General features: G+C 42.2%; 3 protein-coding genes across 3 annotated transcripts in view; all 3 read right to left on the bottom strand.

Annotated features, from left to right (window-relative positions):
- Positions 1 to 5,210: 5,210 nt before the first annotated feature.
- On the bottom strand, positions 5,211 to 34,129 carry nherf1b (NHERF family PDZ scaffold protein 1b). Its single transcript, XM_028600014.1, has 6 exons — positions 33,148 to 34,129; positions 16,521 to 16,694; positions 12,324 to 12,477; positions 10,055 to 10,098; positions 6,639 to 6,758; positions 5,211 to 6,537 (listed from the first exon to the last, which is right to left on the bottom strand). Exons 1-6 carry the CDS (start codon positions 33,742 to 33,744, stop codon positions 6,400 to 6,402), a joined length of 1,227 nt encoding a protein of 408 aa, XP_028455815.1. The 5' UTR covers positions 33,745 to 34,129; the 3' UTR covers positions 5,211 to 6,399.
- Positions 34,130 to 35,690: 1,561 nt separating this feature from the next.
- Positions 35,691 to 47,190, bottom strand: zgc:112183 (ras-related protein Rab-37). Its single transcript, XM_028600298.1, has 9 exons — positions 46,636 to 47,190; positions 44,927 to 45,037; positions 42,897 to 42,938; positions 41,237 to 41,303; positions 40,987 to 41,039; positions 40,484 to 40,549; positions 39,673 to 39,729; positions 39,480 to 39,556; positions 35,691 to 37,490 (listed from the first exon to the last, which is right to left on the bottom strand). The coding sequence occupies exons 1-9, from the start codon at positions 46,744 to 46,746 to the stop codon at positions 37,385 to 37,387; spliced, it is 690 nt and encodes a 229-aa protein (XP_028456099.1). The 5' UTR covers positions 46,747 to 47,190; the 3' UTR covers positions 35,691 to 37,384.
- A 7,568-nt stretch (positions 47,191 to 54,758) lies between these two features.
- xylt2 (xylosyltransferase II) overlaps positions 54,759 to 60,948 on the bottom strand; it is a 14,714-nt gene continuing 8,524 nt past the window's right edge. The window contains exons 4-11 of the mRNA XM_028600292.1: positions 60,738 to 60,940; positions 59,810 to 59,890; positions 59,351 to 59,567; positions 58,219 to 58,395; positions 57,841 to 58,097; positions 57,521 to 57,716; positions 56,800 to 57,133; positions 54,759 to 56,416 (exon numbers count right to left, since the gene is read on the bottom strand). Of these exons, the coding sequence (XP_028456093.1) occupies positions 56,094 to 56,416; positions 56,800 to 57,133; positions 57,521 to 57,716; positions 57,841 to 58,097; positions 58,219 to 58,395; positions 59,351 to 59,567; positions 59,810 to 59,890; positions 60,738 to 60,940 (1,788 nt within the window). The 3' untranslated portion in view covers positions 54,759 to 56,093. The remainder of the gene's footprint in view (positions 56,417 to 56,799; positions 57,134 to 57,520; positions 57,717 to 57,840; positions 58,098 to 58,218; positions 58,396 to 59,350; positions 59,568 to 59,809; positions 59,891 to 60,737; positions 60,941 to 60,948) is intronic.

Genomic DNA, 60,948 nt, shown 5'->3' with positions numbered 1-60,948 from the left:
AGAAACTTGTTTTGGTGAAACATTTGCACTTAGGGTGGCGAGCTCTGGAATGGCTAATTCCCCGCAAAAGGAAATGCCACATGAAATATTAAATGAAGTTAACAGTTCACACAATACAGTAACGTTAGCTATTTAAAATCAGCTGGATACACAGTTAAACATAATTTGCTCTTACCGGTGTATCGTCAAATTAAACGTTACTTCGTCCGCAGCAATCAGTCACGAAACGTTGGCATTTGCTGGATGGCTCTCCGACTACTTTTACCAACCAATGTTTATGTTGATCTGTTTACGATGGAGATCTGGCCAGGAGCATTTTTTCAACCGTGTCTTTATCTTGCCCGGCGTAATAAGCTGCAGCTACCCCCCTTGACTGCAAGGTTTTTACCCTCGCTAGCTCACTGCAGATGACAGGCCATGCTTATAAAATAAAACTTTTTCCATAACCGGTGGGCAAGCACATCTGTTAGACAGTCAATACCGTAAACATTTTTTTTTGTAAATCTTTACAATCATTTACAGAAAGAACCAAGCAGGGCTGCCTTATTGCACAATCCAAATTTTTGTCACAGAGATGCTGATTCACATGGGACTTGATGAAACATGGTAGGTCATTTGCAGTGGAATTTTTACCTACAAATTAAAGACATTTTATTTGATTTGCACGGGAATAAGATCACAGATGAGATTGTTAGAAATTATTAGAGGTCCCCAGGTAATACTAGTCCCGAGTAAATAGATAGCTTAAGTGTTGTAATTGTAAATGTTTATAGGTTAAAGTATTACAATTCTGTCATGTGCAAGCAGTTGCAACACATCTCATTAACCAATGACAAATGGCTCAAGGTGTATGCTACCTGAGTAGCTAACAAAAACATCTCACTTGTGTCACAGCGCGCATGCATTGACTCAAAAACACTGGCTGCAGATAACTGTATGCAGTTAGATTGTAGTGGTCGGGCAGGGCTACAGGATGGTGACCCCCAAGGCCCATAAATCACCCGCAGTATGCGTGGAGCTCGATTATCGCTCCAGTGCTGGAACCAAAAGAGCCCGGTGCTGAAAGAGGAGCCAAGTAAATAATATAACACTGAGTCCATCACCGTTGCTCTGGAACAATTCTCTGTGGGATCCTATGATGGGCACTAAGAGCAGAAAACCACGGCCATGGCCTTTTAGGAAGATAATGTAATAGATATATAGAATAAATGATGATTTTTGTTAATAAAAGAAAGAAAAACTCCTTTCATGGTTAGTCTTGGGATTCTTTTGACACAACAGTAAAGATTTCACTGAAAAGAGATATTTTGTCTATGTCGTATATATGAAACTAGTTTTTACTGTCTTTAACAGTCTCAAAAATTAATGTAATTGACAGTGTAAGGGGTCATGGCTACAAAGGACCGCCAAAATAGTTAGCTGAACAGAAGGTCTCATTTCTCCAGAGCCAGTTGACAACACTTCCTATTAATAGTGAGGATTGTCCTTGGATATTTTTATAAAAGGAGATGGTGTGTGAGTGTGTGCATGAGGAAAGTAAGGCAGAAGGGGATAAAGCTTTCTAAGAGAAGACAGACAGAAAGAAGCTCGTATTACAGCAGCCTTACGCACCGCTCGGCTAATGCGTCAGACTTTGTATCACCTTCCCCAAATCTCCTCCTTCACCCTTCTCCGTACACTTGATGTCACTTATTCCATGTTTCTCTGTTTCTTCACGCGCGCACACACACACACACACACACACACACACACACACACACACACACACACACACACACAGAGGTCTATTTTTAGCATGCGGTGGGGTTTGAAGGTAGAGTTGTGTCAGCCCCTTGTCTCACCCCAGCTCCAGGCCTTACAAGGACCCCCCGGCAGACACTGTTACCTAGCAACCGGCTGTGTTTGCACCTAAGCTGTGAAGGTCCAGCGCACGTCCCGCACCTGGCCTTCATCATTTTAACTATTAAAGTCACCATCCCCCATCCTCCTTCACATCATCATCATGTTGATCGTGGTTCGGCGTGCTAATGCAGCACAAAAGAGAGATGTGAAGTTGTGGCCGTTGTGTGTCCAGTTGTTGTGAGGAAACAGAGTGTGAGTGTGGAGTGCCATAAAGTGTATGAAAATGCATTTGGTGTACTTGCTGTTTGAAAAGAAAAAAAGGATTGTTATTTGAGGATATCTTTCCTTTTTTCCTTTCATGTATGATTGGAAATGATTTAGTGTCAATACTTAAAAAGTACTCCACCATTTTGGCATTTCACTCAAGATAGACAGTTCCACACATTCCTCTTCCTTGTTAAAACCTGGTGCCTACATTACCCACAATTCAACTTGACTGAGATTCGGGTGCGTTATGCTAGTAGCAGCTAATAAAGCAAGAGACGAGGAGGTCAGGTAAGCGGTCACTTCTTTCTTTTTTATTTTCAAACTTGTAGTCTTCAGACTCAACAGAAGCTGACTCAAGTGACATGACAGCAAGATCTTAATAATATTGTGAGTTGATGATATGTATTATAGTATCAATATCAACTTCATATATGTTATTGCTGGGAAATATTCTTATTTGATTTTTTTGCCCAGCGTTAGATGAGAAGATCATTAACGCTCTCTTTGTATTCTAAATATAAAGCTAAACTGCTAGCAGGTTGTTAGCTTAGCTTAGCACAAAGACTGGAAAATGGCTAACCTGGCTCTGTCCAAAGGTAATAAACTTTGTGTACCAGGACCTCTGCTTACTATTTAAGTTATGTCTTGTTTGTGTAAAATCGGTCAGCTGTATCCCCCTTTTTTCAGTCTTTGTGCTAAGCTAAGCTAACTGGCTGTACATTATTTGCCTTTATTTGCACAATAAAGGGAATTAATTGGCCCCAAAAGACTGACAGTTCTTTAATGCCATCATCATTATCTTAACTATCGGCTTTGAAGTTATTATGACACGCACCTTTGAACATCATCCTTATAATCATAATCACACTGTTACCAGGATTCTCATAATAGCCAATTATAACAACCATCATTATTATCTTTCTATGCCGAGTCACCATTTTATCCCATTTACCCCCGATGTCCATCATGTCATAAAGTCCAATTATGTTAATGATCCCAGCGAGACACAGGGGAGCAGCAAAGAGTGTGACAGTGAGCTGTGATTGTGATGGCAGGGCTAGAAGGAGAGCAGAGGAGAAGAAATGTCGAGGCCATTAGAAAGCGACAGCTGCTGGAGACAGTGACATGTTGAAAGACAGAAGAGGAGCACAGACACTCAACTGCAAGCATGAGTCCTGTGAAAAAACAAACGCGACAATAACACAGAATTTGCCAGTGAATTAAGGGTCAAAATGGGCGGTGATGTTTAAAGTTAAAGGAGCAGCGTAAGGACGCTGATATTTGGAATCATATTTTACATTAATGGGGTCAGATTTAATAAATTAGAAATCAAATAAATTGAGGCCTCCTGGTTCCTGGTCTTTAGGATCACAACTACTCTGACTGTTCTTAACTTTTTTCAACCTTGAAATAGCAGATCAAACAGTTTGAGCGAGCCATTTCTGGTGTGGTTTAAAGTAAAAGTCATAAGTGAATCACAGAGGGCAGAAAACTGCTGCTGCGCTGTTCCTTATGGGAGGAAATTGGTTGCATCTCTGACCACAGATCAGATTTTTGCGTTCGACCGACGAGTCAAAAGGTCTCACGGAGAGAATTGAGCAGTTTTCTGCCCTGTGTGAGTCAATGTTGATACTTTAAATCTGCAAAACTAATATTTTTGGTCACTTAAAGGCAGTGGAAACAAGGTGTGAGCATTTAGCAGTCCATCATTCTTTGGTAACTCCTGTCATTTCCCTTTTCCAAATTTGTTTTAGCTGAAAGTCACATTTCCCCTGACTTGACTGGAGGATTATTCAGATCACCTGGGTGTCAGGACAGGCTCCTAAATAAAAATTAAGATCAGCTTGGTGCATTTCCCTCTCGGGTCAATAGGGTGTGACGACACCCTGTCTTTAGGGCCTTGAGTTATGCTACGTTTACACGTGGCCAGCTATTTTCATAAACGGACATTTCAACCTCTCCGTTTTCAGAAAAGTGTTTGTTTATATGTACCCATGTATATATGCCGTCAATGCAGTCAAGAGCACGCCAGACCTGTAGGAGGCGGTGTAACGAGAAGCTCAAGCCCACGTTAGCCAATCAGAATCCCGACAATAGTCTTCCCTTCGTGTAAACGGGGCCCCAATGCAGGTCTCGTTTCAGCAGAAGTTGTCAGCCAGAAACTCAGGTCTTTAGGCCCTTGTGAGACTTCTTTCATGTATTTTGCTTTTCTGATTGGGGGTGATTTTGAGCGTTGTGAAACCAAGCTTGAGTGACTATTAAAGAACACCTTTCCACTAATGATAACTGCACACCGGCAGGCTTTATTTTGTTATTAGTTTATTCATTGAAACTCCCTTATATGCATTTCCTTATTATTGAAGAGGCATATGTTTATCATTTGAGGAGGCATTTTGTTATAACTGAAGAGGCATCTTTTCATTTTTATTAAGGAGGCATTTTTTCATTGTTAAAGCACTTCACAGCATTTGTTTCTCCAAGTAAATACTTTTTGTATTATGCGGTTGGGAACTAGTTCTCAGGCTTCTTCCACATCAGCTGCAATCAGTACCGCAACAAGCACATTTATCAACTCTGTGGTTTCATCAATATAAGCTACCTTATCCAAATAGTGATTGTAGCTGCTTTAATGCAAATCACACAATGTACACACGGTGAAGTTCAAACTTGTTGCACTGGGCTTTGTTCATATGGAACGTGTTGATATCAGTTAAATGTTCCGATTATTAAATGACTGCAAGGATTAATGGGCAGAGTTAATCAAAACACTGATGCAATGCTTTTAATTACACACCAATATACTACATATATGTAGCGCTGTGTGTGGTTATTATTGTTTGATAAAGCAAGTTATGATACAATGCATCACAGTAAGATGAACTGTGTAGAACTTGCCATATTCAGAGATTATCATATTTCACTATTTTCCTTGCAACAATTATTTTTCATGAAAAACGAAAGTACTATCATACACACACACACACACACACACACACACACACACACACACACACACACTCATTGGCCTAAGTTTCTATAGCACGCCAGAGACTTTTTTTTTCTCACAAAACTGAATAAAAACCAACTTCACTGGATGATGATGATGTTGTGATGACCGATTTATTACAGTATAGAAATTGCTTACTTCTTACACATAAGCTACAACAAAACTCTTCATATCATTAAATCATTCATTTTGAAAAATCACTATTCTCAAAAGTGGACAAATGCAATAAATCTAGTGAAGCACAGGCATTTTTTTTTAAATACATCATCTCAAAGTTACATAATTGTGGTTTTTAAGACATTGATAGAAATGTGTAAAAATCTAATTTCTCCAGGATCAATAAAAAATATTCCATATGTGAGCCATTCACAGCGGCCGGGATAGCAAAGTGAGGACGGTATAAGTTACTCATAATAAACTGTAGTTCACATTTAATAAAAGATGATATCATGTAAGTGTGGATAGTACTGTTGCAAGAAACGATTAAGCTGAAATCGTTTTCAATTCAGAGAGTGGAATTTATGTAAAAAGAAATTAAAAAATATACATGAGAGAGACATTACCAATATATAAGAGAACCATATTTAAAACACAGTTCTTTCCAGTTTAAAGCCATCAGTGAGGAAAGGACTTTAACGTGTAAACTGAACTCTACGCCAATAAAACATTATGTTCAGTCAGATGTTTGATCCCAACAAACTAATAAAAAGGTAAACTAAAGATATTAATTAACTGATTGTCAGCTTGGTTTAACTCATGCTGTCATGTGACACTATGATGTTTTCAGTGTTAGTAGAAAGAAGACCGATAAGCAGACGGAGGAGCACGGCCATAAACTGAGCGTAACGATCAACTCCTCCTAGTTTCCACAGGCACCAGACTCTGGCCAGCAGGGACTGTCAGGGTCCCACACACACACACACACACACACACACACACACACACACACACACACACACACACACACACACACACACACACACACACGCACACACACACACTGTCAACATGGTCCAGTTCTCTCATTGGCATATGCATTTTTCTTTGTTAGTAGCACATTATACATATATAATATCTGTTTTATAATAACATGAAGAGTAATAATAAGAAGAATACTATATTTTACAGGCTTGATTTGTCCGGTGCCAGTTAGTTAAACTGCTCTTTTAATGTCATGACAATAAAAAATATCATTCTGATGTCTCTTTGTAAGAATCACTATAAAATCTGTGTGTGTGTGTGTGTGTGTGTGTGTGTGTGTGTGTGTGGTGAGCTGATGTGTCCTATAGGTTGCTGAAGAGTTCATTTTTCTTGGTCCAGTCCATGGGCGGGGCTCTCTTGTTGGAGCGTTTCTGGTGGGCGCGCTCTTTGACCTGCTGCAGGGACAGGTTGAGCGCTGGGATGACGTCTGCGATGAAACTCTGATGAAAAAACGGGAACAAATGATGTTACATCATGTTTATTTAAAAAACAAAAAAATCATACAAAGTTGTTGTGCTGCAGGATATTTCCTGAGACGTACCTCAGGTGGGGTGTTAGCGGGCGGGGTTGTGAGCGAGGTGTTGGACGAGGCATTGGATGGAGAAGGACTGACTGACAGCTTTGAGTCCCTCTCTGCCTCTTTGGCCCCTCTACCATTCACCTGGGAACACACACAGACTCAGCATCAGCATCACTTCATTATTATACCATCAAATCATTACAAATATAGACATTTATTAACATGGTCAACATTTACAAGGCAGTCACATCACTGTACATTTCAACAAGTGTGATTGGGAAACTATTCTTTTTTCCCAGCCTTGGTGCAGCACCAGACCTCACCACAGGGGGGCAACCTTGGATTTGAGGTGGGTTTTTTCTATTGAGGACACGTTTACCTTAGGTAGAGGTACCTATGAAGTGTTTCTCTAACACATTAGTTTAAGAAAAGCTTAATATTGGGAGGTATATGTAAATTAGTAAGACAAATTAATGGTGTGTTTTGAGCTTCCTTCTTAGTGTTTTTACGGTCAAACACGTCTGCTGATTTAGTGACGTGGGAAATCACAAACGAGGTATTTAGTACATCTGTGGGGATTTCCTTGGAATATATTGGGCGAGAAAGCAAACACAGTTCAAACTTTGTTTTGTAAGAGTGGTGACTGTTGAAATTTGAGAAACTCATCCTGCTCCTCTACCTGGTTGCATGGCTCATCATTTGATTCAGATTATTTCTTGCCCCCAGCGTTTTGTATAAGTTTGAATGAGTTGCAAAGGTTGCAGGAAGAGGTATTTTAAGTTCCTGCAAACTCAGTATCAGTGTCTCCTGTCAAACTAAATGGATTTTGAGCCCAGCCCAACCCACCACCCTTTAAAGACCGCATCTTCGACCTCGCAACTTCTCCCTGACCCCCCATGTAACTTTACTGCTGCACATACTGTCCCTGAGCTACGGGAAGCCCCGGTCAGGCTTCACTTGCCCTTGCATGTTTGGCCAAACGCCTGAGCGAAAGGCAGCCACGGTTGGCACAGTAGATTCTTTTAGCTGGTGTTTTAGTGTCCTCATACAAGTCTGGAATTATCTCTATCTTATCAACGCTGATTTGCGTCCAAGTCTAGCGTGTCCACCTGGGAACAAGACACTCTGGTAACCTGAGAGACACTTAAAAAGCATTCCTGTGAGGTTAGAAAAGCACACACGCATACATAAAGCTTGTGTTTGTTGGAATATACAGTACAGGATTTCAAAGCAAAAGTTTGACATTTTGGGAAATAAGCTTGTTCTCTTTCTGGTGGAGAGTTAAATGAGAATATTTATACCACTCTTACATCTGTATTTCAAATATGCTAGAGTTTATTAAATACAGACAGACTCGGATCACCACAGCTGTTGTAAACAGGGACTGTGAGGTTCCATTATGGAAAACACTACCCCCAACTATAAGGGAATGTCCCACTCTGGTCACCTTTAAGAGCCAAGTAAAGGTGTGGCTTAGAGCTAACCAAACGTGCAACCACCTCTAACTGTATGCTGTACCGTATTAGCCCAGAGGAGCATACTAATGAATTGTCCTGTTTTTCTTTTTCTTTCTTCCTGTTTCTCCCTGTTTTTTGTTACTACTGTATATCTTTTGTCCTTTTTATTGTAACGTCAACCTGTATAATGGACTACAGATGGAAATTGGCCCTTGGGCTACAATCTGGCATTTTTATGTGTACTGTCATCAAATGTGTATTGTCCTGTAATAATAAAATAAAAATAAATATGAAGCTACAGCCTGCAGCCACTTACCGTAGCTTAGTTTAGCAACAACTACATTTACTAAATTCACTCACCAGCACCTCTAAAACTCTAATTAACTTCTTATGAGTTGTTTGTGTATGAAAAAAAAAGTATAAAAACAACAATTTTGTGTTTTACGGAGGCGTTATTGTGGGACAATTTTTTTTTGGGCTGAGAGCAGTAACATCCTGGAGTCTCAGAACCAAGATATATCTATCACATAACCATAACAAAATAGTCTTTTGCCGTTTTAAAGGTGTGTTCAGACAAAAAGAGAAACATATTTTCGCCTTGCGAGATTTGACTGCCGCTGATCATTGGTGTTTATTCGTCAAACAGCTAATGTACCAGGTGTACAGACGTTAGCTGTGGTGTAAAAGGTAGAAACGGACGCGCAGACCGTGGCAGTGGGAGTGTGACTGGGTGTACTTTCTGGTATTTCCCTCCAGTCTTTCTCCTTTTTTGTTCTCGTCCCTGTACGTTTATGAAGCATATAATAGTGTTGCAGAGATGCCGCACTTTTGCCTGGTTCCCCTCGACAAAAAGCCAATGGGATTTATTCTATTGACTTTTGGATTATAGCGGAAAATAAGCTCTGTGGCAAACAAAGATTTATGATGCTTACACGTTTTCACATTTCAGGCATCTAACCAAAAACCCATCCAAAAAACCCATTGACTTCGAGACAAGTGCAAAACTGCTAACTCATTTACAGGTTTTAGAACTCAGTCCTGCAGCACTCTATGAAGCTCCAGGTCAGGCAAGAATGCTTCTTTCACGTTGAAACATTTTCAAATCGCGCATCTTGGCGTTATTTTGTGTCAAACTAAATCTTACCATTGACTTTGTATGGAATTGCGCGGCCTCTGAAATTCGCTTTCATTCTGTCTGAACACACAGTTCCACTTCAGTTTTTGTACAGATTCAACAAACAAGCGTATTTCCCAAAATGTCAAACTATTCCTTTAAGTCTGTGAGTAAGTTCACTTGCCTCCTACAGTAAGTGGTGGCCAGTGTGTCTCATTGGGATTATGCCCAAATACGTCAGCAGGATAAACATGAAGTTGCTACATTCTTCATGTCTCGGCTCAAAAGCGTTGCTTCTAGTTTTAATATACTTTTTATACAAAACGCTATTAACTGTGGGGTCAAGCCACTTCATCTACCGCCGGAATTTTATTTTGTATACACAATCTGTCCTTCAAATAATTTAAAGTTAATAGAGTACTAGTTGGGTGCGGTTTTCCTCAAAGCACCATACAATGAATGCCAGAACGGTTAGACAATCACAGGAAGTCCGTCGAGTACACGTCTCTGTGATTAATAACTCACTTCGCCAACGTCTCAGTTCTCTGATGTGGCAAACCACACCTGAATGCCAAAAATTCTGCGTGTTTCTTTGAAACCCTGTGTGACCTTACGAAGAGCTACAGAGTATTCAAAGCAGAACTATTATTGTTCTCCTCTCTGTCAGGAAGGAGAGGCTCCATCAGAGAAGAAGGGAAGTTGCTGCTGTGGGAGACCGACAGCTCTTCACACACTTCAAAGTTTAAATCCCACTTTTGGCTTCACTCTAAAGCAGATCTCCAAACCAAATGATAGCTCTACACTCTTTTTAGTGTCATCCTGCATAATGTGTCTCTGGGATATATTTGCTGCTGGTGTAATCTTACCGTCCCCTCCATTCCTCCGTTAATCACAGGCTCAGGCAGCGGACCTGTAGGCATGAAAGTGAAACAAGAATCAGTCGTTGGACTCCAAAAATATACAACTCTTCCCCTGTCTGTCAGGACTCATATCATGTCGTGATACTTGCAGTCCTTCAGTCCTGCACCATCTGCTCCACTCTGCTAGATCAAGCATCTCTCTGCAGCTCACCTTTCATTCCACCAACACTTACTCTATTACATAGCGCAAGTGTGAGCAGATCATCTATTATTCACAGATGGTTCATCTTCTATGAGATTGGGCTCCTCCTGGTGCTCTTTACCTCCCCTCATCCTCCTCCTCATCCTCCAATGCATAACACAGACCCTCCACATATCAGATAGCTGTAGTGGAACGTTTCCTTGCAGTTTTTCCTCATTGGCATATAGCCATGTTCGAACACCAACTTCATTTTCAGATGTGGAAACTCATCACAGAGGTCCGACACATCTCTTACCTTCCATCCCTCTGATCCTCCGCACAGCCGAAAAAGAGTTTTCTAGCTAGTGATGATTATTACTGGAGATAGCAGCCGGCCCTCCAGACTTAATCTGAGATTAGAGTCCTCCACAGGTCTTTGCTGTGCGTGTTTGCGCTCCCGAGTCTGAGAGGAGCCTCTCCAAGTCCCAGTACGGCTCCAGCTCCAGGCTGAGAGGCCACTTGGAGTGAGCGCCTTGGAAACCAAACAAAGCTGCCGGCCAGCCGGGCTGCTCAGGGAGAGGCTGTGTGAGTGAGTTGACGTTAAAAGTCGCTGAAGGCAGGTGCCCTCTGAGTGGGCAGCATGTGAAGTGCAGGCAGTTACCTGGGAAACGCCTCGCTGGAACCTCTCCCCTGTAGGGCGGCATCGTTTTTAATCTGGGACTGGAAACACTGGAGGGTTTGAGAGTCCAGGAAATGATGAACCATCTGCCTCTCATTCAGTGAAGGCAGTTCAGTTTCTGTTTTGCCCCCCATGTGGTTCATCGCACAAAAGTACACAACACAGGACAAGGCACCCACGTGCTTACCGATAGATCTAACTAATTTATTCATAAATGGAAACATGCTTTTAAACCGTTGACAAATATTAACGGAAGAACAATCTATTTCCTCTGTCTCGGATACAGAAGGCTGCATCTCCCCCCTCCCACAACCCCATTCTTCAACTGTTGCCATGCCAACAACTGGCAGCAGCATGTTTACATGAGGCATCTGAGTGGTACTCAAACACACTCACACACACACACACACACATACACACACCACCTGCCTGTGGATCTTTTTCTGTGGAGGGACAGCCCTCAAACACAGAAACTAAATCACAGGCTGTAGTAGGGCTCCCCCTGGTGGCCGTGGTAGATATACCAGGACCTGTGTCATGTCAAAGTGCCTTTGAGCATGGCACTGAATCCCCTACCAGCTCCTGGGATTACCATGTCTGACCGGTTTGTGGATTTGGAGAGAAGGTCTCAAAAAGAGGATCCCTTGAATCAGTCATGTATTCATTTATTGATCTTGAAAGTTCACTAATGACCTTTGAAAAATCAGTTTGACAAAGAAGTCTAGACAATGATCCTCTTATGGGATGTTTTTGTGGAGCTTTCGGGGCTCCAAAATCTCGTGGCCTTTATCAGTGGATGGAGTTATCACAGGACTGAAATGTCACACTTTAGGTCTCCATGACAACTGAACAAACTTCATCTGCTGATTAAGGCCACGGGATGCAGTTGAACCATCCAGAAAATCGCAAAAAAGGTGATTTTCTTTTCTTTTTTTTTGGTGTCAAGTTGCGAGAGAGAGAAAGATCAGCATTGAAGCCTTTCACAAGCAACACTGATACTCTGATGTGTCCGAGCTGATCTATTTATGTTTAAAAGATTAACTTTCTCCACAGGACTTGGGGGCAGGAAGTGGCTCAGCGTCTCGGTCTGCGTTTCTTGGCAGGGGGAGAAAGAAAAGGAAAAAAAAAAGTCATGCAGGATAGAGCGAGAGAGAGAAACAATTTAATGAGGAGAGAGCCAAGAAACTGTGTGACAGACTTCTAATCTGTAAAGAGTTAAGAGGAGGACAGGAGGAGGTGGCTTCTAGTGACTACAACATGTCTATAACTGTGACTGACAGTGAACCTGGAGTGAAACATTACGAGCTAATTGCAGTCATTCACTCCGTCCTTGCCAGACGACTGCAGTTGAACTTGTGCTGCCTCTTGATGGTGAAATTGTGTGTGTGTGTGTGTGTGTGTGTGTGTCCTCTTACCAGTGAGGTGGTCCGAGGTGGGGGCCACTCTGCACTTCTTGAAGTAGGCGTCTGTGTCAGGGTCCACCACCAGCAGACGTGCTTCACTCCCACCGGCTTTAATGATGGCCACGACTTCTGAATGTGTCTTCCCTTCTACTGACAGACCGTTCACCTGAGGAGAAAAAGAGATCATTTTAGATTTAGTTTCTTTTTTATTTTTTTATTTTACCCTGGTTGGTTTTCCATTCAATCCTGCGTAATATTTCATGTATGTATTTAAATGTGTTAAATGATGTGGACTGATGTATGTTTTTTAAATGTGGACCCCAGGAACAGCACAGCTAACGGGGATCCTATAATAAACTAAACTTCAAAATTAATAAAAAGTTGCTATTGTTTCTTCTTCTTTTTTTTTGGAAGGGGGTTGTCTTGTCTCTGTTCCCAGAGAAGTGAACAAACAGTTTTATCACTGTCAAGGATTTCATTCTCAATATTATCACTTTGTCTCCAGGGCAGGAAATCCTGCACGGAAAACGCACGTACGCATGCACACACACATTCTTTCAACCGCTAACTTGCAAAACAATAACATGCTCAGTACCAAAAAAATATTTCTTCTTTTCATTTTGTCCTTTAAATCAACTTTTACCACCATGTTTACATGTGGTACTTTAACTCTGTGGTATACATTAACTCAACATGTCAGGTGGCTCACTCCCACACCAGCTGAGTGTTCTGGAATAAAATCACCATGGGAAAGCATGTGAGAAATGTCTCGAAGGATGTGTGTGTGTGTGTGTGTGTGTGTGTGTGTGTGTGTGTGTGTGTGTGTGTGTGTGTGTGTGTGTTTAGGTCATAGGGTGGACCTGCACGTCTAAGCCAGTCCCACAGAGGAAGCTGGACAATAGCTGCTTGGCCAGTAACAGCAGTAACAATGGCTGTCCGCTCCCCACAAAGCCCCGCTCCTCAGTGGGTGGTGTGGCTGTCTGGGGCCCTCTGGGGGACTGCAAAGCCCTCGCTAGACTTTCTTACAGACCCTAACCTCCATGGTACTTTTAATCCCTCTGTCCTCTTTTTGTCCTCCTTCTCCTCTGATTCTTCCATTCCATTTCCCTCTAGTTCTTATCGCCATTCACTTAGAGAACGAAGGATCGTTAGCTCTGATTTAACCATGTGCTGAAATAATGTATTAGACAAATTCATTGTGTCTCTTCTGCTTCTGCTAAAGAATAAGTGGAAGTATGGTTGGTAGCAGGATATTCCAACCACAAGGTTTTATGATTTTAAGGTCTATTAGAGGACAATACAAAAGTGGGCATGTGGCCTGTGGTTGGCTTAAAGGTACAGCAGTGTCTCTCATACATTAGCTCAAAATGTCGCTGTTGAGCATAACAGTATCATAATGAATATTTTTCAAAACGTCAGAACTTTGAACAAACATTTTAATGACACACTTGCTGTTTTCACCAGAATTGTCTGACGTTTATTTTGAGCATCTTACATCTTACTTTGTGTTCTGTAAATTGCAGGAATTCACATTGTAATTTTAGTTTTTGTTTACACACACATCACAGCTCTCTGTAGGCCAGTGTACACTAAAAGAAATGAGGTGGGCAGAGCTGACCCCAGACCAGTTAAGAAGCTGATTATTCCAGTGTGAGGCTGCTCACAGTGACAGTTAACACCAGAGAACTCTGGGGGATTTCAGACCCCACACAGCGGCTGTTAGTTCACAACACATTCCTCTGAAAATACAGTTAACTTTGGGAAAAAGACCTGACTGCTTCTGACTACCAGAAGGCCTAGTTGATACTACTGGAGAATATTTTTTTTTTTTGGGGGGTTTGGATAAATCAGATTACTTTTCTGTTAAATAAAACCTTTTCTATGTATTGTACCAACCTGATCTCACAGAATTCCGTGAAATGAACATTGCCCCTTAACTCCAAATCTGTGGCAGTTTCACGGAATCACAAAACAATTCGGTGATGGGCCCACGGAAGAATTCCGTGAAATGAACACAGCCCCTTAAATTAAGGAAAAGGTCGTGGGTGGGCTCACGTTTCCATGACACGTGGGACAAGAACGGGACAGTTGGGTTTAGGAAAAGAAGAACGGGATGCAGGACAAGAATGGGACGGTTGGGTTTAGGAAAAGAAGAACGGGGCGGTTACGGTTGGGTTTAGGAAACATGACATGCGGAGACATAATCCCCGGTCTCCTGGGTGAAAGTCCTGTGTTGTTTGACCCGTCCACCACCCCAACCAACCTCCCTATGCAGATTTTCGGGCCTTCATACTAGAGATGGCCCGATACCATTTTTTGCTTCCCGATACCGATTCCGATACCTGAAGTTGCGTATCGGCCGATACCGAGTACCGATCCGATACCAGTGTGTCATATATTTTATTATGTTATAACAACTGTATACTACTATCCCTGTATGGATGTGATATGATTTCTATCTTTGCTGTCTGGCTCAGGTTAAACTCTTTGTAAAACATGAACAAACACAAACAATGAATGTTGTAGAACTTTCTTTTTTTCTCCAGTTTGACAGTCAGTTATAATGGAAAAAGAACATAAATAAACTACTTTAATGTAGATTTTCTTTAGGGCTTTATTACGTGGTATCGGATCGGTGCATAAACTCCAGTACTTCCCGATACCGATACCAGCGTTTTAGGTAGTATCGGAGCCGATGCCGATACCAGTATCGGTATCGGACCATCTCTACTTCATACTACTCGCTACCGTAGTTGCTCCTAATGCCACGTCATCTTCTCATTGACTTTACATTGGCATTGTTTTCCGTGGTGGCCACACGGAATTTTCACACATTCCGTGCCACCACCACGTAATGCGCTGTTAACAGTTTGTGATCATTTCACGGAATTTTTTTTTTAAACGCTATTTAAAAACACGTTCTTCTGCATTTTCTTTCCTTGCTCTCCTCCGTCTCTCTGTCACTTGTGTCTCGCTCACACACACACACACACACACACACACACACACACACACACACACACACACTGCTCCTCCCACCATGCGGTGTTTGGTGTTTTTAGGCCTCAACGTCGCCTTCCAGGCAGCGCGGCAATTGTTATGTTTAGCAACGTTGGAGGCTTAAAACACCACAGAGCCCACCGTGCACACATAGTCTGCCTCCATAAAGCTAGAAGACGGAAAGGTTGGTATCTATCTCGTGAACACCTTTACAAAATCACACATTCACAATCACCGACCCGACTCTTAGTAAAAAAGCGATTGCGCCAGCTTTAGAAAGTTAACTAGTCGCAAGTTTGCAGTAAAATGCAGTTGGGTTGTCGAGGTGCAAACACTATATAGCAGCTGTGAATCACGGGGCGACACCCGCCACAAATTGCTTTCTAATCTGTGGGAAACACTGTCATGGACGCAGAGGCACGGTGCCGCTGTAAAATATCCTCGGGAAGAAACTTGTTTTGGTGGAACATATGTACGTTCAGAGGTAGTTTTAGTCGTGCAACAGGAAACTCAGATTCGACAGATAGTATCTGAGGAGCAGTTAACCATTATAATCCTCATGAATCGACCCAAGTTTAAAATTCCGACACAAAGAAAACGGAAGGTAACATCTGGCCGAAAGAAGCGACATCCGGCGGAATTACTATGTACTATTTCGTCCTAAAACTGTATGAAATGTCTTAAACCATATTTGAAGACCTGATATTCAGCATCAATCATTGATGGCAATGATGCAACTACAAGGTAACATGAGCGTGTACCAGGAGTAACACTCATTTTAAATTGGTATTTATAGCATTTGTCTTTGTCTATTTTTATTGATCACGGTATTGTTTTGACAGTTGTGACAGTACTTTGGGTACATTTTCACACAGCGTTCTCTTTCATACCTTATAGGTGAAGCCTGATTACACGCCATGCCATTCTTCTCTATTTTTATCCAAGTATTAAAAAGAAAATCAATACAGGCTGATTAGAGCGGAAGTATGACAGACTAATCAGGACGGATATTCTTGTGTATCTAATCAGTTACTTCTCATAGAGATGACTCTGTAACTATTAGGTTGAAAAGTAAATGTTGCTAATACTGCCAAGGACTTATATTTACGCTTCTTACATAAGACAAAGACTAAGCTAGAAGATCAACTCACCAGAACAATAATGTCCCTTTTATTACACCATACTGCATTCTCATACTTATTACAGTACCTGTACTATCCTGTCCTTGGACAGCAAGCCTGCCCTCTCTGCTGGAGAGTCTTCATCCACAGCTCTGATGTACTGGCCCGGACGCGCCCGCTCGCTGTGCAGGTTGAAGCCATATCCGTTCGGCCCTCGCTGGATCACACAGAGACGTGGCCGCAGTTCAGTGCACATCACCTCCTGGAAGAGACCAGAGGAGAGGAAAAACAGATACAGTATGTTAATACACCGTTACGTGACATGCATCAATAAACCAGAACATTAGCGTTTAAAAAAAATATCTCCACCATGGGTTCAGGAAGAACAAGAGGCACAAAGATTACGGAGAGCTCCAGTGAATCGTTAACCATGAATATAAAGCCGAGGTTGAACATACAGGTGGCTGCTGCATGCTGATGTGTTGTGCAGTATGTTATTAACAATCGTGTGTAAACTGAAGCTGCTGTTTGACTCCACGTGACTCCAAAGTGCTCGCCAGGAAGGAAGAGGGTCTTGGAGACATGTGATTGGAGGTCTGCTGGGAAGGTTTGTGGAGAATTGGGGGGGCAATCGGCGCTGCTTTGGCCATAAGGAAGGAACCGGTTCCGGTGTGGTCCGCAGCCCTGCTCGCTCCAGGGCCCGAAGGAGGACAATGGAAGCTGGGCGCTAACCTCTGACCGCCTCCCCTCGCCCCATCCAGTCCCACTCTGGGATGGCAGGAAGAGTTAAAGCTGTATTGTCATCCAGGAAAAAACTCTAGCTCAACTCCAGAACCTCCCTTCCGCTGTGTGGAAGAAGCAGGTTCTTTATTTAGAAAAAGGGGGGTTTTAATGGCTTTGTCATCAAAGAGGTGAACCTACGAAATACAGGAGCTACAGAGCTCAAGAGACGCAGCACTGGTCAAGATAATCTTTGTCGGTGTGGCCAAATCTGACCTGACACTGCCTCCACATCTGTCAACTGAACACTCGAAGACAATGAACAACCTCTATAAATAAGTCTGACTCACTTTCTACAGAAAATACTGACATCAGTGGACATACATGACTTGTACGATACGATAACGATACAACTTTATTGTCAGCCAGGGCTGAAATTCATTTTGCATCCCTGGGAAGCTTGTATAAAAAAAGAGGACACAGACATACATACAGACATACATAAGATGAATAACACCAAAAGACATACATGAAACATTACCACAAATGACATAAACACAAAGTAAGGAAACAAAGTATGTATAACAACAGAAAATGACATGAACATGCACACAGATAAGGTCTTGGAAACTTGAAAAACCCTGAAAAAAATATTGCACTGGATTGGATTGAATGTAGCTGATTTCACAATTTAACAAAGTATGAAATAGTTTTTAAGTCTGATGCGATTGAAAGAATGAACTCTGAAGCATCTGTTTGAATGCAGAAGCTGATATTCTCTGTGCAAAACATGTGAGGAGTCGTTTGAAATATTCCTGGCTGGTCTGAGCATACTGTTATTGTGAGCCTCCTGAAAGGAGTGTGCTACAGGTAGTCCTATAATCTTTGAACACATTTTAATTTGATCAAATAGCTTTGTTTTATTTTTAAACTGATAGGCTACTCAGCCAAGCAGTGCTACAATAGAGCAAGATCCTCTGAATTACTGATGTGAAAAACAAAGAAATGATTTGGCTACTAGCTCCAAAGAATCTCAATCTACAGAGAAAATAAACACAATGTTGTATTTTTTTTGCAGATAAATTCTATATGAGAGGTCCATGAGAGATTTCCGTCTATCATGACACCCAGATATTTGTAGACTGGGACTTGACTGATTACTGAATTGTGAATCTTCACTAGGGGCAGTTGACAATTCAGGGTTTTTTCCAAAGATGATTTCCTCTGTCTTCACGGTGTTAATAATGAGAGTGTTTTTATCACACCACTCCACTAATCAATCCACGTTACCCTGGTACAGTGTAGGGTCATCAAATTTGGTAGACAAGGTCAATAGAGTGGAGTTGTCTGAGTACTTTAACAGAAACTGGTTTGGCAAACTAGTGGTGCAGTCGGAGGTATATAAAGTGAAGAACACAGGGGAGCTAATACAGCCCTGGGGTACTCCAACATTAGTTGTCTTTGGAGAAGAGTGTGGGTCATTTACTTTGACTAGCTGAACCCTGTTTGTGAGAAATGAAAAATACCAAAGAATAAGATTTGTGGTCATTATAATAACTGACTCAACATTTTCTCTCATTTACAACTTGGCACAAGCAATGAGTGATTGTTATTTAAGACTTGCATTGTTCTAAGCTAACACCCAACCAGATGCGAAGAATCAACTTTTCACTTTTTCTCTTAGTAAGGCATCCAGAGTGGCTCCAAATGAGATTTACGTGGAACTGGAAACTGTATTTCTTAAGAAAGACTTTATTAATTAATTATCAAGAATATTTCCTTCCAACGTAATTTAACTTGGATTCTGTGGATCCAGAAGGATCTATCCATAAAAGCCATGCCCATTTGCGACTAGAAAGATTCTCTGCCATTTTTAATTGTGTCCAAATCAGTTTTTTCACTACTCCTCCTGCTAATTCTAAGCGATCTTCACCACATTTGGGAGAGAGCACCTCTGGACTAAGAAAAAGTAACCTTTTCGGACCAATCGATTTTACACTATATATTGCTGAGGACCAAAGTCCAAGTGTGCAGTCGATCAGAAGAGCGGTTCTCGAGAACAGCAAGCAATCGGCCCATTCTAAACGGGCCCTGCCCTTCTTATATATACTGGACAAATAGGAGAGTGGTATTCATCTTTTCATCGAACTCCCAGCATGATACCAAAATGTCAAAGTACAGGTTCTTACCCATAATGTGTAAAGGCCTCGAACAAAAACATAATGGAAAATACAACACAATGTCGCACACTTGCTCAGATATACAAAACATGAAATGTAATGGCATGTGAGGCTAACAGCAGTCTGTTCTCCTCATCATGCAGATTGTTCATCTTTGTGTCCATCGAGTGTGTGCTGAACATTTATGCTGCAGGTCAGATGTGCTCCTGATAAGAGTCCTACAGCCAGAGTTTCATCATAATGGTAACTGATTATACAAACGGGATTGTCTTTGATTGCACGTCCTTCACTTCCTCAAGTGTTACACCCAAACTTCAAGTGAAACCACCTAAACTGTCTTTCATTTATTTTAGTTAACGGTTGGTTTAGTTTCATGTTTGTTCTTATTACTGACATTCTCTCCTCTGAAAGCCTGGAATTAAATGAATTAAAACTATAGTGCGTAGTTTCTGTCACCCTCATGAGGAATTCTAAGTAATGACAACAACACTGTCGGCCGTCCACATGATACAAGCCTTCCGTGATCGCGCACACCCCCCCACCCCTCCTTCACACAGTTGCTAGTAGCTCAAGGAGGACACGGAGGATTAAAAAAACATGATGGACTCTTCAGAAGAGGTAATTACCTTGTAGTTTTTATGTCCTCTTCATCTCCAAAACTGAACGTCGCAGTTGTTCTTTCTCAGCGGTGACGTAAAAAGCATCACTTTGGCTTCTGCGAATGTCCCCGGACGGCACCATTTTGTAAATAAAGCCATACTGAGAAATACAGAGAGAGTTTTGTGTAGCTGATAGTCTTACTTAGCTTTGTATCAACTCATTTGGCAATGGCTTCAATGTAACGGACGTTCATTCATATAAAATAGTTGCGCACTATGGGGTCTATTTTAACGATCTAAGCGCATGGCGTGAAGCGCATGTTGCAGGTGCGTTTAGGGCGTGTCCAAATCCACTTTTGCTAGTTTGACGGCGGAAAAATAGGTCCGTGCACCGGGCGCATGGTTCAAAAGGGTTGTACTTAGTGTCTTCATTAATTCATAGGTGTGTTTTGGGCATAACATGCAATAAACCAATCAGAGTGTCATCTCCTATCCCCTTTAAAAGCCAGGCGCGTTTGTACCATGGTGCATTGCTATTATGATGGGGGATGTGCACCGTAATATTTTTATTTGTAATCTTTTGCATGTTTGTGTGCTGCTGCGCTTCCCTGTGTGTGTGTAACAAGCATAGTGTGCGCGCGTTTTGCAGGAGCCTAGGAGCATTTTACTAATTTGCTAAAATAACAATAATAATAACAATGAAATGCTGCGCTATTGACTTTAGACCAGGTTTTTGTTGGTCAGTGGCGTGATCACTTCCCGCTGCCTCAAGATAGCAATACACCAAGAATTCACCTGAACACACCTCCCTGTAAGACCAGCACGCCCATGGGCGCAAAGATGGGCGCAGCTGCATTTGCTATTTAAACGACGCGGGCGCTGGACGGGAAATTGACAACTGCATTGGTCTTAAACTAGCAAAGACACTTATGTCGGGCTTTGCGCTGCGCCGGGTGCAACATAGGGCCCTCTAGCTCTAACTCACAGAGCTTTCTGTCTTCAACTTTATCCGTGATGGCAGAGTAAAGCACTACAGATTCACACAAGAACTTAGGGAGCTCTCATTCTCTGTAACACACTCCATGATCTATCATTACTCAGTTCATGTGCCCAGTGTTAGACACCCGAAAGCAGATGAAACACTGAGTGCCATCGACACACACGCTACAGCCTTGGCATTAGACTCTCTGACACTCATCGGGTGCTCTGGCTGACGTTAAGCGAGGCTCTGCAGGGAGAGAGAGGCTCTGGCAGGGACAACAGAGGAGGGTTTGTGTCGGAGAGGAGTGGAGGGCTGAAGAATCTCCACGAGGGTCTGTAATCTGTGGAATCTGCTGAACACACACAAGCCAGGAGAGGAACCAAGGACCCACTACTTGTCAAATGTGTGTGTGTGTGTGTGTGTGTGTGTGTGTGTGTGTGTGTGTGTGTGTGTGTGTGTGTGTGTGTGTGTGTGTGTGTGTGTGTGTGTGCGCGCGTTTCATGCGGTAACAACAAATACAATGCAAGTTCTCCGCAACGTTGGAGCAGAAATCTGACAAACACAGCTGCCAGTTGCAAATAAACTGGGCACAGCAAAGATACAAACGCAGAACGTTGATGGGACGTTCTGTAAATAACAAACTGACAACATAATACTCCTCCCCCACATACACTCATACTGAACGGGTCTTATCTGCTGTTGAATGACACACAAATCTGTGTTCCCTAATTTACAAAGCTTTACAAGAGTACAACTAAATATTTGTTGCAGACAGGCTTAGCTTTGCCCTGAGGTCAGCTCAATTCGTACACTTCCTCTCGAACTCTTTATTTTGTTTAGAGTACTTCCCGGAGCCTAAAGCATCTGCATGTCCACATGGAGTGTGGAAGGAAAACACGGATTAATTCGTCAGCTTGTGCTGCTTCCTCAGATTTAGTTTGGTTGTTAGGCTGTGAAAATCATCGACTCATTTTGATTTTTTTCAAATAATGAAAAAAAGTTTTCCGGGACCATCGAGCAAATAATATGAGTCACACTCACTGTGGCATGAAATCTTATTTGGCACGCTCAAATACCACAAACCATCCTCATTATCAATATTTCTCGTGGTCACGCTAGCCAGCATTTTTTAGAGTGGCTTGTTGATGCCTGGCTTCTTTTATTAGATGTGAAATAGTTATTTTATTCCCTGCTCTCATTTCATCCGCTACATGCTATCTAATGAACGCCCCCTTTCCCATCGTGGTGTGTGTGTGTGTGTGTGTGTGTGTGTGTGTGTCTGTGCGCGCGCATCAGTGTTTTTGTGCATATGTTTGGGTGTGTTAAGTATTTAAATTTCTCTCACATGTTGGGAAGTTGAGCCAGCGCAGAGGGAAGCATATTGAAGGAAGATGTGTCAACAGTTCCTGTTGAATGTTTCCCTCCTCAAAAAGGAAAATTTGTGTCACTGAGAGAGTGTGTTTGTTCAGTCTCGAAACGCTGTTTTTCTGGGCCGAGAGGAACATTTTACACAATAGAAAAGAGAGCATTGATCTTCTTATCTAACAAAATAACATATAGGCGTATTTTCAAAAATGTGGACAAACCCCTTAAAAGTTTCTCTTCAACTTAAACTGACCATCAGCTGAGTTTCACAACTGACCATAATATGTTGCATACAGAGTTAAGTAACACTGGACAGTCCAAATAAAGTGTTGTGTAGAAAGTGGAATTGCATCATATTTGTTTTCACAGAGACACTTCTCTCTCTATCGTATTCACTCTAATGTCTGCTGCTGTTAAGCCTCTTATTTCTTTAAGATACAGTTCCAGACAGCTAGTGTAGTTCTCCCCCTGCACAGACTTTAATTATTTAGCAAACACAAGCAAGCAATTGCTTTGAATACCAATTACTCCAAAACAAAACCAGGGCCGGTGTTAATATTCTCAAAACGCAGTCACGAGTCACATTGAAGCTGTCTCGCTGCATCTCACTGCATCTGCTGCTGCAGCACATGGTTTATCGTTGTGTTTTTGAGAGCTCACAGGTTCCCCACCCAGAGGTCAATGTAACCCTGTTTTAGACTTCTGACTTCTTAGGTTCTGGTTTTCCTCAGGAAGCTGCGATTATCAATAGATAAGATATGGAGGCAAAGTTCAACTTACGTGCCTCTTTGACGCAGCTGCTGCAACTCCTCTGTGCAGCATGTATGGGGAGCTCTTTGTGCTTTTTTTTCAAATCCAGTATAATATGATTTTAGGAAAATCTTTGCTCCCTGGAATGCGGGTGAATATTTAAAATGAAAGACAAACGGGTCAAGCAACAAGGGTTGAGATTACTAGCTATTGCTAATTAGTTGAATTCAACTCGTACTATCTTACACCACTTCATGTTGGCGCTATCGCCAAAATCAGCAGGATTTATCCGCTGTGAAGCATGAATATTTGTATATAAAAAAAAACAGCAATCCATCCAATAGTTTGGCATTGACAGCCACAGAGCCGTGCCGCTAGCGTCTTGAAAAAGTATTGAATGTCAGCATTTATATGGTATTTCTGCAAAAAAATAATAATATCATAATATCCATCCATCATGTTTATCACCCTCTGACTCAGCCACCGGAGATTAACATCCGTCAGGTGTTTCTGCTGATTGTGTTCGACAGAGGAGCGACTCAGTCTCTGGCATGGAGGGAGCAGTCTGTGAGCGTGTCAGGCTGCAGCTCTGCCACTCAACTTGCCATTTACTTCATATTCTTCATATTTTCCCCATGCTTTGCCAGCAGACTGATGTGTAACTGCAGGAGAACATATGTAGGACATCTATTAATGTAGGCCTCCTCCACAGCTCTGGGTCCCGACTCATACTATTCGTTTTGTTTCACATACCCAGGAAAAGAAAAAGAAAAAAAAACTAATGAGTCCTGCAAATCATCAACTGAAACCTGTCACACTCAGCTGCTCTGTGCATGCAGACATGTCTTCTAAAGCGGCCTCTCTTTAGAGCTGGGCGATTTTTTCCCCTAAAAAAATCGATTTACGATTCGATTTTTACCCCCTTCCATTTAAAACAAAATAACTGCGAACTGTAAATATAGTTTAAAAATATATATTTATTGTATTTAATTAAAGTGCATCAACATAAACAAAATTGCAAAGGCAAACCCTTTCTCTAACTGAAAAGTCACTGTGCAATGTGCAACAAAGATTGTTAAACATCCAAATTATTTATACTGTATTTGGACTGAAAAGAAAATCTAAAAAATCGTTTTTTTTGAAAATATGAATCGATTTGACCTACCAACTCGATTTTTCAATGAAATTGATTTTTTTCCCAGCCCTACCTCTCTTTGTGTATCACTCTTTATCCTTCTGCTAACTTCATCCCTCATGTCGCTCTAATAACAGAGGGCAGCTCCCCCGTGACTTCTTCGGTCTGTTTGATCAGCGTAAAGAATAACCGCTAAAGTGACACGGTGCCAGGCACTGTGGTTACTCAGTGACATGACAAATCATTGGCCTGCCCGGTCCTTGTGATTGTCATGTGTAGTGTTTTTGACAGAGATTAACTCAATAAAAGCTTGATGTAAACCTGGTTCCTTTTTAACCACCACAGCACAAGTTTTGTGCTCTTGAGTGTATGGAGCGCACCACTCTCTCAGGCAGGACGGGGGTGTTGGATTTCAAGCTGGACCATTGAGCCAGCTGCGAGGCAGGCGGAGGGGAAGGGGGGGGACAAAGCACCCTACTGTCCCCCCCCTACCATTTGAGGATGGGACAAACTGGCTCTACAAAAGACACCAAAGAAAGGTTCTGCTGAGGGTTCCCATTACAATAGCCTCTTTAGGCCCTGGTAAGACCAAGTGGAGTGGTCCTGTTTACCAGGGAGGCCTCGCCATTGCTCTATCAAAAATAGAGCTAGTAGGGTCTGCCTTTCCTCAAGGGTCTCCATCTTTAGTTTGTCCACCCTGCAGTCAGTTTTATCCTATCCCAGTCAACAAGTGTTATCTCCTCGGGCCAGTCTTCCTGTCCCCGACCCTCCACCCTTGCAGACACGAAATCAGCATCAGCTCAACAACCTCTAACACAAGTTTCTCTCCCACCTTTCTCACACACACACACACACACACAAACACACACACACACAGAGCGCTGCAGTGTGAGAAAGAGGGAAAGGCAAGACAGAAAATATAGATGTTGAGATATCTGAGACAGATAGTCAGAGCCTCATTGTTACATTCAAGCAGAAGTGACAACATGATGTAGTCACACTCAGCATTTCATTTTCCACTGTGGCATACAAGCAAACGTTAAACATCAGTGGTTTATTACATAACCAGTGCTGTGTAAGCTTTTCAGTCAGGGACAAATAATATGTCTAATCATAGACGCTACACTCTTGTAATTCAAGAATGAGCCAAAGGTTAAAAGGACATTCATCATGTAGCTCTCCTTCTGTGTACTTTGGACTCAGGTTTGGGATTTTCTACATTTCCCTAAATGTTTCTTCACAATCCCACCATCCACTTCTTGTATCCAGCTGTTGAGCACATAGGTGAAGGGAAATAATGAAAGCAAATGTGTTAGCAGAGACAAAAGATTGAGCGTTAGCATCCAAGAAAAAGTCACGCCCTTTAATCACAACCTGCCCTGTGGTGGTGTTGCATTATTAAGGCTACTGTTAGTGGAAACATGTCTATCTAATCTTTTTTCTTGTGTGATGGATTCTCCTTGGGTGACTGGAAAATGCATTTTGTTATTTTTCTCAGTGCATATAAAATGTAAAACGATGAGTTGCAATAGACTTGTTCCTCTTAGCTGGACAGTAAATATCTCAACATAATGGCCAGTCATGTTTGTTGTTTGTGTTATCCACAGAAATAAGAACAAGACCAAGTCTCTACAGTCATGTCAGCGGCTCTGTGGGGGTGTACTTAGGCACAACGGTGCTTTGGGCTAAATGCTAATGTCAGTATGCTAACATGCTGATGCTAAGTAGGTGTATTTACATGTATGTTTAGTAGGGCTGGGTACCGATTCCATAGTGGAACCAGTTCCTACGCAACCGGTAGGAATCGGACTGGATTAGAATGCAAATTTCGGTTCCTCATTTCGCTTCCACTTAATGTGTCGACTGAAATATTTTCCCTCTGTCGCTCCGAAACAGACGTAAAAATACCACACTTTCCTTTTCTTATTAAATATGTAAGTACTTTAAAACGTTAATATATTGTTAAATTTAAATAATTTTCAATTTTCAAAAAAAAAACCTCTAAAATCTAAAATCCAAACAATACCCAACCCTAATGATTAGCAAGTGCACCATCCTACTTTAACGTGTTAGCATGCTAACATTAGCTAATTAGCACTAAACTCAAATAACAGCTGTGGCTGATGGGGACGTCTTTAGTTTTGCAAGTATTACTATTTAAAAAAAGTAACTCTTTTGGGATATATTTTTCCTACATTTCCATAGTTTTGCACCATTCGGGTACATAAATATATATATATATATACGCCAAAAATGTACATTCATTTTCTCTGTCTTGGTTGTACGGCATCTGTGTCTTGTGCGATGCAAAGGGAGGTGGACGGCAGGGGGTGAGTCTATTTCAGGGCGAGCAGCCAGTCATTTCCCCGTCCTCTGACCCCCGGCAGGGCGCGGCCCTCCGGCTCATTGTCTGGCCGGGGTGGTGAACCTTCAGCAGAATGGAGTGGGAACTGGAATGTGGCATTGTGGAGTCTCAGTCCAGTATCACACACACACACACACACACACACACACAGGGTTCCACCCCTGACCTAGGCCACAGTGGTCTTGGCTGCAGGGACGGGACAGTAGGTGCTGTTGTTTGGACTGACGTCACTAAAACGAGTGCTTTCACTAAGAATGCTGTGATTTGCAAAAAGACAACATATCATTGGTTACTTGTTCCGCCCCTAATCAATAGAGCAATATAATGTTCACTTGTGATGTGGAACTCCTCGCTTTGCTTAAAACATTACGGTTGTGCCAGTTTATGACTGTCTGACATTTAAACAATAGTACATATGAGCTTATGAAACAGAAACTAATACTGGGTTGCCCTGGTGGCTTATAAAGGTTTAAAAAGCTGACCATAAAATCTTGATGTCTTGATGTTGCCAACCATTGTTGCATGTCCTCCCCGCTCTTCTCTCTCCCCTTATTTCCTGTCATTGCTCCACTGTCTGCTGATATAAAGCCAGAATCGGCCACGAAATACTCACAAAAAAGCAAATATTCTATGCCCTTTGGTAAAGTAAGTATGTTTTCTATGTTTTCCTCACCTCTTGGTTAAACAGGTGGTGTAATGACTTGTACGTGACTGGTGATACTGTCTTGTTATCTTGGGCGACATTTTGTGATAGTATTGTGTCATGAGTTGCATTGAGATTCCCGCCCATAATACACATACATGTCGGGGGGTGGTTACTAACAAACTAACTCGACAGATACTGGGTAAATAGAGAGAGTCTGACCGGTGCATGTGGCTTTTAAGACATCTGGATGAATCTGGAACAGAAAAGATAAGAAATTGTGATGTGGGTTATTTCGACGTAGATTAAATGTTATCTTTTCCTGATCTTAATGGCTGTGGTACACATTGTTTGTAGTGTATTTATCTTTATTTAGCGGCTAACGCTAAATAAACATTATCAATAATGTGTTTCGGTGATATTTGATTTAGTCAGTATCACTCATTAGGGGATGAGTTTTTAAGGATGAAATAACATGGGTCTGTCTTTGACTGAATAAAATACCTTGAAGCATACAGGTACTGTATGCTTATCCAATGTTGCCATTGGGTTAATACTGCAGTCCTGGGGATTGATTTGCAACGTTGGCCTGTAATAATCTTTTTTTTTTCTTCTTTTCTATCATCTCTACTTTCATATTTTCTCATAAACAAATAAGGTACAAGGAAACATAAAATATAGAAATCTTTGAATTGAAAAACAATAAAGCCCCTTACACCCTTTATTTTCCCTGAAACGCACAGCTCGACGATCAACAAAGAGCAGGGAAGGGAAGGGTGACACCCAAACACACACACACACACACACACACACACACACACACACACACACACACACACACACACACACATTAATGTGAAAACACCCACACAAAACAAATACAAATGCAACACATGCCCAAACTAAACTAAATACTGTACGAGCAGAACATCAAGCATTAGATTGAATTATGAAGTATATCTGAGCAGACACGCACTCCTTTACCCAAACAGAGCCAGAACAATACCTGGCTTTGTCACAGTGGCTTTAATGATAAGCAAACCAACAAACATAGCTGGAGAAGCTGTTTACTTTCATGATTTAGTGTCTGTCGCTGGAACGACTATTCAACCTGTGTTCATTTTAGTCATCGTATATCATGTTACTTTTGCTCAGACACACAGCGGTGCCTCTAACCTTTGAGTTGTAGTTTTACTGTCCTGCTACGAGCTGCTGAAAGTGCAGGCCGGGGGGGGTGAGAAGAGGATCAAGACGAACGGCGGTCAACAATGACAGGAAACCAGCACAAGCGTCCTGGGGTCTGTGCAGAGTCCCATAGACAGCAGCAGGCAGCCAGAAACACACCCCGGACCATCCTGGCTCAAATAGCTACTATAGGTGTGGCGATTTCTCCAATGCATGACAAAATGATTATGATTATAGAAAGCTGACGTTTATTCTATTCAGAGAAAATGGTGTCCACAGGCTAATTCTATGAAGGCATTACGTCAGATAAATGTGGACGGTAAACTCTGAAAACTCAAGTAATTCTGTCCCGCTGGAGAAGATATGACAGGAATGTCACGCCATAAATTATAATTCCTGCTAATGGTCAGTGAAGATCTGCCAATGTGGGAAATAATATATGAATGTCCTAACCCCGGTCCTAACATCGGGTTTGCTAGAGGTGACACACACACACACACACACTGAAAGGACAGCCGATGAAAGCCAGTTAGAAAGACCACTGTTGATAGACTGCACCATACAAATATAGACTGAATCCTCCCACCAAGCAGCTTCAGGGTGATTTGTTTAGAGAAAACACGTCATCCCCTGCAGTTAAAGGACACTTCTATGTAAAGCCAGTGTAAAAAGCCAAGCATGTGTGATGAAAGCAGTGGGAGGCTTCAAGCTCTTTAATAAGCAGGCTTTATATGAATGTGCAGATTAGAGGCTCAGATTAGAGGAGGGAAGTGACAACTGACAGGCACAAAGTCGCCTTCTTGTCTCATTTCAGGCATCTACAAAGTCTGAGTCTCCTCTTTCTATCTACTGTAGAAACACACACAGTGATGTTACACACATTCACACACTTAGGAACACTTAGTACCAGCTCTCATCTCGCTGCAGTTAATTTCATCTCACACAAGCGCTCTTCCTCTCCTGTAATTAGTGTTTAAGGACAGTCTTATGTAAGCAGCCAGCAGCCATTCAGGAAGACTCCCCCCCAAAAAAAAAAAACTTCTCACCCTAGCACTCTCTCACTCTCTCGGATCTGTGTGAATCACTGAAGAAAAAAAGCAAACGCAGCTCTAGAAAAACACCTTTTTAAATGGCCAAAAATGTTTCTGCACAGAACAATCGCCAAATTTGTATTATGAGTTTACTGATTTGCATTTAAAAATATACTGATCTAGTACAAATCTAGTAGGCTTGTGTGTTTTTAATTAGTGTCATGTATCAAAGATGAATTTCAAACATAAGGGGTTTCCAACCTCTCAAATATGTCGATTTCCCGCTTTTCTCTGTGTTATATCGTTGTTAATTGCATGTCTTAATATTAAAAGGAAAGGTTCACAATTTTTCAAGTCTGTGTTACAACAAACGTTCAGGTGCCCATATGTACAGTGAAACAGGTTTCTCTTGCTGTAATCCTTCCTCCTGTTCATACTGGCCATTAAAAGGTCCCCTCCTAACATGCTTCCAATGTAAGCGATGGACGAAAAAATCCCAAGTCTACTTGAAATCATTTTTAAGTTTTTGTTCTGGAAGAGCTGATGGATCTAGATTTGTAATACGAGGTGTGTGTGAGAGAGAGAGAGAGAGAGAGAGAGAGAGAGAGAACATCTGCTGCTACTTCACTGCCATCAACAATTGCAGAGTAAAACTTTTACTGCCTGGTAAACAAAACAACGGCCTTTGGAACTGATGGTACAGTATTTTCTTTTGTGTGTGTGTGTGTGTGTGTGTGTTTTGTTCCACGATGACGACAGCGGCTCCTATTTTCTTCCCGGGCCACGCTCCATGTTCTAAGCTTAGTCACTGATCGTTCACTTTTTCGCACCTCTCCTGCACTGTCTCACTTTCGCCTACTTCCATCCTCACACATACATACACTCCAAATGCGCTACACACACACACACACACACACACACACACACACACACACACACACACACACACATGCAACATCAGCGTAACCGTGGCAACCGTGAGGGAGGCTCCTCATTTTCCGGGGCAGGCGTTGCTCTTCGAACCCTCTTTTGTGTCGCTTCAAAGACTGAGGCCAGACAGCCAGAGTGTGGACGTCTGTGTGTGTGTGTGTGTGTGTGTGTGTGTGTGTGTGTGTGCTGGACCACAGGGCTCGGGCACAGGAATGCCGGATGTTGGGAGAAAATTCCAGAAAGAGTGGAGTCACTGAAAAAAAAACACACCCTGAGGTGCATCTGACTGTAACAAGAGAGAGCAGATTCTAAAACTGCATCCCTCGAGTCCAATTTACACACTCACACAGTGTGCTGTTTTCTCTGTCCTTAAGTAACTTCTGCAGCATGTGAAATCTTGGGTTTTGTACGCCTTTAACATAAACAAACAAAAAAAAAAGAATCTTAATGGATTTTTGCTCCATATGTCAAACTCTGGGAGTTTGTTGAAATGGAAATCTAAGTGGTGAAAATGAGATTGTTAGGAGTGCTATTGTTTGTTGCGATGTCAGTTCCCTCTGGGTTGCGTGCCAGTGTGAAGTGCACTGCCACAGCTCCATTAGGCCATCTGTGGAGAGTATCAAGAGTAAACACGGGAACAATCGCTGTATATTCCTGGGACAAACAATATAACCCAGCAGTGCCCAAGAGCTGTACACAAGCGCGGGCTTTAAATGCCAGAAACATAACTCCAAAAGGTCCTGCAGGGAGAAAAAAATACGATGTAAGGAAGCAGTGCATGGCCCCCTACAAAATGCCAAAGCTTCAGCAATGGCAATGTGGCATTTTAGACTTTTTTTTTTTTGGGGATTTCTTTATTTGAAAGGGACAATGCACATTAATCAACATGAGCACAGAGTCCAACATGTAAATGTGCCAGATTAAGCCATTAAGCCAGGCTTAAAACAATGATGCTTTCCCTTGAACAGCTGGGTTCATATAAGGTGAGGGAGTTTACAAATAGCCAAGCAGCATCATGTGATCCTTAACAGTTGTAGTTGTTACCACCACTGAGGGCGTTCTTATGAATAAATGGTAAAATCTCTGAGAAAATAAAACAATATTCACGTGGATATGATAAACAAGCACACAGAGATGTTCTTTGTGCATAGAAACTAGAGCTGAATCAATTAGCCGATAAAGCAATTGGTCAAAACTAAATCTACAACTATTATGATGATTGATTAATCATTTAAGTCATTTTTACAAATGCCAAAAAATCTCTAGTTCCAGCTTCTAAAATGTGAACATTTGCTGGTTTTCTTTGACTTCTATGATATTGTACTGAATATTTTTGGACAGCTTAGCTTAGCACAAAGACTGGAAACAGAGGGAAACAGCTAGCTTGGCTCTGTCTGACGGTAAAAATATGTCTATCTATTTACCGTGGAGTACTAACGATCTTCTAATCTAACTCTCAGACAGAAAGCAAATATGTCAAACTATTCCATTAATACCAGGGAAAGAACAATATCAATATTCAAACTATGTCCCAAATTACAAATACCAAAATACAATATCTAGATTCATCCCACAATAGAGATCACTTCAATATACCTCCCAACTTGACTCCTCATCATCACTTAACCATTAGGTGTCACCACTTCCTTGACCTCCCATCAGCTTCAGAGATCATCCAAAAACATACATTGAACAACAGCAGCAACATCCTGGTTATAATTCAACAGAAAAGCTTAAATCTGGCCTTGTTGCACAACAATTTCATTGTTATTCAATGTTGCCTCCATCAAACAGTGGTTATACAATCAGCCATCAGATAGAGACACAGTTGAGCTGCACATTGATGGTCTTTTTCTACGTCTTTGTTTCTGATAGCTGCTGGCTCTCTGCACAATGTGGCCCTTCTTCCCAACTCACTTCCACCTACACTAATGTACCGAACAGGAGAGCTGGACACAAGCAGAAACAGCCTCGGGGGTAAACATCCAGGATGTAGCGAAGGGCACAGATGTTCCAGACTGGAAGGACCCTCTCCTACTCGAGTGTTTTTTTTAATGAACCCTGGTCCTGAGTGCACAGCCACACACAGACACACGTGCAGACAGACAGACAGACAGACAGATAGCGTGGCAGGAGAAAATAAGGGCACAGCAACAGATGGCCACTGCGGAGTGAGAATAAAACCATAATGTTTTACAGACAACGATCAAAGGTTGAACATTTTCATTCGGGGGACTCATTTCTTTGACACCATTTCGTTTTGTTTGTTGTGGAGGGCTCAGATATTTGTCATGGTGGTTTTCTAGAGGAAGGGCACCCAACACCATTTCTTTTCAAAGTGTGTTTGTCATCACTGATGCTGACTTCATCCTGAACTTTGTGGCATCACTGTAATAACAGAGGACCGCGTTGCCTCACGTTTTCAAGTGATTGCTCTTTGAGAGGGCTGCAGAACAACACTCACAATCATGTTATCTGAGAGGAGAAAGCAGAGCAACAGTTTGAGGTTTACAGACTTGACGGAGGGTGGGTGGGAGCGGGGGATCACGGTTTAGTTTTTTCTTGACCCCAAAGCTGAACCAGGTTGTTGTTTGTCCTCACACCCACAGCAAATGTCCAGCCAGCTGACCCTGCCTACAGCCTGGCACCATGTGGGTGCAGTTGCCCATGTTATCCATGTTATAGACACAGAGCACCTATTCTCTCTAGGAAAACACTCCCTCAGTGATGCATTCAGTGGCTCTAATGTCATTAGCATTTTGTGTAGTGTAGCTGGAGGAAAAGGAAACCTGAAAATGAGCTGCAGAAACTTATTCTAACTTTGACTCACCTTCTCAGAGCTGACGCTCAGCTTTTTCTCAACGTGCACGTGGATTTCTCCGTTACTCTCCGGGACCGGCGTGGACTCCCTGGGTGTCTCCTCCCTGGGTGTCTCCTCCCGCTTCTCCTCATCCTCATCCCCCTTGACGTGCCGCTCATCCCCGTTTACCGTCCCGTCCATCTCCCTATCCTCCTCGTCCTCCACCACCACCACCACCTCCTCCTCATCATCCTCCTCCTCCTCCTCATCCTCGTCGAAGGGTAACGGGATACCGTCAGTGACATACTCCTTCAGACACTTCATGTTGTGTTTCTTCAGCAGCTGCTCCGTGTCCGGGTCGACCACTACGAGCTCCAGGCGGCCCACGGTGGCTCGTATCCGGGACACGACCTGCTGGTGGCTCTCGTTCTCCACGTCCTCCCCGTTGACGAACACCAGCCGGTCTCCGGCGCGGAGCCTCGAGGTTTCAGCCGGGCTGTCGGGCTCCACTAACCGGATGAACTGCCCCGTCTTGCCTTTCTCCCCGTGGAGGTGGAAGCCGTAGCCGTTCTCCCCCTTCTCCAGCGTGCAAAGCCGGGGGCGCAGATGCTGGCTTTTGCTCGGCATGGTATATAGGCTTCACTCGCCTTCACACACTGCTTCTGAACTGTGTCTCAACCTGTTGTTTAAAGTGGAAATGACCACAAGACCCGCTCCAGGATGCTGCTGGGGAGGGGTGTGTGTGTGTGTGTGTGAATGAGTGGTACCCCTTAAAAAAAAACAAATTCCAACCCCCGCCCTCTTGTTGGGGAGATTAGTCCGTGAGAAACGGTGCTGGTGTTCCACTTTCACACACACGAGTCCAAGTCTGACTTGATCCTCACACTTGTGTAAATCCTCACTGTGACTCCTGCTATCAGACAGTGGAGGTCCTGACCCGAGGACTGAATAGCGGCTGATTAGACTCACACAGCAGCTCCCTCTCACTGTGCGACAAAAGTAGAAAAGCCACTCAGGAAGAGGGAGGTGCGTTCACGGAACAGCCCAGCTGCTGCCTCATGCAAGCAGGGAGAACTGGAAGAGAAGAGTAAACACAAACCGAGGCTGTCAAAGAAAAAAAACATGAAGATGATGATCAGAGGACTAGATAGTGTTTGGATGAAAGAAAAACGAGTGTAGTTCGCCCCTAGATGCACAAACCTGTAAACCCTGCTGTGATACAGCCTAAAAAAAATCCCTTTGTAATTACCATTGTTTAATTTTCAGTTTGTTTTCTTAAAGTTTTCCTAAAATTACATTGCAGTTTCCCCCCACATTTTGCCTTCTTTCCCCTATGTGAGCAACACTTGTTGAAGATGCATTTCTGTAGCCTACATATTTGTTCTTACTGCTCTGAATAATTCCTTATTTTTGGCATCTTTTCATTTTAAAACCTTTGCCCCAAAACCCCTTTTTCACACTTGCATGCTGCCATTCTATGTATCACATATTGTGTTTTCATTTAGCATTGTGTGTCAATTATATAATGCATAATTAGTTCATTCTCTATCAGTCCTGGTATTATACAAGCACTGAATAGAATTAGAATAATATGTAAGCTGTTATGACGTATGGCCTTCTGTCTTCAGATAGGTTGTAATGTAAATGTAATTGTAATGACTGACATGACAAATTAGGCATTTTTGAGAACCCTATCAAGAGTTTAATTTAACAATAACAATCAACATCAATTTAAAACTCCACAGTGTTTTGAAGCCAGTCAAGCCAGAACCCCTCCGAACGTTCAGAGATATGAGTGAAAGCTTGTATAAATATGAGCCCGGTGGGAAGCTGTGGAAATAAAGCCTCAGGGAGGATTAGACTTTTCAGCTGAGAATGCTTCCAGACCTGATAAAAGGACAGAGACAGGATCTCTCAACACTCTCCAACCTGGGAATTTAAAGCTACCGCAGCATCAGCACTGATAAGTTCAGCATGTTTAAGGGTAGCTATTTATTTAATGGAAAGTCATCCAAAAAAATGATGTGTATGCAATGTGACTCACAGATGTGAGTGGGAGAGGAGGCGAGCTGCATGCAGGTGTACAGCACAGTACAGATAATTGTGAATGTTCTCCATGTTTATAATGTCCACTAAGTTCCCCTAACAAATTAATGCAACCACAGTATTAACAAAAACATCATCATCCAGGTGTTGAGCATCCTTTTAGAACAGTGTACCTCTATACAATTCACAAATTTCTCCTAAGGGAGACAATGAAAGCTAATCTTATCTTATAATGGCATAAAATAGACTCTAAAAAAAAACAGAATCAACATGTGCTGAGCCTGTGTGCTGAGCCTGTCTAATTGCTAAAACACTTCTTATAGTGCAACATACTAAATAAACAGGGTAACTGCTGCCACACAGTGGCTCATTAACCTCAGCACATCCTGTAACTCCCACTCCTCGCACGCACGCACGCATGCACACACGCGCGCGCGCGCACACACACACACACACACACACACACACACACACACACACACACACACACACACACACACGACTGACTTCAATAAAACAACACCACATACAAAATATACTTTTTTTATACAACATGATAACAAAGCACTTTTTCATGGCACTTTGTGACACTCCCACTGTGACGCCTCAGAAGAGGGACAAATGTGACGTCGAGCAATTCATAATGAACATTGTACAAAGAAACGAGTTACACGATGCATGAGCAAATACAGCTTCGGTACAGCAACATCCATCGTTAAAGGAGACACAACAATGTTTGGGAGTGCCCTCTGTGTGTGTGAATGCTAAAGGCAAATAGCATGCTTAGGTATCTCAAACCAAAGATGTGAAAATAATGAGAATTATCATTTTGTATGAAGCCTGATGCAACATTGGGATGATCCTCCAGCACTATTACATGTACAGTACTTTGAATGAAGTTTCAGTGGCCCTGAATTGAATGTAGTACAGACAGACCCACAGTGGGCGAGCGCCCTTAAAAAGTTGGCTTTATTCTATCTAACAGCAGTACAGATGTGAACAGATGGAATCATTTTAGCTACAATCTGACTGTGACACTGAAGTCCACTTCTCAAACGCACACGAATTATCAAAGAACAGGCTAAAGAGATTCAGTTCACAGCCTGGTCAAGATAGAAACCAAGTAAGAGCTGCAGGGCAAAATGCTATATCGACATCAACAATCGTATTGATTGTTCATATAAAACTGCCATTTATCAAAAGTCGGGCCTGTAAACTGCAAGATAAAAAAAAAAAGGCGACAGTTCTAAGAATAGGGCCGGACTTCAGTTTCTGCCGCAGGACTTAACAGAGCCCAAGTAATTAAGCTCACTGTGGACAAGGTTACGTTACTGAAGCTCAGTTTAACAGCAACCGAAAACTATGAAGTCAAACTGGGTTCTGAACTATGTGCAGTACTCATAAATCCTAAAGACTCTTGTTGGCATATGATATTTATACAGGTATTTTGTCTGCTCGGATTTGAATGTTTGGTTCAGCCATATTCTCTGGCTCCTCTTTAACTGTGACAAAATAGACAAGACTCCGAGTTGTATTATGCTTATTGACCCCTGCTAGCATTAGCATTAGCAAGTGCCAAAAAACGCTGTACATGAGCCAGATTTATTTCTCCTCAGTGGCAGTAAACACATCACATGAGCCCATGGAAAACTGATAGATATTTTGTACTGACACTCCAACAACACTCCATTTGAGGGTGTTGTTACCCTTTAAGTGCAATGTGTCTGCCCATGTGGAGCGCGAACATCTCCTCTGCCCAAATAATAAACTCTTTGGATCCACACAAATCACTTGGGTGCCATATTTTTCATCCAAACTCACAAATGTTGAGTTTCCACCTATGCGGAATAGAAAGATAAATATATATGTCTGTCCCTGCAGATGGATATAGCATTTCAGATTGCAACTCCTGACTTGTAGTTTAATACAACTATCACCACAAAGACCACAAACACTTCTACGCATGACATAAAATAGATTTAAATTCACATTTTAGATAAGGGATGGCGGCCAATCCAGATTAACTTTCCATTCGAGCTAAAAGCTCAGTGGAGAAGGCGAGGTTGTCTGCTTGTCAGGTTTGGTGCTGGCATTGGCTTTTTCGTAAGAGAGCTGACTTTTTTTATATATATATATCGTTCCCACACCCTCCCTGCCTCCCTCTCTTTCTCTCTCTCTCTCTCTCTCTCTGTGTCTCTTTCTGCCTGGTGATCAGGATCAGTTACATGAGTCCACAGCAGCTAGACTTGTGCTTCTGAGACTCGATGTAGTCGTGTATCTGGAACTTGGGCTCATTCTGCTGCTGTGTCGCTCTGTGCTTCAGCTCCCTGATGGAGAAAGACACAGGAAGTTAGAAACAGAGGAGGTGGATGTGTGGGATGGAGCACAGACAGGGTGAGCAAATTAAGAAAATGAGAAAGGAAGAGAAATAATAATAAAAAAAGAGCGAGGGAGAGAAACAACTATCTGTAGGCTACTGAGATTTAATCAAAATGCCTCTGGCATGACTCATTTAATCTAACATTCACTTAAAATACACATGAAGACAGAAAATCACACACTACACTACAATCACTACACTAATTTTTAGACTAAATGACAATCATTTTCACATTTCTTGCCTTTCAATAAGAAAGGTGTTTGCACAAGGAAATTACACAGAGATCCACGGGGAGCCACAGACATGCAAAATCCCATTATAACGAGTCAACAGGAACAGGCAAGGAATTAGCTAAAAACCATTAGAATGTATTAGTTGCAGGAATCAGATGGAGGCTTGTGAGCATTAATGCCAAGTCAAAGAAAAGTATAAAAATAGAAGACAAGAGTCTGGAACAATATGTGGGCAGTATGCATTTCATACGCAGATTAAAATACAGACCCTTTATGTGAAACCTCATTTCATTTTGGCCTTTCTTCTACAAGAAAAGTGCACTTTCTTTTTTAGCACAATTGGTTTCATCACTGCAAAGGACTGTTTAAAAGAAGATGTAGCCTTTGAGGCGTAAAATATTTGTTTTGGGGATCACTTGACTTGTAAATGACTCTGGAAATTAGAAAAGTGCAAATGACTTCTCTGTATGATCCCTGAGTGTATTTGTTTTATTTCTCTCATTTAGGTGGGTGGTGGGGCGTAGAGAAAGGGCTACTCTACAGACTTTCCACCTGTCGCTGTTTTCCAGCATCTTGTAATCAAAACATGAACAAAAACTGGTATAGCTGGGCAATATATTGATGTTATATCGATATTGTGATATGAGACTAGCTATCGTCTTAGATTTTGGATAATGTAATATGGCATATGTGTTATCTTCTCCTGGTTTTAAAGGCTGCATTACAGTAAAGTGGTGTCATTTTCTGAAGTTACCAGACTGTTGTAACTGTTCTATTATTTACCTTTACCCACTTAGTCATTATATCCACATTACTGATGATTATTTATCAAAACTCTCATTCTGTAAATATTTTGTGAAAGCAACAATAGTCAACACTACAATATCGTTGCGGTATCGATATCGAGGTATTTGGCCACAACTATTGTGATATTTGATTTTCTACAAGGCCTCTTTAGAAAAACAGCACATCACCGATTAACCAATCATGTCTCTGACATTAAAAACCCCTGTATTTGATTATTCAGGGATTTCTCTCCTGTTGTGCATACACAGCGCACAACAACACACAGAAGAGGGTCTTCCCAGAGCTGTTGCCACAAAGTTGGAAAAATTCTATTGTGCATCGCAAATAGGCAAAATAGAGTTAGAAATATTAGGCTTGCAGGCCAAATTAGCATCTGATCATAAACCTCTTAAACCTGCATTAATTATTTTATTTTTCACTTGAGTGCCGCGCAACACGCTATAAACACACAAATATTATATTATAATATGAAATTATAATATTATATCCAGCAGATGCAAAGCTACATCACCATTCATTTAGAACCGTGTTTCTGGCCAATATTCACTCTCTTTTAGTTGTTTTACCAACTCGTGAGTAAATCATCGGGCTATTTAGCTGCTAAATGCTCCACTATGTTCAGCAACTAGTCGCTAACTGTATGCCACGTTGGGCAGGGAGTGTACAGTGGGTTTTTAGAGCTTCTACAGTGATAATAGCTGCCTGCTGAGTGGACCTTAAACATTAACAATTTGGGCCGGGAAGCCAAAACTAAGAGCTAAAAGAAAGGCTCTGCAGAGCTGAGGAGAACTGCAGAGTCAGGTGGTGATTCTCTGAGCTACACCTTTGACATTACACTTAGTCATTACATCCACTGCTACAATCAAAATATTCATCAGTTCTGCTTCAGGACTTACTTTGCTATAGCAAGAAAGGCCAGCTCCACATTGACTCCTGTCTTCGCACTGGTCTCCATAAATGGTACACCATACTCCTACGATAAAAAAAAAAAAAAAAAAAAAAAAAAAAAAAAAAAAAAAACATTAGACGGGTGAGGAGAGTCAGTGTCTGTTGTTGAGAATATGACCACATGGAGCCATCATACATTACCTTTGCCAGCTTCTCTCCATCCTCCTTCTTCACGACCCTATCTGCAACCATGTCTGCCTGCAAAGACAGCAGTGGGAAGAGAAAACAATGCATAAAAGCGGCGATGAGGGGGGGGTCACAGATTCACCATGCCATTAGCTATAGTGATGCACCATCGTGTCAAGCCGCACGTCCTCTTATCTGCCGCCAGCTGCTGAGCCAGAGCTCCTTTAGACTGATGAGATGTCAGAAACTCCACCTCTGGCAGAAGAGCAGCGCTCCCACAGACTGATGCCGGCAGTCCTGCTGCTCTCACAGCAAATGATCTGAGCTGCTGCTGTGTGACATCTCTGACCCTGCAGAAGGGCGAGTCCAGTCTGAGCCACCAGAGGGAGCTTAGAAATATAGCAATGACTACTGGCTGCAATGAGACATGAAATTCTCTCTTTTCATCACCAGCAGCATTGTGGAGGAAATGGTTTAATTGATTCATTCATGTATTCTTCCCAGTCACAATGATCAAATTACATCGTGTCAAGGGTGAGAAATGAATGCGTTGATGTGGATTCTGTAAATGGGCCGCAGGGAAATTCTTCTCACAGACAAAAACATAAATCAATGAAGACACTCAAACAGAACTAAGGCCGCAAATCGCTCGCAAATGCTAAAATAAGCGTGTGAGAGTTTGCCTTTTATGCATGTGCTGAACAGCGGAGACATTTTCTCTGGCTTTTAAGAATTCACTGTTTGAGTATGATAAGAATGTGTTGAAAATGTAAAACTAGTTATCCCCCTGATCTTTATGTAACGCAAAAAAGGAAGCTTTGCTCACCTTGTTGCCGAGCAACATGATGACCACATCCTTCTGGGCATACTCGTGTATTTCAGTCAGCCAAGCCTTTGAAAGTAGAAAAGAAAGACGGATACAAAAGGCGGGGGAGATTAGTCTATTAACAAAACAAATACCACCACTTAGGATCTGCATTTTCACTCTCCTCCTGAGCTGTGTATTATTACCATCCTCCAATTAATCATGGTGAGACTCAGACACTGTTATCCTTGAACACATTTATTGTTTGTCATTACTGAAATTGCAAACTGTGTAGCGAAGCAAACGATAACATCATGTCATTTCCAAAGAGAAAATGTTGGAGGTCCTCACAGTACTTTGCATGTAAACAGAAAGAGTGTTCAGCTTGAGAGAGTTTAGGAAGTGAAAATGAAGAGAGAAGAAAGAGAGAGAGAGAGAGAGAGAGAGAGAGAGAGAGAGAGAGAGAAGAGAGAACGAGAGAACGAGAGAACGAGGAAAGGGAAAGTAATTTGATACAAGCTTACCCTGATATTGTCAAACGACAGCTTGCTGGTGATATCATAAAGCAAAAGTAACGCTGTGAAAGAAAACGGAACACCTTTATTGTTACTGCACAAAGTCTTAGGCAAAACACATCAACACCTACACACACTTTCTATGCACACTTAAAAGTACACATCTCAGCAAGCTTGCACCCTTACACCACCTGTTCCCACACACTAACACACACACACATGGCACAAGGAAGTGAAAATATAAAAAGGCAAAAGTCACCCTGGGCATCTCTGTAGTAGGCGTGCGTTACGCTTCGGAATCTCTCTTGGCCAGCTGTATCCCAGATCTGCGTAACAAACCACATAATTACACAGCAGCTAACGTGGGAAAGCGAAAAACTGAACCTCCTGAACAATCCGCCAACGGCTACAGTAAAAGAATAGGGCCTACCATTATACCGCCAGACAAAGCCAAAATGCAGGAACTATACTTATACTACAAGAATATAAGACCATAATCTGACTTGTTTTTGACATAGAATAAAAAAACAAATCTAGAAAATAGCTTTCAAAAAAAATCCCAACCAACAGTCAAAGCAAGAGAGCCACATTTTGCTGGTTCCAGCTGGTCAGATAGATAGATGGCCCCAGCTAGCTGCTGAAGCTAAATAAGTAGATATAAGTATAAGATAGTAGAAGATAAGTAGCCTAGCTTTGCATAGCACAGAAACTGAACATCTTTGCAGCAATCAGGCAACAACTAATGCAGAAACATACCTCTATACTGTCTACAAGCCAAATGTCTATATATTTACTAACATTTTTGTTAAAACTGGATTTTGATTTGATGTTGTTTGTCTATGCCATTTATCTGTAACAAAAATAACAACGGCAGAAAACAGGTAAAAAACAAACCAAACCGTGAAACCACTGGATGCTAAAGCTACATTTACTTTTTGTTCTGTAGCTGTTTCCTATAATTGAAATACATCAATTTCGATGAACTTACACCTTGCTAGTTTAGTTATTCAGACATGGGCCTAAATAAGGTAAAGCTGGTCCTAGAGAATGAAAACAGGCTAAAAGGTAAGCTAACTAGGCTAGCTTAGTAAACTAGCAATAACTGCCATCAGGCTATTGACTCTAGTGGTGTCTTGATTTGAAGGTTAAGCTTCTTTAAATCACATATTTACATGTATTCAATTAAATCAATAAATTAAATCAAGGTAATTATTAAATAGTAGTTGGAAAGCTGAGAGAACACACTGTGTTTGCTGTTACTGTGTTTTCCTCATATTAGTAGAGTGCAGTTTTTAGGTTATATCTATGTAATAATTGGTTCAAATTAACCTGAAATGACAGTATTACATCCTATTAATCTGTTACAGTGTTTATCCAGTCAACCTAAAAATTTGAAAGCCAACTTCAGCTTTTACGTATTTCCTGAATAAAAACATTTGATCACAAAAAAAAGCTTTTACATATTTTCATTCTATAGTATAGACTCGTGATAGTAAAGTCTATTTTGGAATTTATAACAGGATTTTTATCACATTTAAGGCCCGTGCAAGAACGAAAAATGTAAGGATTTACTCAAGCTAGCAGAGGAATCTAAATTCGGCACCTCCCACTCAGTGTTGAATGAACAGGTTCTGATGATAGACGGGTATGTGCCTTAGATTAACAGCTTGCTGCTGGCACATAACCCTGCAGATTTGCTCCTTTTACTACAATATCAGAGACTTTGACTGGTTTGGCACGGCAAACAATGACTGTCAAGTGACTGTAAAGCATATTGAGGTCAACTATAAATTTTTCTGATTCATTTTGATTCTACATAACCTACCACAACCAATATACAGGTCAATAGCTGCCAAGATGATTTGACATTTGGTGAACTGAAATGAAGACAGGTCTGGAGAAAAGGCCCATGTTCTCACCTGGAGTTTGACTTTCAGGTTGTCGACATCCACCACTTTATTCTGCAGAAACGAGAAGAGCTGTGAGAGTCTGACAATCCAACATATGCCTTAAAGACTGGAGCGCTGTGAAAAACTAAACAGAAATGAATGAGGAACATCACGGCAGACTAAAAAAAGCTTAACGGACTCAGCATGTGATAAAAGAAACAAGATCAACTAAAAGTGGCTTTGAATGCTGGCAGAGAAAGTAATTTGCAACACCCACACAACAACAAGGTCCTGGGATTAGACTTAATTACACAACAGCGAGAACGACGACTCGCAGCATAACAACTGACTCCCCCGTTATTTCCTTCAGCCCCATAGGGGTGCCTTCTGATTTCCTGTAGAGAAAAGATTGGCTTAAAATAGGTTAGGCACACTGCTAAAGAAAAAAGCTAAATGTAGTGACTGGAAGTGTTGAATTAGGAGTGAAGTACAAATAAAGGTTGAGGTAACATGCAGGATTTTAACATGCATGCTCCAACATGCAACAACAGAAACACATGTTCTCCCGTGGTCTGTTTCATGGGGGCTGGGGGTTATTTTTGTTACCATGACCTGCAACAGGAACAGGCCAGGTCACAACCTCATTTCAACTCTGCACAGCAAAAACCGCCAAAGGGAGATTGAGGAAGTGCTGCAGAACATTAGCTAGTCATAGCAAATATTCTGCAGCGCTTCCTCTATCACTTCAGAACTCCGTATCAGTGACAGGTCATCACAAACAGCCTAGACCTTTTCTGTGAACGCAACAGAAAGGCACCCAAAATAAATGCAGACAGAGTTATACAGTAACAAAGGCAACCTCTGCAATGTGTGCAAAGCTAAATCTGCCAACTTCTGAATCCTCTGCCAAGGCAAAATGGACATGGTTCAACCCCTGCATTAGTTGCCATGGGTTTCCATTTTTACCCTCAATTATGACGTGAGAGGAGCCTGCATGCTGAGTAACTGCTACAAGGAAGCATGCCGAAAATAGACCGGCCATGTTACAAGCTGCCACAACAGCCTGCCTGCCTGCCTGCCTATCCATGCACAAAAGACAACCTCAGCATATTGACTCAACTGCTCCTCTCACATGACTCGGTTTCTAAGCAGCTTTGCCCCTTTTCATGAAAATAAGTGAGAAAACAGAAATTGCTTCTTCTGAATGAATACTGTGACAGTAAACCCATCATGTTTTTTTCCCCAATGAACTTTAGTGTAAACCAGTGTCAGTTCCGTTTTTTTTAATGTTTTTTATGAATGTGTATTGGCTGCGGTCCCTGTTCATGCTTCTGAATAGACAACGTCCATATAGCTGTCAGACATCCATTACGCTCTCTTTTGTCTACACCCTCATCCAAAGAAGACAATACATCACTAATGCAACACAATTTCCTCCTCAAGCCGGATCTACTTGACTGCCATTAGTGTAAGTGTTTTGCCTTGACAGCAGGTCAAAACACTCACTCCAAACAGCCTGTTTTCATGTTCATCCCTGCAGAGGAAGATTTACAGTAGAAATCTGAGTTCTGAATTCAGCAAGAGTCACTGCGTGGGTCTGTCTGTGTGTGTGTCTATGTGTGTGTGTGTGCACATGCGGTATATGTGACTAGGTAGGAGCTCGTCTGTCAGCAGTGTGACTCCTCCAGGACCGTGTTGAGCTGCAGCCAATCTTTCCAGGAGACAGAGACGTGGGCAGGCATCTGCCAAGGCATTTATGAAGCCATCCACAGAGCCTCGCAGCACAAGTGGTCTGTGAACTTGACTGATTGGTGGGAGGATTTGTACATTTGGTGCCATCATCGCAGAATGACAAAGTGTTCTGCGCTGAAATAAAGTGATAATTGGGCCGCAGTCACTTTAACAAGTGGATCCCTTGTTGCTTTGTAAATTATCATTAGGTTGTTATTTAAGATGCTAAATGTTCCCTCATAATAGTAACAAGAATAGGCTATAACACAAACAATAACAAACAGTATAATGAGTCATTTTGCGAGACTGTTCGATAGCATCTCTCTCACCCTAAAGTCTATTCCAACGGTGGATATAAAGTTGCCTCCCAGAAATGCCCCATCTTTAAAGCGCACCAAGGCGCACGTCTTCCCCACGGACGAGTCCCCCAGCAGCATCACCTAGAGCAAACCCACCACCAGAGAAGAAGGACAACAGGTTACAGCTGGCAAAACAAAATACAAAAAAACATGACTGACAGCTTGTACGTGAAGAATTACAGTCTCCGCTGAAGAGGAACAAAGCTGTGTTGCATAAATTATTTTGCAACTGAGCGAGGAAAAATATTTCACAACTGGGATTGTGATGTTTGAGTCAGATGTTGTGCAATGTCTTCTTTTGGTAAGATTTCAGTTAAAGTGCTCATATTATGCTTTTTGGCTTTTCCCCTTTCCTTTATTGTGTTATACAATAATATATGTTATATATATTTTTTGTATAAGTTATAAGTTTACAAAAGTGAAAAATACCAAAGTCCACCCCCAAAGGTACTTAAATTACCGTGTAGTACAGAAGCTCACAGGCAGTTTCGACTTGCATTAGCTGTTTAGTTTAATTACTAATGTTAACAAGCATCTTAGTTAGCAATAATTAGCCTGTGCTGAGATTGGGAATGACTGAGATTTCTCTTTCAGACAGGTTGCTCACGTCACATCTACGTCGGCAAGCTCAGTTGGAGGCTGCGCAGTAACGCTCAGCCATCACCGGAAAAGTGCTTCTAATATCCTTCACTGGTCTCCGTTGCAAGTCTATCGCTTTATCCATTAATTTTACTGTCTATGCTCATACTCTGCTTCTGACTGGCTAGTAGTCCGTACCTCGCTACTGCGCATATGCGACTCCCAACAAAGATGGTACGGAAGTGCGATGCCTCACTCTGTAGCTAAAACAGAGAGCTCAACACACAGGGTGAAAAGAGGAGCTGCAGCAATGTGTAGTACGACAAAAATACGGTGCTTTCTGAAAATGAAACCACATGAACCTATTCTGGTACAACCTCTAAATACAATTATGAACCTGAAAATGAGCATAATATGAGCACTTTAATGTTATAATATGGCAAATGCAACTAAAGATAGTGCTGTGATCCACTGTATGTCTGAGCTGCCACCAACATGTGACACTCCAGAGAGGACTCAAGATGTTGAATGAACCAAATCTGCAATTGAATCTCTCATCATTGTGCATTCAAAACTAATCAGCACAACAACAACAACAGGATGTGCAATTATACAATCCATCCAGCACCTTTATTTACACAGTGAGTCACAGCTGCATGCACATACAGTGTTCATAGATAACAACGCAATTAAACTTGAATTTAACTTTGTCTTCTGTCGGTGGGTCTGTGGTAGACAGTTACAGGTGTGCCTGTGCAGCTCTTGTAAATATTTAATGGGATGGAGCAACAAGTACACCCTCAGCAAATATTTGCCTATGTCAGTAAGGGCGGACAAAGCACCCTCGAGACATTTAAAGGCTCAGAGAGACTTCTTCAAATCAAATCGATGACTAGCTATCATTGCCCGTTTAAACAGGGAGAACACATAAGGACAGACTAATCAACTGTTAGTTCAATGTGTTTGACTCAGTAAAGCTCATTCTCCACAGTTGTTTCTGCGTTAAACCTCCAGTACTGTAGACACCTGTTCCACAAGCGGCGCCGCAAACAAAAAACTTAAACAAAAAGCAACGCACAAGACGAGACAGAAATACACACCTTGAAGGCAATGTCATAATACTCGTTAACAGAAGCGCATCTCTCCAACACATATTTTGAGGTTCCGTTTTTAGCCTGCTTGTCCGTCAACGATGTCTTCCTTGTGGACATCGCAATGTCAAGGGGAGAGGAAGGAGAGAAAAAAAGCGCAGGCTAAAGAAAAAATCCAAAGCCCCAGTTATCTCCGAGATGTGTCCAAAGAAAGACGCGCGCGGTGTCTGCCAGATCTCCGCCACTCAGTCCCGGTCTCCGCCAGCCTCCAGCCCCTCTGCTCGCATTACTGCGCGTGGCCACAAAATGATCACAAGGCGCTTTCCGGAGAGAGAGAGAGAGAGAGAAGAAAAGAAAAAAATCACACCTTTAATATCGCACTGATGCGACAGGTCAAAAAACTTGCAAAACAATCAGTGGCTGGCAGAGCATCGGCGTCTGATGACTAGCAGGCGGAAACCTTTCTCTGCATCCTGGCGTGGCCAGGTGGTTATCTGAGCACGCAGAGGATGCCGACAGCTCTAACAACTGTGTTTTTCTTATGAGTGAAACCACCAGTGTCTATTCAGGCTAAAATTGTCCCCAATAACAGCTGCCGGGGGGGTCAGGCGCGCTGATGGCGGACTCATCCGCCACAGGTGGTGCTCGGTCATTGAGAGGGTCAGAGAGGAGAGCAGAGAGATGCAGAGAGATGCTCAACTGTGACAGTCTATTTAGTTTAAATACACTTGACGTGAATTTACTCAAGATAGAACTGTTCTTGGTGCGTAAAATGGCACACAAACCCGGTCCAAAAAACCTTTTTCCAAACATGTAAATGCGGACAAGACCATCTTATGTTACCATAAAGTAGTTCCTATCCTTTCTTGTTCTTGTAGCTTCTTTATCAACCCATTTGTTTTTCATAAAAGTCCCTCATCACAGCAGGGAAACAAATGAAACAATGATCCAAGTCTCTTCTTGTCAAGAACATATGATTCTATAATCAATATCCCTTCATTGAATTAGCATGGCATAGGCTACATATCTAAAACGGTTTCACCGAGTGCAACAGTCTGAAACTGCAGTGTCTGTCTCCCCCCAGTGTTCGAGTAAGGGCTCAACTCCTCTCTGTGGTGACAGGACTCATGACACATGGTCAGAGATGATTTATGTTATATAACTGACATGCAATCTCTTGTCTGAAGATATTAACTCATCACTCTGTCACGGGCAGCTGCAGGCAACATCTCACCCCTCTGACATGAACAGGTGCATTTGTAAATGGAGCTGATTGAATGGTTGATTTCATTATGATTAGGGTCAAAAAGAAGTTTTCAGATTTACTGTTTGTTCCTGACTGGAACCCACTGCCTTATCATTTATGGTTTATAAGAAATCAGTAAAGAGAAGTGCATCTGAAAAGAGGCTGAAAAGCTTTAAATAAAGGTGAGAGTTTATAATAAGATTATATCAAAATGAAGATGTTTACCTTCTCTGCATTTAAGAAAAATAAAAAATAAAAGATGAAAATAGAAAATGATCAGAGTCTGTCTTACCCTTGACTTTAAATCCAGTACACATATGCAGCAGAGTGACTTATTGTGTTTCTGCAGGGTTGTTTTTTTTTTAAGCATGAATCATACACCACCACAATCTTATGCTAATGCGAAATGGCAAAGCCTATTTTATACTATCTCACATATTTCTGCCTTCTAGTGCTGCTCTAAAGGCAGTGACACAAAGCCAAAGTTATCAGCTGAAGAATCATCCATTAAATGAGCCGTACGTCTTTCCTGTTCGGTCTCCCTTTTTGCCTGAACATAGTGAAACCAACCACGCGTGTCACAAAACATTAAATCACTCTTGTTTAAAACAGCCTGCTGCCATGCCTTTCATTAGCAGTGCTGTCTTCACACTAGCTTAATCATAGCATTCACACACACACACACACACACACACACACACACACACACACACACACACACACAGTGTGTTTCACTATCTTTGTGGGTACTTCTCATTGACATAATGCATTCCCTAGCCCCTTTCCCTAACCTTAACCATCACAACTAAATGCCTAACCTTAACCCTTACCCTAACCCTAACCTAATTCTAACCCTAATCCTACAACCAAGTCTTAACCCTCAAACAGACATTTAAAGTTGTGGGGCCCGGTCCAGCATTTTGGACCCACAAAACTGTCCGGACCCCACAAGTATACTGTATTCCCATGAATATACACACAAACAACCACACACACACACACACACACACACACACACACACACACACACACACACACACACACACACACACACACACACACACACACACACACACACACACACACACACACACACACACACACACACACACACACACACACACACACACACACACACACACACACACACACACACAGGGTGTTAAGGGTCGTAATGAATGCAGTGAGAAGATGCAACATGCCCCACTGGAGAACAGCACTGATTCATGCTGCAGCAGAGAAGCGGATAGGATTTGCTTCACTGTCACGTCACCACTTCAGTACAAACAGCACATCGCAGCGACATGTCCTTCTCATCACTCGAGTGAAGTCAACAGCATTAAAGGGGGGAGGGGGGAGGAGGAGGAGGAGGAGGAAGAGGAGGAGGAGGGAGAGAAAACATGCCACGGAGGGTGTGTAGAGGAGAGGAAGCGTGGACTCACTGTGAAACCAATGCCGACAGTGGCGGTGAAGGACCCTGCGATAAACTTGCCCTGGTCGAACTGAACCAGCAGAGAGGTCTTGCCCACTCCGCTGTCTCCCACGAGAATGGTCTGCAGAGAGAGGCACAGAGAGATCATGCGACATCATGTTTCCACTGGTGCCTCCTCTCGTGTCGCCTGAGGCCATGCGCACTGTGTGTGTGGGCACGTTGTGTAGGTTACTGTACACGTTCAACTGTTGCTCAGCGCACAGCTCGGTGTTTTGTAATGCAATGTGACGGCTGAATGCCTTCGAGAGGGAAAGGCAATGTACAGCAGTGAACTGGTAAGGTACTGGAGGATATGTGTGTGTGTGTGTGTGTGTGTGTGTGTGGCCTGAAACTGTCACTGTATCAGATGGCTGCTCACATCTCAGGCTGATGTTCTGCATTTGTTCTTGCACCCACAAGGGAACACTAACCACAGGTGGAAAGTAACTGAGTGCATTAACTCAAGTACTGTACTGTGCAATTGTAACTTCAGTATTTCCATTTTATGCAACTTTATACTTCACTTTCACACATTTCAGAGAGGAATGTACTTTTTACTCAACTACATTTTCCAAAAAAAGCATAAATTAGAGGGAAGTAAAGAAAACAATACCCTCAGATTGACATACTTGTGACCCTTTGAACCCCAAGGTTGGAAAATAATGGACTAAATGAAAATACCTAACAGTATATAAAGTTATTTTAACTAGCTCCACCTCGACCAACACGACAGTAAAATGCTGCTTCCACACTGACGCATCCCTATTAACAATCTCTGCAATATCAGTCACAGTCCTCTTCTGCTCAACACTTTTACTTTTGATACTTTAAATACATTTAGCTGATTGTCCTTCTGTACTTTATGTTAGTGTAAATAGGATTTTTAATGCAGATATTGCACCTTGCAATGGATTATTTCTATATAGCTTTATTGTTATACTCAAATCAAGGATCTGAGTTCCACTAATAACAATAGTCAAACCTCTCACACACACACACACACACACGCCGGTGTGATAACCCTCAGTGCTCATGGCCGAGGGTGATGCGTCACCCCACCAGGGATCTGCTGATGTGACAGCACTGGATGTAGGCATTATTTGGCCTTGTCGCCATGGTTATTGTGTCATTGGAGGCTGCTGGGGGGCATCCAGCAACAGATGCCTCTTTTGTTGACATTTATCAAACCCCTACTCCTCTTTCTCCTCTTCCTCCTCCTCCAGCAGGCCGGCCCCACTGCCTGCCTCTTATCAGCAGTCTCAAAGAGCGCACATGCTGTGCAGCATTACAGCAGGCAGCGCTCTGCAGCTCGCAATACGTTCAATTTAATCACTGGCATCCATGAGTTCTGCACGTTCTCGCATTAAAAACATAACACTGATCCAGTTTGAGCAGATATACAGGATAAAAATGCGAGACTATCTGGTGCTTTAAAGTGGATGGTTGCAGAGCTCTCTTTGAAGATGTAGCCTCCTAAAAATGCTGAAAAAACAGCTTCAGCAATTCAGCAAATAGACAGTGGACATTTTCAAACAAAGTGCAGATGATTTCAAACAAATGATGCAGACCTGAGGCAAGCTGCTGTGTCCATGATCACTGTTTGTGCAGTGTTTAGCCGGCCTCTGTGAAATCAACTTATTACTATTTCATGCATCCTTCATCAAAGTTGAATGCTGGCATGTAATTGTGGAGAAGAGAGCAGCAGCGAGAGGGCAGTTTATCTCCAGTAACCACATGTGGGACTGAATGTATGTATGTAGTAAGGATGGAGGTGGAGGTGGGGGGGGGTGGGTTACTGTGACAAGAGCCCTATAGGGTTAGAGATGCTGAATACTGTACATTGTCATGGCAACATGACATTCCTGAGAGTTGCTTGGGTTCATCAAGAGCGAGCCTCAGAGATGTCCCATAATAAGATGGTTACCTTGAAAGTGCCGAGTGGAAACCCAAGACTCGCGTATGTCCAGTGAATCCAGTGGATGGTAATTTGGTAAGTATCTACACTTAGGGACATCATCATATCATACATAAATCATTGCACAGCAGTGGTTACTTAAATAACACCTTTTATATTCTTTTTGGTACTTTTTGAATGACTTTTCCAAATGAACATATTGTCCACGGATTAAGGATGAATACAGGCCCTTATTGAGATGTTTTTCCTTTAAAAATGTAAATTCATGTGGCCAGGTTAGCTCAGTTGGTAGAGCAGGTGCACATATGTAGAGGTGTATGCCGCGAAGCTGAAGGTCCAGGGTTCAAGTGCGACCTATGACAATTTCCTGCATGTCTTTCCCCTTTCATGTCCTTTCCATTAAAGGTGGAAATGCCCAACAAAATCTTTAAAAAAAAAATTAGAAAAATGTAAATTAATCTCAAAGAATTTATAATTTATGAAAAATCCAGGCTTGAGCAGTGCTGTGTGGAGCAGAAAGAGAGATACAGGACGTGTCTTTACTTTCATGTTTCCCAACCATTCAGCAGATGTCTTTAAATGGTGATAACTTTACATTCAGCCTTCACATTAGTTTATAAGACCACATCTCATTTCATGTGTACCAAGTTCCTTCTTGTCTGACAAGATTTTGGGATATACATTTTTGTATATTACGGTGTATTCTCAAAGACATTTCTTGACGCACATTTTCCAAGAGTACTTCAACGTTTATTAGGTATTTTAAAAATACAATTGATTTGAAGAGATCCAATTGGCCCATTTCATTTTAGCCTGCAAAAAGTGAAGCCATCTGTGTCTAGCTGTGTAGTTTCTGGCAGTTTCTGTGACCCTGCTAAACAAATATAACCAGAAATGTGATTTCTGAGCAAGCAGGCGTTGGTTCTAGCCTCACACGTAATGCACTACTTATTTTGCAAATATTGAACGGTTGAGTTATTGAGGGAAGCTTATACAGGGATCAAATCATCAAAATAGCTGCAGTATTAAAGCAGTAAAAGTCCTGTCACAGACTGTAGAAACATGCTTTTAATTGCCATGCACATCATTTAATTGTTGTACTAATTGGGCAATAGACAAAATCAATACTGTGCCTCGTAACCATGGTTTTTAAAAGGTGTTTTATAAATAAAGTTTACTTACTTATATTTCTACAGTTATTAAGTTTACTGTAAGTTTTCCAAATGACCTTTTTTATGGAAATCATCGGTCAGTGGGTATGCCTTTATGTGCAGTGGGAGCACACTTAACATTTTTTACAACTGGGCCCACCATAAATTGAAAAATTACTAAAATCATTCATTTCGAGACTAGACTAGCTGTAATTCTGCATCTGTGACAATTTCAGACCTGATTAAATTCTAATCAAGACTCATAGAAGTAGTGAATGGATCACCTTGTGCGTCAGGTCTTCATTATAGGGGAAGGTGTTGGACATGGGAGTCTGTCCGTCCTCCGTGTCCGTGTCCACGGCAGATGACCCGTAAGCACTGTCCGAGGAAACCAGCTTCGCCTCCTCCTGCTTCTGCGTTTCACAGGTGTCCTCCATCTCGTTTGTGGTCTAGTTTAAACGCGTTTTCTGTTCAAAAGCAGACGAGCTTCTGCAAATAAACTAAACGTTTAAACTTCCTCTCCTTCAGCTTTGTCCGTCTGTCATCACATCCTCCGCTCCTCCTCCTCCTCTGCGCGCCTCGGGTTCACATCCTGAACAAAGACACTCAATATTTATATGAAAGCGTCCCAGTCAGAAACAAACACAAATGTGTAGTTTACAGTATTTATGAGGTGAATAAACCATGTTGGGTATTTTGTACAAGGAAGTGACAGCCAGGAAGCGTTCAGCACCCTGGAGAGCGCCTCTCCTTCACATAAACATGTCCTATCTCCATCTGCTTTAAAGGGAAAGAAAGCGTAGAAACCCAGGGAGAACAGTTATTTTAAGACAAAAAAAGGAACAACCATCCTAATGCCACAATTCAGTTAGAGATGAAATATGTGATAAAAGGAAAAAACAGCATAACAAAACCTTCAAGTTTTTTTTTTATTGAGTCAGGATGCCTATCCTATGAGCTTTCCTAGAGGCAAACTGTGACAGGCTGAGGTTGCCTACTCAGATAAGAGTCATAGCTCAGGATGACTTACCAACCAGTACTGCTGCTGGTTATCACAGCAGCACGGACCTAAAGAGACCTCAACCCCCCTCCCCCACACACACACACACACACACACACCCCCAAAAAAACACAAGATCTGTTTCAAATACCATCGAACCGGTGGGGCTGTCAAATACCACGTTATTTGACATAACTTTTTAATTGTTTAACAGAGCACTGGAGACAAACTGACAACATACACACTTCCTCTCAAACAGTATAGAAAAATAACATCGGGTTCCGCTGATTACTCTTGCTCTCTCATTAGCAATAAAACGGGGGCTTCACTGAAGCAACTGTACTGTGCAAGGTAAACAAGGTCACTTGAAAACTCATATGGCGGCCAACTATTATTATTTAAGAACATTTAAAACTAGGTAAAAATGCAACCTAAGATACAGACAGGGGGGTCTCACTATCCTCTGAAAAGGCATTCATTGCACATCTCTGGAAGCTAACATCCCGTAGTAAACAATCCATCGTTGCACTAAGTAAAGGCAGCTTAGATTCTCTTGATCAGGCTAAAACACAAACATAAAACATACAGTGTACTGTCTAACATTTTTGGTTGGTGGATTTAAAGAGCTGAACTGAAATGCACCGTAGGAATTGAAATGAGAGCAATAACCAACCTGTGAAGCAAACAGAGCACACAAACACACAGTGACACTACTGCATACACGCTGATACAAAGGAAGGAGAACAGTGTGTCTAACCAAGTTTACAATTTAAATTTTAAAGAAATGTTGGACATTTTGGGAAATACACTTTTGGTTGGCTTGTTGAGCCTTAGAAGAGAAGACGGATACCACTTTCATAGTTTGTGCGGTCGTTTTGTGGTTACCTGCAGCAGCCAGTTAGCTTAGCAGCAGGAGTAACTAAATCCACCTAACGTTACCAGTATCTCTAAAGCTCACTAACGAACACGCAATATGTTGTTTGTTTAAAGTTACAAAAACAGAAGTGTAAAAACAACTAATTTAACGGTTATGGGTTGGGCTAGCATTATTTCTCGTAGTGATGGTCAAATGAAGCTTCGCGAACCAGTGTCTTTACTTTCTGAGCTCACTAGATGGCTCTCCCTGTTCAAAGAAAAAGGTTAAATGAATGGCAATCATCTAGTGAGCTCAGAAAGTAAAGACACTGGTTCGCGAAGCTTCATTTGACTATCACTAATTTCTCGTTCGGGACTAGTTGCCAGGCAACCAGTGGAGACTCCCGGAGGTAACTAGAAGAAATAGTCCACATCAACAAGTGTAAAAACAACGTTTTGTTGTTTTTACACCTTGATTCTTGTAAAGGTTAAAACAAAAAAAAAACTGAGCTTAAAAAGGTGCTGGTAGACTGATTTAGTTACCTTTGGAAGCCAGGCTAGACATTCCCTTTGTTTACAGTCTTTGTGCTAAGCTAGGTAGCCTCGTATTTATCCTTATAAAACATGACAGTAGTATCAATCTTCTCAAAATTTCTTGCTAAATTGGCTTCAGTTCAAAAGAATTCTAAGGGGCCAATGAGCATACCACATTTTGTCAGATTACACATTGACAGTTCATTCTGGCAAAACAATCTCAAGCCACCTGCTGCAGGTTTTTGTCATAGAACTGTAGTTGTTTTGAGTGAGATTGTTTTGTCATGTATTTCAAGGGAATTTTGAACATAACCTGGCTATCTGCAGCCTTGATGCTGCGGCTGTCTCTGCACTTCCTTTGATCAGATAAACAACTCAGAGTGGCTTTTTCTTTTGCTGCAACAATGGGCATTAAAGACAACTTAACACTTTATAGCCAGTTCAGGGAACTAACAGACAAAACAAAACAAATACAATAAAAAAAAAAATTCATGTTCAAATCATATGTCAGTAAACCGAACTAAACATGAAATACTCTCTCTACACCCTCTTTCCTTATCTTTTCCTAATACAGGTTACAAGTCTCAGTATTTAGTGATATGTCTGTGCAGTGGAGTGATGGTGCAAGTATTTGCTTTAGAGTCTATGGAAATGCAAGTGATGTGACCACCTTAACCATGACGTCTGTTCCTCGCACTATAACCAAGTGACCTCTGTGTAACATTATAGTCTTACAGTAAAGTGCACTTCATCTGTCTGTTCCTTATGTATACATACTAATGCTTCAAAATAAGCACAATAACATGATTCAGAGGTTCCACTCTCCCTTGAAATGAAGAGGAGCCTGTTGTTGAGTTTAGACAACTGCTTCCCGATTCTTTCAAAGCAGAGAAAAACTGAACACTGTGCGCCCAAACAGAAGTCAAACATGCACAGTTTTTTTTTTTTTTTGTCAAACTCAGACCATGACTGACAAGCTGCGTGCCAGCAAAACAACACAATACATCTGGCAGCTGTGTATCTGTTCAGCAAACAATGACAAGTCCTTGCGCTTGAAAACCTCTATGTGCAAATTCCCAGCAGTCACTTCCTCTTCTTTTAAGTCTGTAGAACCACTTGACTGAGAATGTCTTGACTCCTCAGTGCAGGAAGATGTCTTGTTGTTTATGTGCCCTTGAGCTCTGAGACAATATCCGGTTCACACAGGTTCTCTTGGAGCTCTCCAGTGTAGGTCCAGTTCTCCCTCAGTCTTCCTGTGTTATATGTTGAAGTCTACAGTCTCTCCTCTCTTGGGGCTACCTGATCCGCCCATCACTTTTGACTGGGCCCAGTTCAGACTTGGGGTCCGGGGACAGAGAGCTCCAGGAGGTCTTGGAGCAAGGTCCCACGGCTGGGCAAGAGGAAGTCTGTGTGGCGCACAGGCCGCCTGTAACCCAGAAGGTTTCTATGCTGCTGTCCACCCACGCTTCAAGGGGTTGACCCACGAGCTGGGCTTTACGCTGGGCCTCCTGCATGGCCGACTCCTGGGGAGGCAGCTTCAGCACAGAGCTCAGCTGCTGGAAGCTCTGCTCCGTGTACAGGTTACCTGCAGGACCTGCATGCAGCCAGCTGTCCTCTTCTGGAGTGGACATTCATATTTGCAGACAAGAAATAGTGAAAGACAAAATTAGTTTTTAAAAGATCCAATGAAACTTTCCGGATGAGTTATCACATATTAAACTTTAATCCTTCAATTAGTCTGGTGATATTTCTACTGTATATTATTTCTTATCATCAACAATCCCATGAAAAGACCAACATATTGTCCGTGTATCCAAAAACTACATTATCCAGCTGTTTTTAAAATTGAAATGATATATTTGTGACCTATTTTTTTGAAGATTTATGCCTTAGGGAAGTATTTAGAGACAGACTAATGCATTGTTGGTTTTGGAGAAATATAGAATATCGCCAGATTTATCCTTTAAAGTAACAATCACATGCTCTGAATCCACGACTCACCTTTGCGTAGTGGCTCCTTATCTTTGAAGGTTAAGGGCATGACGAGGAAGCGAACTTCCGCCACGCGCTTCCATTGTTTTAACACCCGCACCGTCCAGGTACCGGGCCGCAGAGGGTGCTGCAGCGGGGGTTTGTACTGGGTGTACTCTGCATCCACATCCACGGTAATGTCATAAGATGCAGCCACCACCAGAGCTGGGTCAATCCATACAATAGTGGCTGTCAGGTTGGGACCGCGTGCCCACTTCTGGACTGCAAGTGGTTCACTCAAAGGGCCGATCACGCCCCCAAAGTTGCGAAAGATTCTTTCTTTAGGATCCCACTCTGTGCCGATCTGCCAGGGACAAAGACAAAGATGACTCATAGTCTGTGGAGTCCTGAACTAACAATGGGTTATGTGACACAATACAGCGAAACAATGTCTCCTACGTCTTTGACTTTCCTATTTTGAGGACAAGGAGAAAGAACATGTTAGCACTTTCTGCTCTAGCCTTCCTCCCAATATTAACTTAAAAAAAAAAAAAAAAAAACTAATTCAACTTCAAAGTTTAGTTTTGGTCAGATCAAGCCCTGATAAAACCACTCCAATTTTTCATATCAAGAAGAAAATCTTCCTTCAAAGCAGTTTCTTAAGGTGCCTTGATATTAAAAGGTTGCACAGGACAGAATGTTCAATGATAACGAAGAATCCTCATCTTATTGAGACAAGAAGTACACTTACTTCCAGGTTCTTTAGCCTTTCAAACTCCTTTAGGTTTGTCTCAAGGACAAGCGTGGACTGGGGCACTGCCCACATCTCCAGTGTCTCCCTGACCTTTGAACCCACAGCCTGGACTTCCTGACGCATCAGATATCCTTGGAAACGGTCGTCATAAAAGTACATGTGTACTGATAGAGGGTAGCCTACTGGTTCAAACCTGCAGTGAGCGGGGAAAAAAAATAAATAAATCACACACAAGTGATTATTGTATTCAGCAAAGAAACAAACCTGCTATATCATTTACAGAGCCTCCAAAAAAAAGGTAAACAGTGTCTACGGACCTGCAGGCCTCCACGTTGCTCTGAGTGGTCACCAGATTCTTTAAGCCAAGACGAAAGAAAGCGGTGTAGGCAGTGAGAGCCACGTCACTGAGTGAGCCCACGCCATCCAACTGCTCAAACAGGCTCTCCCAGTACGCCTTGACGGCAATGGTGCCCGGAGCGTACTGGCCATACAGGTGAGTGTCCAGGATGTCTAAGGCCTCCTGGTTCACGGTTGACTCAAACTTGCGGGCAAAGAATGTCGGACGGGTCAATTGCTGTGGATAAAACAAAGAATACCAGAAATTGGCCTTTGAGCTCCCTAACCACACTGGTGCTAATAAAACACGAGAGAGTGGGAAAGAGAGAAAGAAATGGATGAGTTGTTGGCCCACCCACCTGGATCCGGATGAGGTCTTGCGGTTTGAAATCGTTGGGAGAGCAGCCACACCAGTCGACAATGTGCTTGTACTGGCATTTACAGCCCAGCTTACGGTTCCAGTTGGTGACACGCAGGTTGTTGTCCACCAGGGTGTCACACATGTGACTGTTCCCGAGCACCGTGTGGAAGAAGGACTAGGAGGTAGCAGGAGTAAATACATCATTTTCTGCAGTGCTGTGCAATGTGCAACAACCAGTCCTTCCAGAAAATGCAGAGTTTTTTTGTGATTGTTGCGGGCAAAAATCCTTATGCGGCACGTTTTCTTAAAAAATGCGATGGAAGATGTGGGATATTTATCCAGTTTTATGCGATGAAATTGTGGGAACTTGCAAAAAGATGAAAAAGAGAAAAAAAAAGTGATTCCCCCAACACCCTGCTTTTCGATGATGTTCACGTCGCGTAATTACGTCACTTCATAATGTCACTTCATAATGTCACTTCATAATGTCACTTCATAATGTCACTTCATAACGTCACTTCATAACGTTCCCATGGCAACAGGGGAAAATGGCTGCTCTTGTGTGAAGTAAACGCATTTTTCAACTTTCTGCTAAGATATGTGATTTTTTTGCAACGAAAATGCGTGGATTATGAAATCATGCAAGCCCTGCATATGTTGCGCGGAAATCTGCAATTTATGCGGCGAAAGTGCGGCGTATTTGAAAAAATGTGGCCCTTTGGCTGATTATGCATTGAATTATGCAATCGCATAATCACATTTTTCTGGAGGGACTGAACAACTGTGCTGCGTGAAAATGCAGTTACTGTAAACCGCCAAAGACTATAAACAGTTTATATACACTGACTCTAAATTGCAATGGGTCATGCCTATATAGCCCCAAACAACAGGGAGCAAAGCCACTGCACCTCCTCTGAGACATTAAACCACACAGTCAGATAAACTCAAGTGAACCCTTCTCTCGTCTGGCACCACTGCTGCACGCTGCGCCTGAAAGCTTAAAGTATTACATTATCTGCGCTGCTAGGCTTTTCTAAATTGGCAGGGGAGGACGAGCTCGAGACAGACTTGTATATCAAACTGTCTGTCTCAACTGTGGGAGAAAAACAGACCACCTAATGCTTACTTACCTCAGCAGGGAGCAGGGCGTAGGAGTAGAACTGCTTCAGCCCTGACACCAGGGCATCCTGGGAGTTGATGACGTATTCCACGAAGCGGTGGGTGAGCGCAAACCAATCAGAGCCGCCTGAGACCTCCAGGCCTTCGGGAATGCTGCGTTCGCCGAGACGCCACATGTGGTTGTCACACTCGTGGAAGAGACGGTCGAGGCCCTGTTTCTTAATAAACCTTCAACACAGAACACAGCTGAAATTGATGTGTGGGAGAGACACTGTGATGCTATTTGCAGCATTCGTCAAAGTAAATGACCAAACAAACCATTTCTGTCTGAGCTGCCACGCTGTATTAAATAATGGTTGAAGAATCACTTCATCATGTTGCTTTTTGCCTCTCGTGTGAAATCAACACAACAAAAATGCCAACTAAATGTGTGTGTTAGCTGGTTTGTATCTTACAGCTGATATACTCACCGGGCATTTTCTCTCCCGTGGGACTTGAGGAAGTTCTTGTCCCTTTGCTGCGACAGGAACGACACCAGTTCATCATTGGTCCTGCAGGAAGGGGATAAGGGAATCGTTGAAAGGAGGAGGGGTTAGGTCAAGAAAGAAAAATACGATTTCTAGCAGATTCTTTGGGAAAATAAAATGCTGGCTCGAGCATGGTGGTGTCTGATGATATAAATGACTGAAATTAGATACTTTGGATAGGATTCGGTTGACACAGAATTGTGCATCCAACCAAAAAAAAAAAAATCCCCAGAATTCAGCAAAAACTGGTCAGCAAGAAAGCAGACTATTTACTACCAGCTCTGTAATTCAGTGAAAAAATAACAATCCAGGGCGCCCAGATAGCTCAGTTGGTAGAGCGGGCGCCCATATATCGAGGATAACTCCTCGACGCAGCAGGCTCAGGTTTGAGTCCGACCTGCAGCCCTTGTGCTGCATGTCATTCCCCCCCTCTCTCTCCCCTTTCATGCATTCAGCTGTCCTGTCAAAAATAAAGGCCTAAAATGCCCAAAAAATAATCTTTAAAAAACAAAAACAATCCAATTAATTTTGCTACAGATTGCGGTTTTTCATCTGATAAATGCTATGGCTGCTACTAATTGTGCAGTTGCTGTTAGTCAGCAAAAAAATCAAATCTCCATGAAGTATTGAAAGCTTAAGCTAGCAATGAAAAAGGCAATCACAAAATAATCAACACAAAAGTTGTCAAGACAAGCTCTGCTGCACAACACCAGTATTTGCACTGGACATGGAGTATTTAACTGAATGGAGTTGGGGACCACCTTTAACCATAGTAAAGGTTGAATTCAGCGAGTACAAGGCTACGCAGGGATATGTGAGAATTCTGCTGTGGACCAAGGAAGTTGCTTAACAATAATGTTACTCTGCTGACCTGGTGGGAAAATCTGTAGCGCTGAGATTGATGAAAAAATCCCACTTCCAGTCCAGCATGGAGAGCAGGTCCTTCATGCTGCGCAGGTAGGCCTTTAGCAGGCTGGCACCACCCCAGATGGTGACCATCCGCCAGGTAGTGGCTCGTATGTTTGGGTACTGCTGGGCTATCTGCAGGACCTCCCGATGCATGTAGCCGGACCGCTGGAGAA

This window comes from Perca flavescens, chromosome 15 (genome assembly GCF_004354835.1).
Source record: "Perca flavescens isolate YP-PL-M2 chromosome 15, PFLA_1.0, whole genome shotgun sequence".
Classification (NCBI taxonomy): domain Eukaryota; kingdom Metazoa; phylum Chordata; class Actinopteri; order Perciformes; family Percidae; genus Perca; species Perca flavescens.
Note: the sequence above shows the minus strand (reverse complement) of the source record. Positions and strands in the feature narration are given on the sequence as shown.

What these genes read in the sequence shown, in the direction of transcription:
- zgc:112183 (XM_028600298.1), bottom strand. Translation starts at nt 46,746, where the DNA reads ATGTCCACAAGGAAGACATCGTTGACGGACAAGCAGGCTAAAAACGGA. An exon ending in ATGGAGAGAAGCTGGCAAAG is followed by an intron (nt 39,557 to 39,672) that starts GTAATGTATGAT and finishes TTTTTATCGTAG; the next exon opens with GAGTATGGTGTACCATTTAT. An exon ending in GCCTTTCTTGCTATAGCAAA is followed by an intron (nt 37,491 to 39,479) that starts GTAAGTCCTGAA and finishes TTTCTCCATCAG; the next exon opens with GGAGCTGAAGCACAGAGCGA.
- nherf1b (XM_028600014.1), bottom strand. Translation starts at nt 33,744, where the DNA reads ATGCCGAGCAAAAGCCAGCATCTGCGCCCCCGGCTTTGCACGCTGGAG. An exon ending in CCAAGGACAGGATAGTACAG is followed by an intron (nt 12,478 to 16,520) that starts GTACTGTAATAA and finishes TTTTCTCCTCAG; the next exon opens with GTGAACGGTCTGTCAGTAGA. An exon ending in CCGCTAACACCCCACCTGAG is followed by an intron (nt 6,538 to 6,638) that starts GTACGTCTCAGG and finishes TTTTTTCATCAG; the next exon opens with AGTTTCATCGCAGACGTCAT.